The following is a 70,623-nucleotide window of genomic DNA, read 5'->3' as shown; positions in this document are numbered from 1 at the left end:
ATGCCAAGAAGGAAGATGCTGATGAGAAAAGCAATGTGAGATTTAAAGCAAGATTAGTTGCTAAAGGGTATGCACAAAAGGAGGGCATTGACTACAATGAAATATTTTCTCCGGTTGTGAAACACTCCTCAATTCGCATTATGTTAGCTCTTGTTGCACAGTATGATCTTGAGCTTGTGCAACTTGATGTGAAGACGGCTTTCCTACATGGTGATTTGAATGAAGAGATCTATATGTGTCAACCGAATGGGTATATAGTGAAAGGGAAGGAAAATTTGTTTTGCAAATTGAAGAAATCGCTTTATGGCTTGAAGCAATCTCCAAGGCAATGGTATTTGAGGTTTGATAAATTTATGAGAGGCCAAAATTATTCTAGAAGTCAATATGATCATTGTGTGTACTTCAAGAAGTTGCAAGATGGGTCTTTCATTTATTTATTGATATATGTTGATGATATGTTGATTGCCTCAAAGAATGTTGAAGAGATTGAGAAATTGAAGAAACAAATGAAGAACGAGTTCGAGATGAAGGATCTTGGTGAAGCGAAGAAGATCCTTGGCATGGAGATCACTAGAGATAGAGAGAAAGGTTTGGTCAGTTTGAATCAAAGACAATACCTTGAGAAGTTGATTCGGAAGTTTGGAGTTCATGATTCAACCAAACCGGTTAGTACCCCTTTGGCTCCTCATTTTAAATTGAGTTCTCTACAATGTCCTAAAACTGATAAAGAGAAGCTGCAAATGAAAAATATACCATATGCTAATTTGGTTGGTAGTTTGATGTATGCAATGGTATGCTCTAGACCGGATATTGCTCATGCAGTTGGCATGGTGAGTCGATATATGCATAATCCAGGTAAAGAGCATTGGCAAGCAGCTAAGTGGATATTGAGGTATCTCCATGGTACTCGAGATGTTGGTTTATGCTTTGAGAGAGATGACTCTGGTATTGGTCATTTTGCAGTTGGTTATGTTGATTCAGATTATGCAGGTGATCTGGATGGAAGGAAGTCTACTACAGGCTATGTGTTTACTATGGCTAAAGGGCCAGTTTGTTGGAGGTCCATTTTGCAGTCGTCTGTTGCCTTGTCTACTACAGAGGCTGAATATATGGCAGTTGCTGAAGCTATAAAGGAGGCCATTTGGATACATGGGCTTATTAGAGATTTGGGGGTTGATCAGAAGCAGGTGGAGGTACATTGTGATAGTCAGAGTGCCATTTATTTGGCTAAGTATCAGGTTCATCATGCGAGGACCAAGCACATAGATGTGCGTTATCACTTTGTTCGTGAAATTGTTGGTGAAGGGGAAATCATTCTCCAGAAGATTCCAACGAAAGACAACCCCGCTGATATGTTGACTAAGGTTGTTGGTGTAGCCAAGTTTGTTCACTGTTTGAACTTGGCTCACATTATGCCTATATAAAGAAGGCGTTGAGCAGTAGGAGTTTTGGAGCATTTGGCTCGGCATGAGTTGTTCTCTTGCTAGTGTTTGGGAGTGATGTTGTGTGCTAATTGTGTTGGTTGGCTTATCATGGCGTTTTCGGAACTTGGCCAAGGTGGAGATTGTTGGATTATGTGGCCAAGTGGCCATATACTTTAGAATAAACAAACCAAAAGGGACAACATTATGATGTTTCTTCCTTGTTTTGGGGAAAAGAAAAGCACTTTGTCTAAAGTTTTCTTGGTCCATGGGAAGTCACGGGGTGACTTGAATGAATGACTATGTTATGATAAGGAAGTTGCTGCCCTTTAGTTTTTTAAGTGAGCAGAAAATTGGTGAGCCGAAGAGAAGAGAGGGAGAGAAAGAAGGTACTGCTGCAGTACCATTTTGAGAGAAGGAGTTGTTGTTCCTTTCATTGGATAGTTCTCACTCCATCAAAGTGTTATTGTTGTAATAGCTTTGAGCTTTGTATAGAGAAGAAATTAATCACGATATTTCTTTCTCTATTTGTTTCTTTAGAGTGTGAGAGCTATTGGGTGTATTGGGCTTTTGGGTTGTGAGATTGTCAACTCCCATTTGGTTGATAGTGGATTATTGGGTGAGCTCCTACTGCTCCGAGGACGTACTCCAGTTACACTGACTGTTGAGGAACCTCGTTAAAATCTTGGTGTCTTTAATATTTTGTTCTTGCATTTCATTTGATAAATTTCCTGTGGGTTAGCTTGAGTTGGTTCCAACGGGTTTGGTGCTATCTTAGCACAACAGACCTTATTTACATTGTCATGTATTAAACCATCTGATTCATTAGATCATCAGATGGTAAATCCCACAAGAGACCATCCGAGGTGAATATGTTGGATGATCCGTTTCTAAGCTCCTTTCCACCCGCGGACTCCTCTCCATTTTCTTCCACCTCAAGTTTGTCATCCAACTGGCCCTGCTGGTCCGCCGCTGCCGTGCACGTACTTCCAGCACACAGACTCTGGCTCCACGGCGATCCAATATCGCCTTCGTTCCCAAACGTAGAATGGCCGTACTGAAATCCAGACATGGGCAAGGGGAAAGCACTGCAGTTCCCTGTGAAGTTCCCAGGTGATGCTCCAGTAGTGTCCATCCAAGGTTTGTTTGAGGTCAACATGTCTGGTTGTTCTTGCATTGCCCTAGATAAACCAATCTTGATCTTTTCGATAGTGTCGTCTTTTTCTTCCTGCTTGCTGTTACTGTACGTGGCGGTGCTGTTTCCCGGCGTTGGATTGATGTGTTGGAGCTGGAAGTCGATGCGCTTCTTTGTAAGGAGGTGGAGCATTTTGTCCTTAAAGAAGCCGAGTGCTGCTTCTGCAAGGTGAGCCGCCTGTGGCGGCTCTAGTGTGGTTGCAATCTCGGCCATGAGGTGGGAAAAGGGTTTGTGTGTGACGGGGTCGATCCCCATGCCTGATAGCTTCTTCTTCAGCTTGGTGTTCCAGTGATTTTTCACATCGTTGTCGGTGCGGCCAGGTAGTCGCGCTGCAATCAACGACCATCTGTGACACATTCACAGGAAATGATTAGTGAGCTGAGTACTTGAAATATGTAGAGGATGCAAGGGAGCTAACATTCACTTCTTTAATTATAGTAAAAAGTGAAAAGGATAAATGAGGAAGAATGGGCAGGATAACTTGGAGTGCTAATAACTATTTCTTTTTGGATCATATAACAGAAAAAGATTCAAGATTACCGGTTGCCAACAATGGAGTGCAGCTTAACAATTATTTGCTCTTCCGCGTCGGAGAATTGTCCGTGCTTAAGGTCGGGGCGAAGGTAGTTTGTCCAACGTAGCCTGCAGCTTTTCCCAGATCTTTGTAAACCTTGTAAACCAAATGAAGAACGTTTCAGGAAGAGAGAGAGAGAGAGAGAGAGTTTTTGCAGTTGTAAATAGTAATTACCAGCACTTTTGGGGATGAGGCGCCAGTTACGAGTGCCATGTTGGGCAATGTAGGAGGAGAGCTTGTTATCTTCTTCAGGAGTCCACTGCCCCCTTTTCACAGTGTCCTTCTCACAGCATGGAATCCGACCCATCTCGCTCTTTCTTTCTCTATCTATTTTTCTAAGAACTCTCACTCCTTAACTTAAAAAATGCCAATAATAATCTTCTTCGTGCCGTCGAGGGTTTCTTAAACGAAAATGCCAACAACTTTTGGAAAAGAAAAAAAAGACAGGGGTAGGGCTTGAGAGTTGAGAAAGTAGTGGAAGTAAACTACTAAGCTAAAAGAGCTAAAACATTTTTCTGCTTTGATTTTGGTTTGCTAAAAGCAAAGAAACGAAAACATTTTCTTGGGGAATTTTTTTTTTTAATTCCTAAATTTCTCTTACAGGTTTACCTGTTTTCTAATATTCTTTATATATATGATATAATGAATGAAGAGGTTCAAGTGCATTAGCCATGACCTAATAGGGTTACTGGAAAAATCCCATCAAAGGCGCATGATTTCATTAAAAAAGTTCAACGCCATTGAGCGTGTGAGACTTTGGCCGGTAGCTCACCCACATGACACCCGGTCAACCCTCTCTCTCTCTCTCTCTCTCTCTCTCTCTCTCTCTCTCTCTCTTTCTCTCTCTCTCTCGGTTGACTGCACGCATTCATGCATGATGCTTCATCCATGCATGGTTTTTTGGGTGGCTTTCTGCCCTCCTCACACAAAACCTAGTTAAGGTTGTTGCACGTGATGGTCACGTGTGCATTTCCCTACTAGTTTCTTCCAAGCTGTGTGTTCATGTTGTCTGCAACCGTGTGGCCTTGTCTGCAGGAGTTGTCCAATAATGTTACTGTTGCTAAATCATGCAATATATGGTTATGGATGACTTCATGTAATTGTAAATTGATTAAAAACCCACATAATTAATTGTTTGTTAGTTTTGATGAATATATGTATGTATGTATGTATATATGAGGGAAAATCGATTAAGATGGTTTGAATATGTGAATCGAAAACCTATAGATGCTTCGGTTAAAAGATGCGACTATGAGGCAGAGACTCAGGGCAAAATGGATAGAGGAAAACCTAGGAAGACTTTGAAAGAAAGTATAAAAAAAAAATATGGAGTACTTGAAGTTAACAGAACACTAGGCGCAAAACCAAGTGCAATAGTGTTCTAGGACTCATACAACCAATCTCATTAAGTGGAGTACATAAAGCTTGGTTGTTGTTGTTGTTGTATAAGCCTCATATTTACCATTTGTTAGTACTGTAAAATGCTCTCAAATATTGAAATGGTAACAACATTACCGATTTAATGCAGTAGATCTACAATATTGACAACATATATATTGATACTTTCTCTATATATTATGACTACCGGGAAATCTTTGTTACCTATGTAACGGGACAACATCGAAGACACATTAAGATGATATAGATATGATATGTTTATTTTCTACACTAACAGTGTTTTTGAGATCTATTACGTACTACAATAATATTGGTATTTTAGAGCATTCCCCTATATATAATATTCTTGTCCAAAATCCCAAAAGCTCTGAAAAAACAAAATTATACCACAAATTGGGCGCAAGTTTGTTTTAATTATTTACTTTTTTTGGTTTATCTTGTTTTTACCCTATTTATAGAAGAGAAAATATATATGTCAAACTGATCAGTTGGGGTAAGAAAGAAGGAACAATTAGGTTAATTTGCAGTGTTTAGCTATTATTTAAGACGGAGGAGCTAGAGGTTTTGGTTTGTACCTATGAGGATATATATTTGCATTAGACAAGCACTTCATAACATTTTGAATAGTTATGAGGCTGATGATTTATAAATGGTGAAATCTGCAAGATATGAAATGCTTTTACAATCTTTCTTCTACTTCTTCACAGGATTCAGTTTCGATAAGCTAACTGGTTGAAGTTGCTAACCTTTGCAATGTGCGTCATCTAGTTTAAGGTTGTTAGCTAGAACTACTATATAATTAAGGCAACCTTTGCAATGTGCGTCATCTAGTTTGAGGTTGTTAGGTAGAACTACTATATAATTAAAGCAGTGATGTTCTAGGATTTATATAACCGATCTCATTTAGTGAGACAAGTTTTCATTATTGTGGTTGTATATTTGCTCAGTGCAATCTCATTATTTTTGTAGCTTACAATGGAAACAATTAAATTATGTAAATGAGGATGAATATATACATATATATATATATATGTGTATATTGTTGTAAACGGAAATAGAAAGGAACGAAGTTACCCGAAAATTGTAGAAACCTTGAGTGGTGAATGATTCTTGGGATGAGTCGCGGACTAAGTCGCTCTCTTTAAGACGTTTCACGGCTTTGCCCAAAGTGTGCAAGCAATTCACAAACACCACGTCGTCCCCAGGATAAAATAGCCCAAAACCTTCTTCTGATAAGATTCTTCCTTGGACACCGGAAGAACCTTCGAACTCACATCCTTTCAATATATTGCTTTTAAATCAATATATGTAAAACTTTTTTTTCTTGTTTTTTCTAATCCAACTGACCCAAAATTACAAATATATATATATGTTGGTGTGTATCCTGGTATCCGTTAAGATGGCGACTTTTATAATACTGGTAATAAAATAAAATATAAATATATTTAAATATTTAAATAAAAACGTAACTGCTCCAACAATCCCCCATTTGTTTTTATTTAAAAAACTATATATCAAGCAACATATCATAAAGCTATGCATAAGTAAAGGTGTTTCTCAACTTGAACTTGTACATAGTGTTAGTGATCCAGATTATACTAGAGTAACTTATAGTTTTGAACTCTATCTCTGACAACACCACACATAACCTTATTAAAGTGAAGTTCAAAAAGCCAGCACATTACGGCCATGTGCTTGTATCCCAGTATAGTGAACGCTCTAGAAACTTGCCCAAGATTTCATAGGAAGCGGCCTCACTTCCACATTCACATAGGTAAGACTATCAAGGATATTCTTGTAGTTAGATATCCCACTCAACATAGAGTATAGACCTTACTAAGAGAAAAATTCTCAACCTAAAAACGCTTCAGGATGCCATGCTTCTTAGGGATGGACATGAAATAATATTCCAAATTAAAATTAGCATGACTTCACTCATATCACTTGTGACTTGTTATTTCCTTTTGAACCTATTTCTTGGGATCTCCAGTCTATAGGTTGGGTTGCTATCACAAATGACTCAATTTTCTACGGGCTTTAGTCCCCATCCCTTTCGAGGTTTTCCAAACCTTTTCTCATGTTAGTCTTTTCGTCAAAGGATTTTTCCAAACTTTTTCTCATGTTAGGCCTTTCATCAAAGGATCAACTATATTTTCTTCAGACCATATATGACTGAAATCAGTTTCTCCCATAAAGGGGTATCTGACAGTAGGTTTCTCAACCATCCCGCTTCTTCTCTCATAAAGGGGTATCTGATAGTAGGTTCATAAATTTTAGAAGAATTAGAACCCCCACTATTTCGAAGATTAAAAGGAAATTTATTCTCATAATAATCAACATCAAGATTTTTACACACAAAAAATTTGATCAATACAGTTCACATACTAAAAATCATAGATTTGATTTTATATACATGCATAAAGAATTAAATCACCGCATATCATTTAGGTAGTTTCTGTAACTTATGTCGTACCTATTTACAAAAAATTACGAACCACTGGCCTATATACATGCAAAATATATTAGGGGTATTGTTTCATTTACATTGATAAAGATGACAAAAGTTCTTCAACATCACCTTATGATTAAAATCAGAACCAACCAGAAATCAGAGTTGGAACTAAGAGAATACCATTTCAAAATAAAAAGAAGGAATAAAAACTTGTACCAAACAAAAAATAAATAAAGAGGAAAGAGGATAGAAAATAAAACTCTGATGTTTATAACTTATTTCTTAACCATCCAAAAACCATAGTTGACCTAAGCAGCACATCAAGTGATTCAATTATGACATTTTATCTATATTCAATTTAAACATTCCATCAGCAGCATATCCCTTTCCCATAAAAACCCCATTTTTAGTAAGAGTATACGTATATGCTCCAATGGTTTGAGTAAATCCAGCATTGTTAAGAAGAAAGCGCAAGACCAAATTCTTCCTTATCGCTGGAGTGTGCATCACATCTTTTAGTATCATGGTTTTTCCAGAGGTGAACCTCAGTTCCACCTCTCCAGTACCAGCAACATCAGTTGAGTGTGAATCACCCAACAACACCTTCATTCCCTCAACACATAATAGGTCTTGAAAAGGGAACGATTGTAGCAAACATGGCGAGAAGCACCAGTGTCCACCCACCACCCCTCGGATCCATCAACTAAGTTGATTTCTGATATCATTGCAATCAGTTGCTCTTCAACAAGATTTGCCGGTGGAGCAGGGCTTTTCTTATTTCTGCAATTTCGGGCAAGATGGCCCAGCTTGTGACAGTTATAGCATTCAAACTGTCTCGAATCAAAAGCAGCACATAAGGGGGGTTGGTACCTATTCTGAGGATGAGAGGGATTTCGATTCTGAACTTTGTTTGTGTTGTTGTTGAGGCGCTTGTTGTGATTATTGCCTGAATCTTCATGTTCTTCCCATTTGGCTTCAGCACAGCTAGAGTCTGGTTCCGGTTGAAGTTGGTAGCTTTCTGGTTGCTTGACACGACCATAATTTCCTCCTTCAATTCTTGTTTCCTGGCCTCTTCCTCAATGCGAAGTCGAGTGATCAAGCTTTCCAGGGATAACTTTTTTGTCTTGTGGCGAAGTAAGTTCTTGAAAATTTTCCAGGTTGGTGGCAATTTATCAATGATGACAGCAACCTGAAATTGATCATCTAAAACCATGCCTTCAGAAATAATTTCATGAGCAATTTTCTATAATTTATGAGATTGTGCTTCAACAAATTCGTCATCAACCATCTGATATTTCAACTATTGACTAACAGCAAATTTCTTAGCCCTAGCTTCCTCAGTGTCATATTTTTTCTAAAGTGCCTCCCATAAATCTTTCGCAGTGCCATAATCAGAGTAGTAATCATAAAGGTCATCAGACAATCCATTAAGAATATAATTCTTAGCAAGAAAATCATTTTCAATCCAAGTTTGTGAAGCTTTGGTCTGTGCAATAGTGGGCTCTTCAGGGAGAGTTGGTTTGACAGTGGTGCAAAATGAAGCCAATTTTTTTGTGGTGAGAAAAAATAACATCTTCTGCCTCCAACGCTTAAAGTGGAGATCCTCAAACTTGGAAGGCTTGTTAAGGTCGGGTGTGTTGTTTTCAGATTCCATGGCAGATTAATCTTGTCTTAAAATTGTTGTAAACGGAAATAGAAAGGAACGAAGTTGCCCGAAAATTGTAGAAACCTTGAGTGGTGAATGATTCATTGGATGAGTCGCGGACTAAGTCGCTCTCTTTAAGACGTTTCGTGGCTCTGCCCAAAGTGTGCAAGCAGTTCACAAACTCCACGTCGTCCCCAGGATAAAATAGCTCAGAACCTTCTTCTGATAAGATTCTTCCTCGCACACCGGAAGAACGTTCGAACTCACACCCTTTCAATATGTTGCTTTTAAATCAATATATCTAAAACTTTTTTTTCTTGTTTTTTCTAATCCAACTGACCCAAAATTACAAATATATATATGTTGGTGTGTATCCTGGTATCCTTTAAGATGGCGACTTTTATTCATCATAATTGTATGTGTGTACGTATGTATATATTATAATAATAATAAAAAATATGTTGAGATTGCAAACGGTAGGAATCAATGCAATTGAAAACCAAAACGCCAGGAATCATGGCAATCAAAACGGACAAAAAATTACAACGGGACAAAACGTAGTCAATTCAAACTGAAAAAGAAAACAAAACAGTTTGAAAATTAACATTGGTAATAAAGGAAAATATTATGTATATAATACTGGTAATAAAACAAAATATAAATATATTTAAATATTTAAATAAAAACATCCAACATATATTATATTCATTTGTTTATGGAGCATATTACAATATTCTTTGTACTTCCCTAGCTCAGTTTGGCACTTATAAGTCCTTCAACTGATCCAATCACACCCACAACTGTCACAAGAAAGCAAGCTATACTAAATGTCCTCAGAACAACCCATGTTTTTGTCCAAGCCCCAATTTTCTTCTGTACAAAGTACATTTCTACAGGGAAATATATGGCCAAAGGCCAAAAGTTCAAGGCCCCTAAAACTCCCAAAACCTGGTTGAAGTAAGGAAATATCATCGCAATCGCGGTAGTTGACACAACGTAAACAGTTCGGAAACAAAGCCTGAAGGGATTCACTTGAAATCTCGGTAACAATGGGACTTTGATAGAGTAAAAGTTGTTCACAAATCCACTGCTCGGGTATTTCTTCCTAGACCATCTCTCAGCAACTGCAAATACTGGTTGACTGAAGATCTGCAACATGATACATTTGAAACGTACGTACGTGATGACTACAAAATATCAAAAATGGTGATTTGAACTTGAAAAATTCGATACATATTTGTAGTACGGTACCTGATATCCTCCCACCAAATGAAGAACAATGCAAGCATTGGCAAAATCAATGAGCCAGTAGGGTTCGTAGAATCCAAATCCTGTCAAGAGGTTCCCTGGCGTGTCATCCCCAAAGGCGGCATATCCAAAGCATCCACAGCAGAGGTAGAAGAAGGTTGTGACAAATATGGCAATCATTGAGGCCTTCTTCATTGTCTGATTTTCGGGTGGAGGGGACTTCAAAGTATCCTTTGATTTAACAGATATCACACAATCTAATGTTAATTAGCTTCTAAAATTAATCAGATTTTTGCGTGGTTTTAATCAGATTTCTTCCTTGTTTTTGCGTGAAAAGATTAGAAATGCAACCTGAATTTCAAGAACAATAATAGAGTATGGGTAGGCAAAAGCAATGTCTCCAAGTGCTTGGAAGGTTAACCATAATTTATCAGCAACATTTGATGTTGGAACTCCTGTTAGGCTTCCTTGAATCTTCCCATTTTCTGAAATTAACAAACATATCTTAAAAATCGAAGTTCCGAGTTTTTATTTACGTCTTATTCTGGACAATGAGGCCGGAAGGTTTGGAAAAAAGAAGCTGGAAAAAGTCGAAGTGAATACCTATTACTTTCGCAAAGCCGAGGCCAAGTCCAATGAAAGAGTAGGTAAAGGACATGATTGCTGCAATAACTGAAAGCCATTCCATGTTGTGGAAATCTGGTATTTGTGACATAACAATCTGGACAAGTCCAAATAGCAGCATATACAGACTAGTTCCATATTCACATGAAGCTTCATGCCCTTCTTTGTGGTAGCAGTTTGACCTCTGAATGGCTCTAAATTGAGAAAATAGAATACAAAAGTTAATTAATACATATCGTCTTTACAAAATTAATCTCAGTTGGAAAGAAGTGTAAGCATCAACATACTAATACAATCAAAGAAAATATGCACAAACATAACTCGTTAAAAACTTAAAATAAAAAAAATAGGAAGTGGGGGACCAAAACAAAACAGTAAGTCCTATGTATAACATGGTTTAGTGTCCATCCCTCCAGTACTAATTTGATTAAAAGTTTATAACTGGTTATTTTTGTCCATATTTAGATAGAATCTGAGTAAAGGTTAATCGTATTCACTAATATAAAAGAGTTATATTAAAGAATAAGAAACATGATCTCAAATTTCATTACAAAAAGTACTGCTGATGTTCTTATGGCAGGGGCTGAATCTGAAACAAAACGACACGAAAAGCACATAATTCAATGGGGAAGCTAGTTAAGTACCTCATACTGGTTGCAGTGGTAATCACATAAGCAATATCAGTTCCAAACAAGCTGAAATATAGAAGTAAACCACAAAACCAGGTCTTTTTTCTACCTGAACTATCACTGAACTAAATCAGAATCCCACATTAAATAATCCAATCTATTAGAAACATATCCTAAACTGAAGATCACGTAGAGCGAAAAGTGCGGGAAAGAGAGGTTTTCGGTGTTTTACTATTAAGATTCACTTTCACAGCATCCATGTAAGATTTGTTTCGAGTCCCGGTGATAGGATCAGGAGACCGGTAACAATCCGAAATGAGGAAGGAAGAAATGTACGTGACAATTGCAAAACAAAGCAACGAAACGGGGCCTCCAACCCACCCTAGGTGAGCAGTACTCCATGCCAAAGACAAAACTCCAGCTCCAATCACAGCAGTGATGATATGAGCCACACAACTCCACAGCGTTCCTGGATAATTGATGAGTTTCCCATCAGAAACTACGTAAGTCCAAGACCAAATGACAGAGTATAAACTCGAGGCAACGATTTTCGCACTCCCTTTTTAGAGCCGTATGCACTCCATATTGAACATTATACAATTTGTTTGGCATCCACATAACAAGTGCATGAGGCTAAAAGATGAATATTAAAATCGCCAGCGTACGGTTAATTATCAATTGCTTAATTTAGACTAAGAAAAGTTTACCAGTTCTTAGTGGATGGCCATCATCATCACAGGAACCATTACTAGCTAACTCAAGAGGGTGTTGAATAGCCATGCTTATCAGACTCACACTAGGACCTTATGAAGTTTTTAAGACCTATGTATAGAAAATATGAAGGCCTAAAAGGAAAATACTATTGTTTATACCATATTTAGGGCCTCGTATTTAGATCTCGTACAAATACTCGGGGGACTTAAATGTAATTATGGGATAAAGGAAGGGGCAAATATGTAATAAGTGAGGAGTCCTTATTCTATAAAAGGACCCCTCACCCTCACAATTGGGAGGAGGCTCATTCTCACCCTCAGAGGCCATTTCTGAAGCCTCTCACCCCCTCTCAAAGCCTCCTCACATCCCCTAAGCTCTAAGCTCTCTCTCCCTCTTCAGCAGAGAAATACAATACAATCAGTGTGGACGTAGCCCAAACCTTGGGGTGAACCACGATAACTCTTGTGTCATTTACATTTCATGCAGATTCACGGTCGGATTTACGTTGTACCAAGACCATCCGGTTTTGTGCATCAACATTTGGGGCCGTCTGTGGGAATCGACACAAAAAATCATGTCGGTTCTCTATCATTTTTATCATCTTACCACCGTAGATCTGCAAAACCACAGAGACACAGACACAGAGTTCTCCCTGCTCTCTGTGCAACATCGAGAGTACCACCTCAGGTAAATTGTTGAAAAATCAAAAGCATTTTTCTCCTTTTTCTACTTGTTATGGGAATGAGGGATTGGTATTGGGGCTCTGGAAAATCCTCCAAGAGAGGTAGAGGCAGTGGAGGACCACCAGACGAAGACAACCAAATGGATCCACCGCCACTATTCCTCTGCTGCAGTTTCGTCCCTGCCAAAAGAAACCTTCCAGGTCAACCGCAACAGCTCCAACAGGCTCCACCCAAGCCCAAATTTCCCCATTCGCAATTCCTAAATTTCCAGCCAGCAAAGATATGGCGTGACGATCTGGGTCATCCTTGTCAAGGTTTCTGATCTTAACCGCAACAGCTTTAACATTACGGTCATCTCCATCGATCTCATCCCTCCCTCGCACCCCGCTTCGTAATCTCCTCGGCAGCATGCCATTGCACAGCATCCTGGCTTCGGCTCGTCTCACAAGCCACATCTCCGTCGAAGCGCGCCATTGCCGCGAGCTGTCTCAGGGTACTTAAACAAGCATCTGTTGGATCAACACAGTAGCAGTTGTTGCTACATTTCTTGATCTAGGAAATTCTGCCACTGGCGAAGTTCTCGGACCGTACGCCATTCATATCAGAGAATATGCAGGGCGATTTCAATGAGAGGCTTTAGGCCGCTACTGGGATCCCTGATTTTTTTTGTGGGATGGACCTCGTTGTCATGGTCGGTGAAAAGAAAGATGAAGATGTTCCTCAAATCCCAGATTAGGGAACTGCAAATTATGTTGCTCCTGGTATTGTCGGGGCTGATCAATGGCCTCCTTGAAGATTATCACGGGCTGAGCACCACCAGCGAGACCCGGGCTGAGATGGTGGAGCTTATTACCTAGTTGGAGGCCAAAAACCCGACATGGAGTCGGTGAAGTCGCTGAGATCGGATCTGAAGAAGCAGAACGAGGTGGCGCTGAAGCTGCAGATAGACACCAAAGTGAAGGTGTCGATTGGGAAGCTGAGTAGCAAGAAAGTGGGGATTAGAGTCACGGGTCAAGGAATCAAGGGGTTGTACCAAAAGGTAAGTGACCGTCGGTGGCTGCCGTTTCCAACTCCAAGTGCAAGGTTGATCTTCGGATCAGGATCTGGAAATAGACCTTTTAATTAATTTCCTATTTTGACCGTGGAGAAGAAGATCGGTTTAGATTCCCTGGTGTCGGGACCATGTTTCCTCGCGGTGCAGATGCGTATATTGATGATATCAGAAAGTTGATTAATCTCAGAGATGGGTCTATACGGACCGCCATCGATACCTGTTGCGGGGATCCCACCTCCTGCGAATACCTACCATCCACCAGTGGAAACACTCATGAAGAAGATAAGCTTTCTCAATAATAAGTCTATTACTATTCCTTTTGTCTGCCATATGCCAAAAGGAAAAGAAAAACAGAAAAGAGGGATCCACTAGTCCTACTCCCTGGTCACTTGATTACAATATATTTCAAGCTGTCAGGTACTTGATCAGAAAATCAAAAAACAAAAGAGAAAGCAAAAAACAAAAGCAGAAAGCAAAAGAGAAAAGCAAAAGATTTTTCTATTATTATGATTTCTTCTGTCTACCAGGTGAAGATACAGAGAGAGGGCAGCAGAAAAACACTGCAAAAGCAAGGAATAAACACCCCACCCGAATGATGTAATTTATTTTTATTATCTTTCGGAGACATCTGTATAAACCCCATCAGAGGGTAATATATATAAACCCCATCAGAGGGTCAAAAAAAAAAAAAAAAAAAAAAAAAAAAAAAAAAACGGCAAAGCTCAAAGTAAATGGGCTGGAATGTTGTATAGAGGGCGAAAACCCATAAAGCCCAAAATAGCTCCAACCAGACAATCAAAAGTACGCCCAGTACTCCAAATTATACATGAGCACTACTCATGTCATTCATACATAAACATTCATGAGCATCACTCATGACAATCATACATAAACATTCATGACCATCATTCATGTCAACATTCATGAGCATCACTCATGTAAACATTCATGAGCATCACTCATGACAATCATACATAAACATTCATGACCATCATTCATGTCAACATTCATGAGCATCACTCATGTTAACATTTATGAGCATCACTCATGACAACATCCATGAGCATCACTCATGTCAATCAACATAAACATTCATGAGCATCACTCATGTCAAACAGCTTTAAAAGCTTCATTTACAAGAGCTCTAGCTTCAAAGACTTCATTTACAAGAGCTCTAGCTTCAAAGACTTCATTTACAGAGCTCTAGCTTCAAAGACTTCATTTACAGAGCTCTAGCTTCAAAGACTTCATTTACAGAGCTCTAGATTCAAAAGCTTCATTTACAAAAGCTCCAGCTTCGAAAGCTTCATTTACAGAGCTCTAGCTTCAAAGCTTCACTTGCAAAGCTTCACCTACAAAGCTTCAGTGCAGGGTATACAAATACCGCCTCCGAACAACCGCCACTTCGGCCCATACATGGATTCAATTTGAAGTCTCCAGCCAACAGACTCTATTGACCGAAGACTTGGGGGACTACATTATGTACCATATATTGGGCCTCAATTGGGCCTCATGAAAAATATTTGGGGGACTTAGCCCATTATTTATGTATTAAGGAGCGAGCCCTTATTTTATAAAAGGGACTCCCTCACCTTCATTAGAGAGAAACGCCGCCAGCTGAGCAACCGCCTCGCCGCGAGCATCAACTCTAGCCCATCATTTATGTATTGAGGAACGAGCCCTTATTTTATAAAAGGGACTCCCTCACCTTCATTAGAGAGAAACGCCGCCAGCTGAGCAACCGCCTCGCCGCGAGCATCAACTCTAGCCCATCATTTATGTATTGAGGAACGAGCCCTTATTCTATAAAAGGGACTCCCTCACCTTCAACATCACAAGCCGAGCCAACCAAGGCAATATAAGCCACAAGCAGAGCGGCCTCGCAACAGGTGCTACTTCTAGTTGAGCATCATTTCAGATTGGGCACCGCCTCATATCAAGCACCAGTTCAAGACGACATCTAGTTACTTCGGCCCACACATGGACTGAATTTCAAGTCTCCAGCCAAAAGACTCTCTTGACTGAAGACTTAGGGGACTACTGTTTATACCATATTTAGGGCCTCGTATTTAGATCTCGTACAAATACTCGGGGGACTTAAATGTAATTATGGGATAAAGGAAGGGGCAAATATGTAATAAGTGAGGAGTCCTTATTCTATAAAAGGACCCCTCACCCTCACAATTGGGAGGAGGCTCATTCTCACCCTCAGAGGCCATTTCTGAAGCCTCTCACCCCCTCTCAAAGCCTCCTCACATCCCCTAAGCTCTAAGCTCTCTCTCCCTCTTCAGCAGAGAAATACAATACAATCAGTGTGGACGTAGCCCAAACCTTGGGGTGAACCACGATAACTCTTGTGTCATTTACATTTCATGCAGATTCACGGTCGGATTTACGTTGTACCAAGACCATCCGGTTTTGTGCATCAACAACTATAATAAATAGCACTATGCCAAACTTGAATGGATGCAACTGACTATGCCTCAAATGGCAACAGTTTCATTTTCCATTTCTTTCTCTCTAGCTAATTAACACTTGACTTTCATATATGTAGCTTTGGGAGCACTGCTTGTCCCCTTACAGTTAAGAATTAGTCTCTTTTCTTATTTGTAAATCGCAAACTAATACATGTACTAGATTGATTTGTTAAAAACACATAAACAAAAGTTTATACACATGTCAAACTGTGATTTGATTGTAAAAAGAAAAATATAGCCTTACTATGTTAAGGGTAAAAGACCATTATAGCCATAGCAAGGAGCTCATATAATTTGTGAAATGGTTGATATATGTTATTTGAACCTTCTCAATAATTGGAGGAATGGGCTATCATCAGTCATGTCATGTTCATCTTTTACCCATTTACTTTCCTCCTCACTTTATTTTGGATTTGAATTCTAGTACATGAGTTGAGTGAGTGGGTGGCCAGTACACATCTGAAACAAACAAATTACTTGAAAACCGAAATAGAATGCCTTGCTCGATTGAAAACACTCCAACTAATTTTTACCTAAAAATTATGGTGAGTCGTTTACAAGTAAGTTGCTCTTTCGAATAAACAAATTGAATATTTTTACTCATCACTTTTTGGTAGTGGTAAACTCATTATCTTATTTATCATTGTTAAATGAAGTTAAATCAATGAATCAAAAACTAAAACAAGTAAATAAATCTTGGAATTTTGAACCATATCCCGATATCCCTTGTGCCAAAGTACTAATTATTGTATTAATTGTCAGTGATACTAATTTTTAAGTGTCGCTATAGTTGCATAGACATGTCAGTATGTCACAAATCCCGGCCCGGTGGTCATTGCAATTTGCAACTCTCTTTCTGTTCTATCATCAAAAAGCCACTTTACAATTTTTAGGCGGCTCAAACTAGCAATCAGTATTCGTTAATGAGTCCTGATCATAGACGGAGCCGGAAACATTTTTTAGTGGAAGCCATTATTCTAAAAATTTCCCTCTAATGCCATCTAGGACATCTTAAGTGCTAAACAGTTAATCACTGTCTCGATTAATCTATTGATAGTTGAAAATTAAGAATAGGCTCCTAAATCCGCTTAACCACCTAGGCGCCCACCAAACCCACCTAGGCAGTCGTCTTGTTCGCGATTCAAACTTAGACAGAGAATAGATAACTTTCATTTTGCAGTTTTTTTTTTTCGATAAATTGTAATAAACTTGTTGAATACGATGAACATACATTATATGCTTGTTTCCCATATTTTTATTATGTTCTAATACATTATAATCTATATGTCATTATATTTTGCAATTTATATATCTCAATGCAATTATGTATTTTTAAGTATAAACAAACACTTATTTATACGATAAAATAAATTTATTTAAATCCACCTAGACGCTAGGCCCTAGCCCGCCGCAGGACTAGAGCCTAGCGTCTTTAAGAACCTTGGTGGAAGCAACATCGAATGATGAGATTAAATTAAACTTTGAAATAATGCTATTAACTTATTGTCCAACAACATTATTTCAGGTAATTGGCGTTTAGAACGGTAACAATTAGCCAATGGAAGAATTACATGGCTCAAAAGGATGAGAGGGTAGGAAAAGTATGGAACGTGAGAGGGTATTTTGAGTTGAGTGTTTGAACTAAGACTTTATGTTTGAATATATAGGTAATTTATAGTTTCTACTGGAACCTATATTTATAGCAAAAAGGTTGAGTGGTGGCAGCTACTCCCAATAGGCATATACTGCCTTTGTCCTTGGTCCTGATATGCTAAAAGAAACAAGAAGTTCAAAGCTTCCAGTATGCACTAGTGTATAAGTATACTAGAGCATATTACAAAAATAAATCTCGCAAGAACATAAGAAGATAAAAGAACACATAGAATTAGAGCTCCAACATTCTAGTGTGTTTTTATTTGATTTCTCATCGCTTACTAGCTGCCATAACTCACACCTGAGGAGTGAGTGGAACAGTCAAACACTCGTGGGCAAGTGACTCCTACTTGTTGGTGTAAGTGTATCTACTATTAATCAATGACCAAGAGTTACCCATTTGTGTACCTCTGTTTTTAGAAAAGTTTAACACACATCTTTCAATTTATGCCGGTGACTTCCAATATTGATTAACGAGTAGGAATCACTGCATCAATGGTTAAAAGTCCCCCGCACTTGGACAACTAATTAATTATACATGGCAAAACTCTAACCACACATAGAATGAGCTTGTAGTTTTCTTAAGGTAGGAGCATCTCCTTCCTTTTTCTCATGTCAAGTTGATATTTGTTTGCATCAACTTTATTATGTCAATCGGCATCTCTTGCTTTGTCACTTTGTACATGTTTCGTCACTTTCATGTCTAGACCTTTAATCGGCGAGAAAAACTTGAGATTATTCTATATTTTAGTATTTTGCTCAATCTTATGCAATTTTACATGATTTAAGAATTGTCATAATCAAACAATCATACCGAATATCTTCTTGTAGTTGGCTACTTTAGGAGTGTACTTAGCACAGAATCATCAAACTCAAGGACTGGAGTTGAATGGGCCATTTTCAATTGGATTATGGTCCACTATGCTAAGCAACTTGACTCAAATTTCTTAAATAAAAAAATTGGGATCATAAACCCAAGTGACTCGTTTAAATGACACACATTTTTTAGACTCTCGTACTCACATTTAATTGTGTTTTACAGTTCGAAATAAAGAGTGATGTTTAAAAAGCTAAAAGAGTGTGAAAACCATCTCTTTTGATTTCACCCACACTTAGGAGAAAATTTTGCTGACTGTAGGATGAGGTCTCTCAGTTTCAACCATGGATATGAGCGAGAGAAAAGGAAATAAAAGGAGATTGTGATCCGACAAGAAGACGTTAGGATTTTCCCAAACTCAGGACTTAAACTAAGCATGCAAACAATCATCCCATCAAATCACGTTTGCAAAGACAAGTGCAACATGAAACAAAGAACAAAAAAGCAATAAGCAGATTAAGGTTTGACAAGGACTTACTTGACGCTGCCAGCAGCTGTAATAATGTAGGCAATTCCGGTGCCATACAGGCTCTCCTGTACAAATATTGCACATATTGTCTGACTCTTCTCTCCTAAAATTCAATCATACATAAGTCAAAAATTACTACTGTGTATACAATCTACCCATAAATCATGCTAGACTAAGTCACCAACGTGAAATTGGGAGACTCTGAGATGTCGTTCACAGTCATCTACTCATGCGTACATGACTGAGCCTAATATTCAGTCATTTACGTATTACTGGCTCCACTTTTTCAACCAAGTTTGCACGCATTTAGAAAATTATGACTTTTACACTCTCATTTTGTCCATACGTGCTCCTCCCATTTGTTTCTATATTTTGGTAATTGAAATGTGAGGAAACAAAAGGAAGAACGAAAGTAAACACAGAGAAAAAAGTGCAAATAGACAGAATGAGAGTAAAAAGATCACTACCCCGTGAATGCATGTCACATACCCTACGTCTACATCTCACAAGGTCTAACATATTTGAATCAAATTTGACAATGGGATGCTACAAAGAACATAAAAATAAAAGTTAATTAGAGAGTATATTTATATGGTGACTGGGTTAGAAATGCCAACCTAGGTAGACCTTGACAGCTTCTAAGTAGGATCCGACCCTCGTCGGGCTATCGGATTCGGGGTACCGGTAGCAGTCGGAGAGGAGGTTGGTTGAAAGAATGGTGACTGAAGCAAATACAATCATAAGCAATGGACCTCCAATCCACCCTAGCTGAGCCACACTCCATGCAAGGGATAATACTCCTGCTCCTATCACACCTGTTATTATATGTGCTACTGCAGTCGGTAGAGTTCCTATACATTAAAAAGTTCATGTCAAAATTAGCCTCAAAATAATTTTTTTTTTTTGGTTGAGCTTCAACGGCACGTGGGAAACTTGTTGAAGAAGCAAAGAGAAATACCTAGATAGGAGGGACAATAACCAAAAACCCTAAGAAAAGAGCTAAAAACGAACCGAGGTAAGAAAAAATGCAAACAACAGAAAAATCAAACTGAACCAAAAACTAGCAAAAGCGATAATTTGGAAGTTGTGACTAGTTCCATGAAAAAACTTCGTCTGATCATGAGTAAGGAGAGAGACTTAAACTCTCAAAATTCTATTGGGGTAAACTGCCATTTGATCCTCCTTAATTATTACTATAGTTGAAATTGACACCATAAATTATTTTTTTGATAAATTAACCCCCTAAATCACCATCAAATTCGATTAAATTTAATTCACTACTTTGCCGTCAAATACTGTCACACAATACCCTCAAAAGTGAATCATGTGATGGGCCAGCAAGTGCCGGTTTTTTATGGCAAAATATATAAAATTTCCTCAAATCTGACAGTGATGAGTTAATTGACTAATTTCAAATAGTTCAAAATGACTAATTTACCAAAAAAAAAAGTGCAGGGTCAATTCCCAACTAAAATAATAGTTGAGAGGGTAATTTACTAATAATACAAATCAAGGGGGTTGTTTTTTTTTTCTTTTAAGTATATCGATATTTTACATTGGGGAGGGGAGAGTTCAGCTAATTCCATTGTTGAGTGGGGAATTATTAGGACCACTAGGGGTTGTCTGCCTTTTCCCCACAACTGCCAATCAAACCTACCTAAAAAACCGCTACACTACCAAAATAATTAGGACCACCTAAAGTTATCATGTGAAAGCTCCACAAGCTCTAAAACATTGCCCCTCTGAGTCCTCTGGTTACAAATTTCCTTTTTCCAATCAACTCCCATGAAATCAACTCCCATGAAATCTCTTAACTCATGACCTCCTCCAACAAAATGACGACTGAGCGTCGCTAAACGCAACGGGAACGTGCCACTCGTCAACAAATTTATAAACTCGGTTCTATCAGATTCCCTTGCAGGAAAATCTAACTACATATGCATACAACTCAATAAAATTTGTAAGAAACAATGGGATGAGTTGAGGTTACCAGTTCTTTTGAGAGGTTGGTTGAGTTCATCTGATGAAGAACTTATGAGCAACGGTAACTGCTGATCTTCTGCTGCTTCACCAACACCCATCTCTCTCCCCCTCAAAAATTTGACAGATGAAAAAACTTGTCAAAAATCTGGAGGTACAAATAAACAGATTTGCACCTCAAAAACAAATTACACATTTGGCATGTCAGAGAAAACTTCGACAGATATATGTCATCTTGCTGCAGTAAGCAGATATCACTTTAAAGCAACAAGTAGAACTGTTTTTTTCTGTTGAGGCGAAAAGCTGACAGTTTAGTACAACAAAACAAGTCGTTGGCTTACAATTCGTCTAATAAATTCCGCCAAAATATTTTCTTTCCTTGCACACTTATTTATCTCGAAACCTGTAAACGAATCAGATTCGAATCGGACCAGTCTTGATTCATATCCGGATTTATTTATAATCAGATTGACAAATTTGAATCCCATCCGGACTCAGATCATTGAATCTAACTTGTCAATCCATATCCAATTACCATCTGATCAAATTGGATCCTTATCGGATGTAATGTAAGACTTGGAAAAGATTAAAATATCATTAGTAACCTCATCTTTTGTTATATTTTTTTACTTTTAATTTAAATTTTCATGTTGACTAATAAGAAATATATGATATAAGCGTATTTTTATTGCATAAAAAACTTAATTATGATTACGCAAAAGTGTAATAATATCAAAATAAAATAATATGATATATTAAGTCGATCGAATGGATTATTATCGGATCAAATCAGCTTTAGTCAAATATCCAGATCTATTTATTATTGAATTATCAAGTTCTTATCGAATTCGGGTCAAAATCCGATTCATTAACGGATCTATTTATCTCTAGTCTTAACAGAGCGTAAAAAGGCTAAAGTTGCGGAAATAATCTCGGGTTGTGTTTTTTTTTGTAGAAGTCTCTGATAACATTGGGAATCTAAAGGGGATGTAATTTGTAGGCCACTTCCAAGACATATCAAAAGTTGAATTATTAAACGTCGTGCTCATTTGCCTTTATTTTCTACGTTGTTATGTACAAGCAATAAGAATCTAGAAAATGCCAAGAAACGAATCAATGATAAAAAAATAAAATAAATAAATTTTAAAAAAAAGATTCAGACGGAATCCAAGATATATTCAATGTCATGCTTATTTGTCATTTCTCTTTTTTTTTTTCCTAGATTGTTATGTACAAGCAATATGAAATCAACGTCTTGCTCATTTGCCTTATAGGCTTCATGGAATATGATTGCGGAGTTATTTTTCGGTGTAACTATAACACGTTACTTATGTTATATCCTAGAGCATAAACTCGTCTTTTATAACACAAGGATTAATAAAAAAAAATGTTGGAGATATCATATTTATCACGTCTTTAATAAAAGGTACGACTTACTTTTATTAATGAACTTTATTTCTATTAGAGACGTTACACTTAGCTTTTTTTTGTTTTATAAAAAGAGACCAGCTGGTGGTTTCACCACGACAGTCTACCATTCTGGTGACCCAGGAAGACTCAAAGCCTCATTCGAGCCACCATCATGTGATTCACCAGCATCAGGAGTCAAACTCGTCTTCCATTCTTCATCAGGCCTTGGACAAGGCATCATCGATGTCATATGAACACGTTATTTATGTTATATCCTTGAGCATAAAATTGTCTTCCACGCTTGTTACAACATAAGGATTAATAAGAAATGTTAGAGAAATTATATTGTACATCTCTAATAAAAATACGACCTACTTTTAGAGGTGTTACACTATGGATTCTCATAATTTAGTTTCCATAGTATTAATAAAATTAAAGTCTAATCTATATTTCTTTTCAAAAAAGGTTAAGACTTGTTTGAAGGTGATTTTAAAATGACTAAAAACACTTTTAGTGAAAGTGTTTATGGATTCTAAAAACACCTTAAGTGCTTTTTGGAAGAATCATTATGTGCTTCTTACAGGAAAACTAAAGTTTTTTCCATAATTTACTTGCATTTTTACTAAGGATTGGTTTTGAAAGCATTTTCAACAAAAGCTCTTCCAGTTATTTGACAAACACTTCCAAACACACCCTAAATCTATATTTGTAACATTGTTCGGAAATGCCAAAAAAGCCATTTGTTTTCTGAATAGTTTTCAAATTTGTTTAAATTATTGATAATTTCACAAGCTACAAGGTAACAAAATTACCACAAAACAGAGTGATAAAAGAATAGGATTTTCCATGTAACAATTGACCAATTACCATACATGATTTAGATTTACCACTCTCCCCCTCATCTTATTCAAGGTTTACATCCAAGCCTAGATAATGCCTACCCTCCATAACATCCACTGAACAGAAGCAGAAGTTCCCGGAAAAAAAAAAAAAAAAAAAAAGCACCAGTCGAAAACTCGTATATATGTACAAAAGTACAAACAGAACGATGAATCCAAATCATTTGCAGATCCAGCTTAAGAATCAACAGCTTCATTGACTATGTTTTTTGAACTACATATCTCCAGTATCGCCTCTCATTCTGTACGGAGTAGTCCTCAAATAGGCTCGATCTTTTATGTATAGTCATCTTCAACAGCTTCCATGATTACGTTTTTGTTTGCGTTTCCTCTACAAGATTGCACAAAAATATGTAAAGATCCCGTTCTCTTTCAGTCGACAGCATGTTGTAAATACAAATTTAAACAAAAAAGGGCGAGGTCTCCAGCAGCTAGAAGGGGTTGTACCTGCTGCCGGAGAAGGATCTACGTGAACAAAGAAACTTGCAGCAACTATCAGATAACAAAGAATAAGCATCAACCCTTTGAAGTAATTAGAGGTTCCATCCTGCAAACAAAGCCATGATCAACAAAAACAGCAACTATCAGATAACAAAGAATAAGCATCAACCCTTTGAAGTAATTAAAGGTTCCATCCTGCAAACAAAGCCATGATCAACAAAAACAGATTGTAATGTTGCTATTCAGATATTTAACAATGAGCACAAGATAGTGAAAAAAAGAGATGATGAAATTATTCAAAACTTAAAAGATCTTTAGCTATTCAGACAAATCGACTTCAAAAAAGACCTATTACATCATTTTGTCCTTAACCTCAGGAATTGGAATGCATACCTGCAGCAAGAAGGCTACAACTAAGACAGTAATGAAAAGGGTTGCCGTCTCAAAAAGCTGAAAGTTCAAGTCCATTGGGCGCCCCATAATCCACCCAACAACCACGCAGAAAGGAATCTGCAGTAACAGAAAAAAAAAAAAAAAAACGTCTAAGATATTTATATATGAGAATAGAAAAGCATGATAATGGCATTAGAAAAGCATGAATTATTATTAACTGGAATTATCAACAGGCATAAGTTGGATGACAATATATAACAAAACATAGACATTGTTTTATAAGAAAGATGATAATGGCATTAAAAACTTTAAGATAAGTACCCACCCCAAACATGGATATCTGCGTTGACGACCCTATTGCTACTCCCAAAGAAATGTCCTGAAGAAAAACTCATGGTTATTGGAACACAAAGTAAGAGAACCACAATAAGTAAAAAGCTTGATGCTTACAAGCTTGTCCTTCATGGCAAACATAATAGCACTGGCATGCTCTGCGGCATTACCCACAATTGGGAGCAAAATAACGCTGATAAATGAAATTGGCATGTTCCATGCTATAGATGCTCCCTACAAATCAAACATCCAACGCCGAAGCTCATTAATCATATATATAAAAACATGACAACGAGTAGCCAAACCTTCACCATACTTCGTTCCCACTGAATTTTTTTTTCCAACCCACTGAAATATTTTTGAAAGATTAATTTTCCATGAAAACTTTTAAAAATTAATCATTTACAATCTGCAAAGCATAACAGTTACTCACATTGACCGATAACAAGTAATAAGAGGGGGAAATTAAAACGTTATTCAGATGCATAGTCCAAAAGACCCAAGTACACAATCTTCTGTTTACCTCTATGGCATTAACTAAATATTCGGATACAATTGAGATCCAAGCAGTCATTATTGATAGCCAAATTATTGATTCCCATTTAGATATCTCAGGAGCTTCATCGTCATCTGCATTCTCTTCATTCTGAATCTCTTCCTGAGTTCATACCATACATGCCACCACAAAATTCAATAAGGTAACATATGGTGCTAAATTACATTCACAATCTTTTATGACAAATGATGAAATAATACTCAAATTAAAACATGAACCATACTAATAACAACAATGATGATGATAAAGATAAAAATAAATTATTTAAGCACAAAAAGAAAAAAAAACCTCAGCTAACCTCATTTAGAGGCACATATTGATTATGCTGACTCTTTAACTGGAAGAAAAGATAAGCAGCATATGCCAGGAGCATGACACAGCTGCTAAATCTTGATAGTGCCAACTCTGACTTTCCGAAATGCACCTCAGTGTGAGTGTAGTGCAAGACAGCTGGAAAAAGTAGGCCCATGACTGCCATTAACAGCAAGCCTGAATTCACAACAGCAGTTGCCTGCCCAATATACAGAAGCTTCAGAATGAAAGATAGAGGAGTTGGAAATTCTAGAGGAAAGAAGAGAGCTGATGTATTTACCTTGTTAAACACCTGTTCTTTCTCTTGAAAAACAAGTCCACCACTGAAGAATGCACAGCCAAGCACCAGCAACATGTTTGACAGAATAGAGCCTAATAACGACTGCTGAACAACGCGTAACATTCCACGTTTCAGTGCATATATTGATATAATCAGTTCTGTTGCATTTCCAAAAGTAGCATTTAAAAGACCCCCAACTGCAAGTTCCAATTTGATACATCAAAAACTGAGCCTAAAAGGAAAAGTTGTCACTGACCATTTATAAGACAATAGTCACAATACACTAAGACAGAAATTATACAAGACTAAATACTCAATGCTTCTGGCCAAGTATCAATGTGGATTTGACAATCACCGCAGCACGCCTTCAGTATTATAACTGAAGGCAAATACAATTATGTGTTTATATATATATATATATATATATATATATATATATATATATATATATATTATGTATGCATGTGCATATATAACTGGAGAATTTCACAATACCCTTCCGGCACTGTAATCAATATCCTACATAAACCTGAATTCCTACAGAAAAATGAAAGCCAGAAGGTAACCAGACTATGAAAACGACATGCTTTTTTTTTTTTAATTACATAGCAACACATATATTGCAGATTTCAAACCATATTTAAATTGTGGCTGAAAGATAAAGATCCTTTCCTCATCAAGTATGCAACCTAGATAATGTTTTATAATTTTCAATAAGATAACTTTTGGTTTTCTTATTCCGAATTTTTCAGCAATATCAGGCAAAGTCAACTCCCAGTCAGATAAAACTACATTTAGATTGCAAACCCTAGTATAGAAATTAGACAATTTGATTCAATGAACCAAAAAGAATTAAGAGGTTGAAAGTAACAGATCAGGCACAAAAGAACAAGAATACATTACCAGTAGCTCCAGTATAGAATGCCAGCTGCCTATATGAGGAAAGATGAAGTTGACTTAGCTTCTAAAAATTTCAAGTTAGTAGGAGATAGAAAGAAGAGAGGGAAAATAGTACTTACTCGGTAGCATAACCTAAACGCTCAGCTAAAGGTGTTATACCCAACAAGCTCAAAACAAAGACCCAGCCCTGTATTCACATCCATAAATTAGATACAAAAATTGAACGGTGTAATGAGCCAGGAAGGAGGAGTTGCAACTCACATTATGGCCGGTTAGCTTAGAGACAAATATCGCTAGCGGTCCAAAAGGCATAAGCAAGTTGAGTTTAGTTGAGAAAACAACAGTCTTTATGCTTCTATAAAAAATATTCCTCCACACTTTATCACCGCTAGCTTGTGAACCTCCTGAAAACGAACATTCTCCCACAGCTTCAATAGAACTTGTCTTTTGAGCATCTGTCTTTGGAGGAAAAAGACTCTCATCCTCAAACTCATGTATTGATCCCTTACCCAGTGATTCCATCTGTTACAAAAAAACACCATAACATTCAAAACATCACTTCAATGCTTATGCCGAAATAACATTACGTTAGTTCTCTTCTTTTGGGTAACATTGTGTGGAAAAAAAGAAATTAATGCATAAACGGTAATGAAATACTAAAATTGGAGTGCTGAAAGACAAAATTTTAGTCATCAAAGAAAGGAAAAAAAAACTCACTTCAAGTTGAGACTGGATTCCAGGCTTATAATTCATCATCTTTTATTAAATACGCAATGATTCATCCATACGAAGAAAAAAGCATCAATGCACGCAGTTCTTGGTGAGCATTTCTCAAATATGAGAACATAAGTTTCAAAAGGTTGGAGCCAAGCTTGATATACTGCAAACAATTGAACAATAAAAAAACTGTAACTTACCACATAAACACAATTAAATCCCTAAAACAATAACTCAAAACTGGTTGAGAAAATCGCCACAAGATCAAACTTTAAAGTCTGTTCCTTCCACTATGAAACTGCATTCTCAATTCCAACGTTCCAATTACAAGACTCCATCTCATCCATATAACAGCAGAACAACAAAAACTGGGTTGCAATCAATACACGAATTTTTACTGGGTTTTTAAAGAAACCCAATAAAATTCTCAGGATTAGCAAAAAAGATGCTGAAACGAAAATTGATTTGGAATCAAAATAAGAAATTTTAATTGGGTTTTTAAAGAAACTCAATAATTACCAGAACTAACAAGAAAAAATGCTGACACGGAAACTGGGTTGAAATCAAAACACAAAATTGAAACTGGGTTTTCACAGAATGCAAACACAATCATCAAATGCTCAAATGGGGATCTGAGTATAGCAGTAACCATAGGCTTGCCATGTTCAAACAATCCCATGAACAAATACCAAATAAAGAAGGAAAATTTATAAAAAAAATAAAAAAATTAGAAAGTAAAACGTACTTGATTATAATACTTTGCTATGATTAACAAAGAAATCCAAATCTCCAAGTCGCTGTTTTTCTTCTTTGATTAATATTTTTGGGGTTTTTTCTTCCTCCTTGTGGGTGACTAATTGGAAGATTGGATCTTGATGCTTCTCTTGAATTTTCACCAAACACTTTCGTGAAGCACAACTTTGGTCGCTCCGCCAACGAACCGCCCCGCAAGCGCGTCGATATAATATCCCAATGGTTTGAGACAAAACGCCGTAACATTTGTGTGTTTGCAGTTAAGTCGTACAAAACCCCGTATCATTTGTTTGTTTGCAGTTAAGTCGTTAACGGATAGGCGGGAGAATACGTAGGTGTGCGTTCACCCGGCCGTTTCATTTTTTATGTTGTCAAAATCTCTTTTTCTTGGAAAAATTACACCCAGAGAATACTTTTAATACTTAATTTTAAGTTAAGACAATACGAAATCGTTTGAATGTGTTTTTAAAATGATTAAAAGCGTTTTTGATGAAAATATTTTTAGAATCAATCCTTAGTAAAAATGTAAGTAAATCTTGAAAAAACACTTAAAGTGCTTCCTAGAAGAAGCATATAATTGATACTTCTTACAGAAAGCACTTTAAGTGCTTTTGAAATCCAAAAATATTTTATCTAAAAACGATTTTAATCATTTCAAAATCACATACAAACGAGCTCTACTTTTTTATCATTTCAATGAAAGACAAAATTATAACACCTATGTCATGATTTCTTTCAATTTACTTTTGCATTTACGATTTTGACCCTATGTTTAAGTCATCTCTCCCCATCACGAACTAAAGACACAAATCCTGTCAAATACAATTAGGGTAAATCGTCAAAATGATCCCTGAGATTTGCATAACTCATCACTTTGGTCCCTAAAATTCCAAATCGATAAAAGTGGTCCCTGAGATTGTCCATCATCCATCATTTGGTCATTCCGTTAAAAACTCCGTTAAGTATCCCAGAACTTTTGGTCGGAAGTTTGGGCAATTTTCAAAGCTTCGTAACTCAATCGTTTCTTAACCAAATTCGACTCATAATATATCAAAATGAAGATAGAAAAGTATTAGAATAAAATTATACCTATTTAGAAGCCCAATGGTTGTCAGAGATTGCTGGAAAATAGCCTCAAAGTTGACTGGTCAAAGTGAAAACTTGAAAACTCGCCGGAAACTGGGTAAACTTTAAACGTTCATAACTTATTTAATAATCAACGAAATCAAGTGATTCAAAAACAAAAATCATACTTCTCGACAAGACGAAGAGAATGATGCCTTTTTGACAGCTAACTTGCTGTGGTTTGGCCGGAAAACGGCTTGAAAATGGCTAACTCGAGACCAAGACAGTCACTTTCGATCCGTTTTCCGACCAAACTACGTCGAGTTAGCCGTAAAAAAAGGTATCATTCTCTTCGTCTCATCGAGAAATATGATTTTTGTTTTTGAATCATTATGATTTTTTTTTTGAATCATTTGATTTCGTTGAGTATTGAAGAAGTTATGAATGTTTAAAGTTTACCCAGTTTCCGACGAGTTTTCAAGTTTTCACTCGGACCAGTCAAATTTGAGGCTATTTTCCGACAATCTCCAGCAGACATTGGGCTTCGAAATGGTATATTCTTATTCTACACTTTCCTATCTTCATTTTGATATATTATGAGTCGAATTTGGTTAAGAAACGATTGAGTTACAAAGCTTTGAAAATTGCCCAAACTTCCGGCCAAGAGCTCTAGGACACTTAACGGAGTTTTTAACGGAATGACCAAAATGATGGATGGTGGACAATCTCAGGGACCATTTTTATCGATTTGGAATCTCAGAAACCAAAATGATGAGTTATGCAAATCTCATGGACCATTTTGGCGATTTACCCATACAATTAAAACACAAACACCCTTTCTCTCTCTTGCTCACCGTCCGTTTTCCTTCCTCCCTCCTTGTGAATTGCTTCTATCTCTCATCCTCATCATACATCTTCTAAATAATCGTAAACTTTTCAACCGGATCTGTTGATGTAAAAATTAAAATTGACTGTAAACAATATTTTGCTAACTATGTTTCCTAATTTTTTGGACATGATTATTGGGTTTACTTGGTAAACTTTTGATAGAGTTGTATTGCCATTTGGGAGAGAGAAACATAGAAGCAAATTAATTATGGGTTTGATTCAAATTTTGTGCTTTTCTTTCTAGTTACAGATTTAAATCTTTGGACTTAATGGAGAAAATTTCTATTAAGTTTATGAAACATGGCAGCCATGGTTCCCAGGTTTGCTAGAAAATCGACTATAATTTTAGGAAGAAGATTGAAAAGCCAAGCTTCTAGATTCATCAGCCAGGGTGTGAGTGAGGAAGAGATAAAAAAAAAAATTATTTGAAACTTTCAGATATGTTAATTTTGTTCAAGTAGTTGATGTTAAAAAAACTGCAATGAAACTCAAAAAACAACTCGGACGACTTCTAAGTTCTGAACTCATGATAGCCTTCACAATACCATGCCTAGATTGCAGACAATTTCACAACCGTAGTCCCTCTAAGGGTTTTATTTCAACCTCTGTTATCGGAAAAAATCTATTAAAAACGGGTTGAATTGATTCTGCAAAAATTGTCGAAGACGGTTGAACTGATTATGCAAAAAATAGTCGAGGATGGATTGAATTGATTCTGCAAAAATGGTCGAGGACGGGTTGAAATGGATTATGCAAATATGGTCGAAGACGTGTTGAACTGATTCTGCAAAAAAGTCGAGGACGAGTTTGAACTGATTTTGCAAAAATGGTTGAAGACGAGTTGAACTGAGTCTGCGAAAAATGGTGATTCTGCATAAATGATCGAGGACGGGTTGAATTGATTCTGTAAAAATAATTAAAGACGAGTTGAACTGATTCTACAAAAATGATCGAAGACTAGGTTGAAACGATTCTGCAAAAGAGATTGAAGACGGGTTAAACTATGCAAAAATGGTCGAAAATGTGTTGCACTAATTCTGCAAAAATTATCGATGACGGGTTGAATTGATTTTGCAAAAATGGTTGATGACTTATTGAACTGATTCTGCAAAAATGGTCGAGGACGGGTTGAACTAAATTTTTGTAATAAATGATACAAACCGATTCTAAATATAGTTTTAAAACTGATTATGCAGAAATAATTGAGGATGAGTTGAGATTATGACACATATTAGTTTTGATGGAGTTGGAGAGTTGGGTTCTATTAACAGTCCTAAAGCCTTAGGGGTGTGTGGTATTTTAACACATTGTTTCAATGTTTTTGGGTTGGACTTTAGTTGTTTTTATATTTTTGTCTCTCCTTAACATGTGTAAAAACTAATGGATTTCCTTGAAATATAGTGAAAGTTTTGTCTCTGTATATAAAGCTCCCTTTTTTTTTATTGTTGTCAAAATCCCATTTTATTTTTTTATTATTATTTTTAAGTGGTTTTCTACCACAATGGTGAAGAGGAGTGTTGCCTTGCATCACGACGTGAGTTTAAACCCCGTCGACACTCTAATCTAATACTTAATTTAACAAATCTATCGTTTGACTGTTGTCAAAATCTCACTTTTTGGTTTTCATTCTGATTTTGACTTAAAATTGTGTCAAAATTTAGGATTCAAATTGACAAAATTGTAATTTTCAAAAAGGCTTTTTAGCCAAAATGGTTATTGAGATTAGCAGTCCTCACTTTGGTTATTGAGATTTGAAATCAATAGAAGCGGTCCTTCAGTTTGTTCACCATCAATCATTTTGGTTATCCTGTGAAATTTTTTAGTTAAATAGGAAGAAAATGACAAAAATACCCCTAATTTGTTTTCAAATCATTTTGACCTACTGTCGAGTATTTTTATCATTTTGATATTTATTTAACAAAAATTTTGCATGGATGGACCAAAATAATTGATGGCAAACAAACTCATTGACCACTTGTATTGATTTCAAATTGGTTAATTTTTCTAAAACTCTTTATTAATTATCAAATTATTAGTGCCCCAAAAAATTATCAAATTATTAGTGAGCATGTCAAGATAAACTTACTTCTTCTTAAAAAGAGTAGCAGCTTTAGAGACTATCTCAGACTGGACTAGCTTTAGGGACTAAGCTGGACTGGCTTAGACTAGACTAAGCTGTATTAACTTAGTGAAGCGTTTGGTGCAGTGTCAGACTAAAAAATAGGATAATTAATAAACTTTAATATTATATTATTTAACCAATATCTATTAATATTTTAATATTAATATATTTATTTATTCTTTTATAATTTCTTCCTCTCTCTTAACCTCTCTTTTTCTCCGCCCATGGTCTTTTTGCCCTTTCCCATTTTTACTCTCTTTTTTCTTTGTCAACTGTTACCCTCCCCACTCTCTCTTTTTCGCCATTTTCACTCAAATTAATTTGCTATGTTCTTCTCTTCTTCAAAATATGAAACTCTGAATTTGTTTTGATATTTAAATTTCAATTCTTTGAGATTACAATTTCAGTTCTTGGCGTTGGATTAAATCCAAAGCAAATCCATCTAGGTATTCCTTCTTGAAGCAAAGAGGGGAAATCCGGGTTGTGGGTTCGTTGGGTTTCATAAGAGGGAGAGAAATCAATTTGAAGCAAATAGAAGGTTGGGTTCACGAAACGAAGGAGATCAGCAAGACGGCAAGATTTGGTGATAGGTTTGCGGGGATGATGGAGATCGACGAGACCGCAGGATTTGATGACTGGATTTGGCAACGCATGGTTGCAGATCACAAACGATGCAGATATTAGAGAGCCGGGATTAGCAATCCCAACCTTTTCGGGGGTCCTAGCTAAGACGAGGTAGCGAAGCCTTTAGTCGGAACAAGTCCGACTTAATCCCATTAAAGACAGTCCCGGATCAAACCAAACACAGACTAATAAGCCAATCTAGTCCAATGAAACCTAAGGAGCTCAAACAAACACACCCTTAGTCTATTTGCCCAGTTGACGGAGACAATAACCGGGAAAATAGATAAAAGTTACTATCTTAGAAAAAGTAGTAGCTGCACCTTCAGTTTCTTGCTTCTCAACTTGTTTTTCCAAAATGTCAGTGTTCAATCATCCAGCACGCCTTTGCTCTGTGCATCCTCAAGAGAGACTCATCCTCCACATCTTCAAGGAAATAAGCGTGTCAGCCATTTTCAGGTTCATAAATTGGTTGACAGCGGAAGATATAATGAAAAGGGGGATATGTGTTTGATGTTTGGAGAAGTGCACGATGGTAATTATGCTATTGCCACCCGGATAAACTTATATAAGGTCATGCAGGTCCATCACAAAGATTATCGTTTTAACTTAATCGGTGTTGGATTTATAACAAAAGCTCACCGTAATATTAGGAGTGAGTACTCTCATATTTTTAATTGTTTATTATTTTTCATATATTAAGTGTGTATTATATTGTGGGACTATGTTCTCCAATAACCACTTAATTTATAAATTGACTTATTTGTCGAATGAAAACTAAGTCAGCTTGGTACTTTCAGAAACAACAAAACCAAACAAAAACTGGCGTACCAAATATGAAATTGGTGTCATAGTTAAGGTATAGTTCCTTACTTAGTAATGTGTAACAGTGAAAATAAGGGATCTCTTGGATTAATTTCCAGCCCTATTTAGCGAGTAATCCCTTGTTGAAAGCATTAAGGCTGCGAAAACCCAGACCCCTTGGGGTTTAGGCAGCAGAGATTCTGCCAAGCAAGCCAATGCATCTTCTTGAGCTATCCGACTCGTTCCAGCAAAAGGAAGCAACCATTCGATTCAGGGCGTCACAAAAATACTTCGAAAAGAGAAAAACAACTCATGGTGTAGAGGGGATGCGCCACCACTTTAACTAGCAATTCTCTTCCGGCAGCCAAGAGCTTTCTGTTTCACTTCTAAATAGTCTCGTTTGGTGCCTAATTAAATTGGATGAAAACTGGAAGAGTAATTTGAACATCTAATTAGTTCTGTTTTGAAGAGTCATTTGAGCATCGAATCCAAGATAGATAATGCATAATATCATAGAAATTTAATCGAGAAATCAAAGTAATGAGAGATATATTCGAAACATTAACGTTCATAATTCAACCGTCTCTATCACAAGATCATAATCTGCAGATAAAATTTACATCTACGCAGCTACTTTAATGTTTACTTTGTTACATTGGAAGAAGCTGAAATCACCATAACTATCCATTAATTATCAGCATTGCACCTCTTAATTTCTACTGTTGGCCTAGCTACTGACTAGGTCTTAATCTGCTTCGCAGTTGGCGTGTCATTCCTTCTAGAGAAAAACCGAGCGTGTGGTTATGAACTTATGAAATGAATTCCAACATTTTAGTGATAAGTTGCCACGACATATCTACTTGTGTATCCAATTGTAACTTATATGTACTGGTTTCACTATCAGGTAACGTCTCGATCTAATAATACATTATTATGTAAAAAAAACTTGCGCACAGTAAAATATATTATTAAACAAGATACATCATGTGACGGCAAACCAATTTTATTTGTACCATACTTAGGGCCTTCATATTTAGTAGGGATGGGCACTTGAAACCGAAAACCGAAACCGAAACACGAATCGAATCAAACCGCACCAAACGGTTTGGTTTTGCGGTTTTGAAACGGTTTCGGTTTCAAAACCGAACTGCGGCACACAAAACGGTTTGGTTTCGGTTTTGGGTTTTCAAAACCGCACCGAAACCGAAACCAAAACCGAAACCGCACCATATAATAAATAAATGTTATATTTTAAACTTTTTAATTTTTAATTAGTTCAACTAGGTTATAGATTTGGTTTTGCGGTTTTGGGTTTGCACTTCGACTCCTGAGTAAGTCCTGACTAGTCTCTGTCTGACTGCTTCTGCGCCGCCTCCTTGCATCTCTGCCTCTGCCTTGCCTTTTGGTCACCAGGCTGCTTCTGCTTCCATCTCTGCGTCTGCCTCTGCGAGCGACTACCTGCTTGCATCTCTGGAAGCGGTGGAAGTGATCGGCGACTGCCTGACTGCAATCTGCATCTCCGCCTCTGCCTTGCCTTGCGACCTCACTGGGTCATTGCTTACCAGCTAATATGGTAAGATAATTTCTTAGTTATTTGTTAGTTATTTGTCTTAAAAAGAAGTTTGGGTCTTGGAGGATAATTTCTGAATTTATTGCTTCCATTTTCGAAATAAAATCTTCAATTCAGAGTGCTGCAATAACATTAACCGAAACCCGTTGAGAATATTAAGAGAAGTTTCAGGAGCATGCATTCAGGAAAATTCGAGTGTTATTATCATCAATCATGCATTTCCCTCAGTTATGAGTACTAGGTAGTAGATATATACTTTATCATCCAAAAGTCTAGGAATTAGAACCGCCGTTGGCAAGTACAGCACTAGTTTGAAGGATATAATTATCTTTTCAACACATTGATGCATTCGAAAATATGAATTTGTGAAATAATTCAGCATTATATTCACCAAGTTTCTTACCACTAGAACAATGCAAGAAGTATGCATATGAGGTTCCATTCAGTAAAGCATCTAGGATTTCTACTTGCAATCAACAATTATACCTTCTACTCTCGTGAGCAGATTTTCCCTTCAGATTTGTAGATTCCTGCATGTAGAATCCAAAGGCACATCGTTTTTTGAGAAACCAATATGCTTATAATATACTATGTAGAGGGTGAAGAACATCATTAAGACAATAAAATGCTTACCTCTGATTTTGGAGTCCTGCGAACAGATTGTGTAGTTTGAATGGCTGTTTTTGGTGACAGCTTTTGTTTATCCGTTCTTCGTGTACCCTCTCTTTCTCTTGTATTAGATTTCTTTGTACAATCTTTAGACGACTCAGAAGAAATACTTCTCTTAATCGGAGAAATGCTGGCCTTAGATTTTACTCTTGACTTGGAAATTTTGCTTTCTTTTCCGGCCTTAGATTTCTTTTCCAGCTTTTGTTTCAGTGCAGTTTTTTGCTGCAGGTTTGGTGTAGTTTTTGGTGTTGTCTTGCTGCTGTTTTCTGTTGTTTTTCTGTGTTTTTTATGCAGTTTGGCTGCATTTTTTTGGCAGTTTTGGCGCTGTTTTTTGCTGCATTGTTGTTGCAGTTTTGTGCAGTTTTTTGGTGCAGTTTAGCTGCTGTTTTTTGTGCAGTTTTGTGCAGTTTTTTGCTGCAGTTTCAGTGCAGTTTTGGTACAGTTTTTTGGTGTTGTTTTGCTGCTGTTTTTCTGCGTTTTTTATGCAGTTTGGCTGCATTTTTTTGGCAGTTTTGGAGCTGTTTTTTGCTGCATTGTTGTTGCTGTTTTTGGTGCAATTTTGTTGCATATTCATTAATTAATATACAAGGAAAATAAGACCATCTTATGCATAAATATGTGTATATTTTAAATTGTACATTTTTTTCTCAAAAACCAAACCGAAACCGTTTGAAACCGCATCGAACCGAACCGAACCAAACCAAACGGTTTGGTTTCATTTCGGTTTTGGCTTCAAAACCGCACCGCAAAAAGTTTCGGTTTCGGTTGTGGTTTCACTTGAAACCGCACCGAACTGCACCGCGCCCACCCCTAATATTTAGACCTCGTATAAACACTTGGGGGACTCAAATGTAATTAGGTAATAAATGGAGGGGCAAATATGTAATAAGTGAGGAGCCCTTATTCTATAAAAGGGTCTCCTCACCCTCACAAACCTCAGGCCTCACATCCCCTAAACAAAGCTCTCACTCTCACAATCCTCTAACAAACAGAGAAATACAATATCAGTGTAGACGTAGCCCAAGCATTGGGGTGAACCACTATACATCTTGTGTTCTTTACTTTCTTGCAGATTCACGATCAGATTTATATTTTTCCAAGATTTCTGATTTGTGCATCAACAAATTTCATATAAATCATTCTCCATATATTCAAGTTCACCTAACCAAACCTATGATTTGTTTCCAAATTATTGGGTGGAAACCCTTATTACTTTTCCACGTAGCCGTGACGTTGAGCTCATTGGATAACATGTCTATTCTACTTTTCTCTGATTTTTTTCTCTTCTACTTTTATGTTTTGAGAAAATTCTCCTCTACTTTTCAAAGTTAGAATAACTTACTGTGCATGTGATGCCGGAAGTCACATCATTGGAAATCCACAATAATAGAGTAGATTTTTGTTTCAGGAAATAATCAAGTGATTCTCCTTTCCTCTCCACGAACATGGATCAACACCCTTGATCTTTGTAGGCCCCTTTCCAACTGTTTTAACCAACATAGCATTTGCTTACGTACTTTACTTGTATGAACACATTTTTTTAGAAAATAAGAGAGAGAGAGAGAGAGAGAGATTATTGCCCATCATTTTTTTTATGTGATAGAAGACTAAGTTGTCTTTTCACCCACTTTTGGTTGATAAAAATGATTCACTAATTAGTAAAGATTAATATATATCCACACATAAAGTGTGAATTTTTTCACTTTAGTTGTTAAAATTGAAGGAGAGAGGAAGATAGTGAGAGAGAACGTAGGAGTGAGGAGAGAGGGAGAATGGGAGAGAGGTTGTTTTAAATAAAAAAAATAGAGATGATAAACTTACATGTAGGTGAGGTTTAAAAAACAAATAGTAAAATTCTGTTTTGTTACATTACTGTCCTTAACTTTTTTGTTGTGATAGAAGACAAATATGTCTTTTCACCATCTTTTGGTTAACAAAGAGTGTTTCATTAATGTAGTTTTAGATTAACATCAAATATGACAAGAAACAGGGAGGGTTAGGGCTAGTTTGCAATTGTTATGCTTTTTAAAAAAAATTGTTTTTGCTGTGCTTTAAGAATAATCAGTTATAAAATAAAGCAGTTGAGCATTTAATAAATTGTACCTTTGGAAGTGTTGCGAGCATGAAAACCAATGTAAAACGTTTGGTAAATTTTAACATAAAGTAATATAATTGTATATAATGACAAAAAATGGACATGATAGTAGAGCTAGTGGTGACGATAGTGATGGCAGGGGCAGCAGTGGTGACAGTGACAATGGTGGGTTATGGAGGTGGTGCCAATAACAGGGTGTGGTGATTGAGGTGTAAAGGTAGCAGTGGCGAAAAGCAGTAATAGTGACGATTGCAGTGGTTGTGGTAGTGTCAATAATATGGTGTGGTGGTTAAGGTGTAGAGGTAGTAGTGGTGGGGATTGTGGTGGTGGCAATGGCAGTGGCATTGGTATTGGTTGTGGAGGTGGAAACAATGACGGCAGTGGTGTAAGGATAGTGGTTGCAATCATGGGTGGTGAGACAATGATGATAGTGGAGGTGGTGGGGGTAGTGGTGATGACAACGACAATGTTAGGAGTACGATGGTGAAGAGATGTGGTGGTTGGGGTGCAGAGGTAACAATAGTGGTAGAGCGACAACATGGAAGTGGTGGCAGTTGTGATTGTGGTGGCAGTTTTGGTTGTGGTGGTATTAGTAGTGGTGGTGGTGGTGGTTGGGGTAGCGGCGGGGTTGGTGGTAGCCTTGGTGGTGGTACTAGCAATGGTGGTGTAAGGTTAGTGGTTGTAGTGGTAAGTGGTGGCGGTCACTTTGTTCTCGAATGAAGAAAATGTATGTAGAAGAATAAATAATGTCATTTTTAAAAGCTAATGAGGTTATTACATGAATTAAAAATGTTTATTAAGTGCTCAACTAAGGATGGGCAAATACCCATCGGTTATGGGTAACCGTAGTTACCCGTCCATTTAAAAATAATAAATGGGTAAACGGGTACTAAACGGTTACGGCTAAATGGGTACACGGTTATGGGTATGGTTAACCATTTATAAACGGTTATGGGTATGGGTATAACCGTTTAGACAATTACCCAACGGGTAAACGGTTATGCGGGTATAAGAATAAACGGTTATGGATAAATAACCGTGGTTACTCATTCGTCATAACCGTTGCCCATCCCTAGGCTCAACGTCGCTTTTTATAAAAACGATTGACTAAAGGTTATTACTTTTAAAATAAGTAAGAAATTTTATTTTTACCAAACAATTTTTTATTGCTTAGAAGCAGTTTTTGAAGGAAAAAAAAAAAACCAATACCAAAGCGGAGCCTTAGTGTCATAGTAGAAATTAAACACCCTTGTGTCTTTCCTCATTTGGGTATGAAGCTTTCGCATCCTCTTTCGTTCTTAGAACCTCACCTAATTATTAACAAAAGAAAGGCCAAAACTGATCAATCTTTTTCCTCACTCGTCTTGGCTATAATACATTCATGTAATTAGTACAACACCCCATTGATAGTTAAATATATTGTAATGACATTCAAAGATAGTTGAGTTGTGTTTTTCCTTAACACTCAAGTTCAAATGCCTCACCTTATAATTTATATTAAATTAAACTATCGCTCAAGTAATAAAAACTCATCCACCTTGAAACCAAAGTTACTCTGACTTCATAGTACCTTCAAAATCACAAATTAGATGACGAATTCACTTACATTATATGATACTCATTAGTCTAAACTCATCAATCATCCAAATTATAAGATGTACATTATATTAATATATTATCCTCATTAGTCTAAACTCAGCAATCATCCAAATTATAAGATGTTGGTACGTGCCACTATGTTAACCAAGAATTACCGTCACACCTCAAACTTTTTCTTTTTCTTTCTTGAAACATCATTACGCTCATACACATCACATGTTTCATTGTGCATACATGACAAAACATTCTGATTCAGCGTACAAAGATATTTTTCAGTTTATTGTAAATACGACTTATTACATCAAATGCGCACTGAAGAATTTCTCAACCATTACTGTGTATTTAGTCCGACCACACATTTGACGGCCACTAATCGAAAGACTGGTGTATAACTTTATGTCCGTCGAAAATATAGAAGTCGACAACAATAATACAACTCAATGATTTAATATGCTTTCAAAATACATATGATTGAAATACGTGGCAACATGGTACATGCAACAAATCCCAGATATACCGCTCTCCCGCCAACACAAGATATTTTGGTTTACGTTTGAACAAAAATCTGAGGAAAGTGTCATTTTTTTCCCGATTTACACGGAGTCCCTGGATTGCAAAATTCAAATTTGCATAACTCAACAATTAATTGCTACAGTTTATAATTTATGCTATAAATACCCCTCTGCAGATTTTTCTCCAGTATTCGTGTCCGACTCTGCAATTTAATTCCATTGCTGGTGTTGGGGTGTTCTTGTTTCACTCGAACTGTTCTTTGGAGTTGTAGTTGGTGTTTTTGGTGGACTTTTTGCGGCGGAGGAAGAGCAAAGATGACGGTTGGGGCTGGGATTTCTGTGGAGGATGGGAACTTGGTGGTGTTGGGGAACAAGGTGTTGTCTGAGGTTCATGACAACGTTGTGGTAACTCCGGCATCTGGGGGTGCATTGGCCAATGGTGCTTTCATTGGTGTCCAATCTGATCACATTGGTAGCCGCAGGGTCTTTCCGATTGGCAAACTTGAGTATGCTTTTCATTTTTCCCTTCTTTTTCTCCTTTTTAATTGTGATTTTCGACGTGTTTATTGCTAAGTTGATGGCGAATTTGAGTACTTTTTTGTTTATTTATCACCTTTTAATTTGTGATTAGTGATGTGGGAAAGGTCATATTTTGGATTTGTGGCTTAATTATGTGTTAATGCAATTGGGAAATTTGAGTAAGTTCTTTTATTTTCACCTTTTTAATTGTGATTTTCGATGTGTTTATCGTTAAGTTAATGGCGAACTTGAGTAAGTTTTTGTTTATTTTCACCTTTTAAATTGTGATTAGTGATGTGGGAAAGGTCATATTTTGGATTTGTGGCTTAATTATGTGTTAACGAAATTGGGAAATTTGAGTTAGTTGTTTTGTTTTCACCTTTTTAATTGTGATTAGTGATGGGGAAAGTTCATATCTGGATTTGTGGCATAAGTATGTGTTAATGCAATTGGGAAATTTGGGTAAGTTATTTTGTTTTCACTTTTTAATTGTGATTTGTAGTGTGAGAAAGTGTCATAATTTGGAATTTTTGGCTTAATGATATGTTTTTCGGTTAATCACTTTATTATATGTTGATGTGTATGCTATATCTTGACGTGGGAAAGGTGTCAGTTTTTAGATTTGTTGCTTAATTCTATGATAATGTTATTGCAATTGTTAAACTTGAGTAAGTTTAAGGATCTTTTCTTTTCGATTTTCTAATAGTGATTAATGATATGGTTAAGTTTCGTAATTTCGATTTATGGCTTGAACCTATGTGAATGTTTGATGTGATCGATCTTTTTGTGCAGGGGATTGCGTTTTATGTGCGTTTTCCGGTTTAAATTATGGTGGATGACACAGAGGATGGGCAATAGTGGCCAAGATGTTCCCTTTGAGACACAGTTTTTGATTGTGGAAACCAAGGATGAGTCTCATTTTGGTGAAGGAAGCAACGATGGAACGGATCAATTTGCAGCTTATACAGTTTTCTTACCGATTCTCGAAGGGGACTTTAGGGCTGTTCTTCAAGGAAATGAACGTAATGAGATTGAAATCTGCCTAGAAAGTGGTAAGGCAAAAGGAAAAGGTTTTCAAAAAATTTCGTATGTATTTTTGTTCTGTTAGAAGTAATTTTCGTTGGTTTTGAAATGATAAAAAATCTGAGTTCTGTAGGAGATCCTGCTGTTGATGGGTTTCAGGGTAGTCATTTGGTTTTCGTTGGAGCCGGATTAGATCCATTCGATGTCATCACAGATTCTGTGAAGTAAGTTGAAGAGTTAATCAATTGCATGCTTGCTAATATGTTCTTTGGTTTCTGCTCGTCACTTTGTGAAATGTTCAATTAATTTTTTTGTTGAAAATGGTAGAAAGGAATTAGATCGCCGTGCTTTTAGTTTAGGATAAACGAAGATATTGAAGTTCTGATAGAGATTCCTCGTTGAAGTCGAAAATAAAATTGAATTGGGACTGTCACTCTTTCCTGACAACATTTATTTGTGAATGTGTATACGATTGACTTGGTTGTAATTTTAAATGTACACAGGACTGTGGAGAAACATTTGCAGACATTTTCTCATCGTGAGAGAAAGAAGGTAACGTAATCTTTTTCGCAGTTCTTGTGGATTGAATTCGCCTTTTCTTTTCCCTCAATTCGATCATCTCTAAGTGAATATGCTTTATGTTTCAGATGCCAGACATGTTGGACTGGTTTGGCTGGTGTACATGGGATGCTTTCTACACCAACGTGACTTCAGAAGGCCTGAAGCAAGGATTGCAGAGGTACTGATATTCTCGTTATGGATGCTTTTGAATACTCGACATTAGCATTACAGAGACAGTAACAAGTGTTTTTTGCAGCCTAGAAAGTGGTGGAGCCCCTCCAAAGTTTGTTATTCTTGATGACGGATGGCAATCAGTCGACATGGATTCTTCTGGTGTTCCATACATAGCTTATAACACAGCAAAGTGAGCACTTGGTCCAAAGTACTCTCGTTTTCACGTTGTCTCACCTTACAGATTTCGTTATATTAATATTTCTGTTCTTTTCTTGCAGCTTTGCAAACAGGTTAACACATATCAAAGAGAACCACAAATTTCAGAAAGATGGTAAAGAGGGTCAGAGAGTAGAGGATCCTGCTTTGGGGCTTCGCCACATTGTTACCGAAATTAAAGAACAATACGCTTTGAAGTAAGTCTTATTGTATTTTCCGACATTTGGTTGTCACAACCATTTAGTTTATTGGGAAGTACTTATGTTTGTTTTTCAAACTTGCAGATATGCTTATGTGTGGCATGCCATAACTGGATATTGGGGAGGTGTTAGACCTGGTGTTGCTGAAATGGAACACTACGATTCAAAGTTGGCTTACCCAATTTCATCTCCAGGGGTTGAGTCTAATGAGGATTGCTTTGCCTTGAAAAATATTAGCACAAATGGGCTCGGCCTTGTGAATCCCGATAAAGTTTTCAACTTCTATGATGAACTGCACTCTTATCTCGCATCAGCTGGTATAGATGGTGTCAAAGTTGATGTTCAGAACATTCTTGAGACCCTAGGGGCAGGCCATGGTGGAAGGGTAAAACTTACGAGAAAGTACCATCAAGCATTGGAAGCGTCTATCGCTAGAAACTTTCCTAACAACGAAATTATTTCTTGTATGAGTCACAATACAGATGCTTTATACAGGTAAAAATCTATTTCACATATATGTGCGCAATATTATTGATATCGTAAGACCTTGAATTTTATTATATGAATTCTCAACATTAATGATTTGGTGTGACCTTGAATTTGCTAGCGTGAAGCGGACAGCTGTTATAAGGGCATCAGATGATTTCTGGCCTAGAGATGCAGCATCGCATACAATTCATATTGCATCAGTTGCTTACAACACTGTTTTCCTTGGGGAGTTTATGCAGCCGGATTGGGATATGTTTCAGGTAAGCAGCCAAACTCTGATATTAGTTTGAAGTTCCAAGTATTCTCCTATTGTGTTTTAGTTTTTCGATTCTTAATTTGGATTTGTTCTGGATGTTAGAGCCTGCATCCAATGGCTGAATATCATGGAGCAGCTCGCGCAGTTGGAGGATGTGCAATTTATGTTAGGTGTGGTATTTGTTTTTGTCTTTGCCAGCTTCTCCTTCTGATATGAAAATAATCAAACCAGAGACAAATTTATATGGGCTGTTTATATGTGATGCAGTGACAAGCCTGGGCAGCATGACTTCGATCTTCTGAGGAAGCTCGTACTTCGTGATGGATCTATCTTGAGGGCCAAACTTCCAGGAAGACCAACAAGGGATTGCCTATTTTCTGATCCTGCCCGAGATGGGAAAAGGTTTGTACAAGGACATCAATCTTTTCTGGTTTCGTCTTTTCAAATAATGTGTGTTTTCTAATCTAAATTATGGTATTACAGTCTTCTGAAGATATGGAATCTGAACGATGTTACTGGAGTTGTGGGGGTCTTCAATTGCCAGGGAGCTGGGTGGTGTAAGGTTAGAAAGACGAACCTCATCCATGACCTGGAACCGGGCACAATTACCGGGGTTATTCGGGCTAAAGATGTTGATTATCTGCCCAAGGTTGCAGATGAGAAATGGTCTGGGGATGCCGTCGTATTTTCTCATCTTGGTGGTAAGTTTAGCATTTGATTTGTTCTTGTAGTCTTGACGCTTTACTAGTAGACCATACTATTTAGAGTATTTAACAAATTCATTGATTAAATTTGCAGGAGAGGTGTCTTATCTTCCCAAGGATGCATCCATGACAATAACATTAAAAACCCGGGAATATGAAGTCTTCACAGTGGTTCCTGTCAAGGAACTGTCCAACGGCGTAAAATTTGCTCCCATAGGCCTAATCAAGATGTTGAACTCTGGGGGGGCCATAAAAGAATATGATGAACCTAACACAAGCACAACAGTTGCCGTGAAAGCTCGCGGATGTGGCACATTTGGAGCCTACTCATCAGCTCGACCCAAGAGGATAACAGTTGATTCGGAGGAAACTGAGTTTGGATATGAAGACAAGTCTGGTTTACTCACCACTGATTTGAGGGTGCCAGAGAAAGAACTGCACCTTTGGGACATCAGCATCGAGTTTTAAGGTATAAATTACAAGTATTGTAATAGAATGTTGTGTAGGCCTGTAGAAGGAAGCGCGGTGTACCTTTTTGGATTAGCGTCTGCTTCATGTTAAAAACATCGTCCGTGTTCGATCTCTACGTCCGCCATCCTCGGAAAGTATAAAGCAAGTTATAATCTCCGACTCCATTAGTGCATTAGGAAGGAGCTCTGGGTATGAAGTTCCCTTTCGTGTCTCCTTTGTGCCTTCTTACTAATATTTCGAATCACGTCCTCTAACTTAATTCAGAGATAACTCGGTTTACTTTTTAATTTAACATCTAAATGTTAATAAAAGATCAGATTGGCTCTTTGAAAGGATGTATTGATCAATTGTTCAAGAGTGTCGAGCATCTTGACTATCAGTACTTAAATATTCGAAAGGAAGTTGTAGAGCCCACGGTTTACCCCAACAGCCACAGAAAGAAAGCAAAGAATCTTATTTGCTCACCTTGTTAACCCAACAACCAGTCTGATTATTTCGGATTTTTTTATTAACTTTAAAATATTAAATAAAAAAATTAACAGAGTTTTCTCTAGGTTTTTTATTAACTTTAAAATGTTAAATAAAAAAATTAACGAGTTTTCTCTAGGTAAGTTAAAGAACATGTGTCAAAATATTAGTAAGAAGACACAGAAGGGGACAACAGACCTAGAGCTTGTACGGCTCGAGGAGGATTCATGGATTAGAGAGTAACAAAAAAATTTAAAGAACATGTGTCAAAATATTAGTAAGGAGACACAAAAAAGACATAAAAGGGGACAACAGACCTAGAGCTTGTACGGCTCGAGGAGGATTCATGGATTAGAGAGTAACAAAAAAATTTAAAGAACATGTGTCAAAATATTAGTAAGGAGACACAAAAAAGACACAGAAGGGGACAACAGACCTAGAGCTTGTATGGCTCAAGGAGGATTCATGGATTAGAGAGTAACAAAAAGCTCTTAGCTCTCTATGTAGACGTTAATGGGAGAGATTTTTCCGTGGACTAGAGAACACGGTTGGGTACAAGTGTTGAGCGGAAGTTTGTTTTTCAAGTGTCCATTTATTTGTATAATGACGCTTAGTGTACCATCGTGTTCTGGTCATACTAAATCTCAATTAATGGTAAGAAGACTACAAAGTCCAAACATTTTATTTTGGAAGAATTAAATGTCAAACATGATAACGTGTAGTACTCTAGGTTTCAAATTCTCTTCCCCCTCCAACTCAAAATAATAATATTGCTTGTAATAACATATATCGTTTTTTCGTCTTCGTCGTGTTTGATCTAATCAAACATTTCCATTTTCTTTCTCTTACTATTTCCATTTTTTTTGGATAAAAGAGAAAGGCTTCTAGAAGGGTGGTATGACCTAGTAGTACCAACTATTTAATGCCGGTGTGGATTTTAGGAGTGTAGAGGCCGTAGGGAGTACAGTTTTAGGGAAAAGGATCCTCGTTCGATCTTTTTTTACTGGGATCCCAAGATCCTGTAATCGTGATCGTTCATAGTATATCGTACAGTTAGAAATTATTTTAAATTTTAAATTTAAAAATAAATTCAAATACTGCTTAACAAAAACTGACCGCATGATATATAATAAACAGATACGATCACAAAATTCCTGAGAACCTCGTGAAAAGGACTCGACGAGAATCCTTTTCCCAGTTTTAGGGCCCAATTTTAGTGAGCAAGACAAGGGTTTCTAGAAGCCTTTCTTACGTGGCAAATCATCTCAACTACATCTACGGTGGTTAGAAAGAGGACTCGTTTCACTTGTCTATTCGGTAGGGCCACGCTTCCTATCTATACTCGCTTTATATAATTCACATCCTCTTGGAATCTCACAACTTTCAGAACTCGCAGATCAACAAATTCGGACTACACGATTTAACTTAAACAATTTAAATTTCTTACATTGTACGAAGTGGGTGAATAAAATGGGTTAATAAGAACTTGGTTGAGAACTGGTTACTTTGAGTTTGACAAGTACAAGTTGTCCTTCGATCTGAGCAAGTACTTTAGTTGGATTTGGATTGTCTGCCCTTCTCATCTCATGCCCTTTCCATCCTTTCTTATTTCTGTGGTCACGGTTAAGCCAGCAAAAATAAACTTATTCTTGCAGCACATCAGAAGCAGTTTTTTTTTTCAAAGCACAGCAATACCAAATCAACACTTAGACTGATAGGAGTCTCGGGAGAAATTTTGTATGTCATTCTTGTTTAACACGTAGCCTTTCCTAATGCACTAGTGTAGTCGGAGATTATAACATGCTTAATACTTTCCGAAGTTGGCGGATACAGAGATCGATCCCGAAGGATGTTTTTAGACATGAAGCAGGCACTAATTAATCCAGAACTTCTTTCAGAATACGTCGATTGATCTACTCATGTATGACCCCTGAGGAGGACCCAAGGATTAGAGAGAAATAATAAGAGAAACAATAAGCTCTTAGCTCTCTATGTAGTAGTTAATGGGAGAGATTTTTCAGTGTACTGGAGAACACGTCTCTGTACACCAAGCATTGGGGAGAAGCTTTTTGCTTTTCAAGTGTCAATCCACTTGTATAATGACACTTGGTGTATTAAGTCATGTTGCCGATACACCAACAAATCTCTCAGTTAATGGCAAGGAAATTTTTTTTTTTTTGAAGCATTAAAATAGCAAACATGATGACTTGAAGTGCTTTTAATTATCAAAGCAAAACCAAAAAAATGAGTTTTCTAATGGTTTATGGATTTTAAGTTAGTTTTGCTTTATTAAGTTGTGAAATACTTTAAACATTTGAATCTAAACTAATTTAATCTTTTGACTAATATGCATTTAGTCCTTACATATTCTCAAAATGAGGACCTTAGAAGAACAAGACACTTATGTATATAAGACTAACGTCCTTTACCACATTAGAAGATGATAATGATCAAACTTTTCTGATATTGTAACGAAAATAAGACTCTTCATTGTGCTTCAATTGATAGATTCTCTTGGTAGACAGAATTTTTTTCTTTCTAATTTTTCAACTTACCATCTTTGAATTCAAATTCTCTCTCCCCATCTAATTTAAAATAGTAATATCGTTTGTAGCATGATCTGATCATACATTCAGAACAAGGAAAAGCATTCCATTACCCTAATTATTCTCTCTCTCTCTCTCTCTCTCTCTCTCTCCCTCTCTCTCCCCATTTTTGGGAAAAAAGAAAGGCTTCTAGAAGGGTGGTATAACCTAGTGCCAACTATGTGGCTTAGGAGTGTAGAGGCCGTAGGGAGTACAGTTTTTAGTCAGCAAGACTAGGGTTTCTAGAAGCCCTTCTTACGTGGCACACCATCTCAACTCCTCCATCTATGGTGGTTAGAAAGAGGACCCTATCACTTGTCTGTTCGGGAGGGCCACGCTTCCTATACTTGCTTTATAATTATATGAATTCAGATCTTCGCCTGTTACACTTTGGAACCTACGGATCAAAAAATTCAAAATGTATAACTTAAATTGAACATCTGAATTTCTGAGTCTGTACGTAGCGACAAATAAGATTGACTAATAGAGACTGTATGATTAATTTAAACGGTCTAAATTTGTCGGGAACTCTTGAGTGAAGAGAATGAATTAAGAATGAAGAGAATTTTACTCAAAATTACTGTAGTATAGGATGAAGAGAATTTTACTCAAAATTACTATAGTATAGGACCACACTATCAAGCAGAGAGTATGTAGCAAACTATATGTCTTTTTGTGACTTGACTTGGGTGATATGTCACAGCCCGTCCCGGAATTTTAATTCCGAGGACGTGAAATTACAGAAACGCCCTTAAACGGGATTAAGGTGCGTAATTTTGACATTTGTTTTACTTTAAGATCCTAAACTAGGGTTAGAATTATATATTTGTATGTGTTAATTTAATTTGTGTTTGGACTTAGGGTGGGGTCCTACCCCCTAAATCCCTCCCCATTTCCGTGTTCTTGTCTCTCACACTCCCTCTTTCTTCCTCAGCTCTCCCTCAGAAACACTCTCTCTCTCTTACTCTCGAACTCACGGCAAACACCAAGAACAACCACAATCCTACACCAACGTCCAATCTAAGATCACCATCGTGATCTTGGGAACTTCACGAGCACGGGGGTATAAGTTTCAGGTAAGTTTCATTTCAAAAACCCTAGTTTCTAATGACCCCGAGAATTGACACTGTTCACGAACTTTGATTTGGTTATGTTTTAGGTTAAACCAAGATCACCACGAGTCTTAGGAAGTTCCAAGGAGGCTCGGAGTGCCTCGTTTGAACAAAATGGACGTCGGGATCGTTGGGTTCGAGTTTGGCCGAATTTGAGGAATTTTGGAAGGTATGATCTCGTAGTTTTTAGGCCCTAAAACCCTTCCAACGTGATAGTACATGTTAAATGCTTCATTTTGGTGTAAAATTCGAAGAAATTGGACGAAAAACGAAGGAGAAAAGTCAATTTGAAATTTTTCCAGAAACCGGCGAACAGTCGCCGGCGGCCGGCGACTCGCCGGAGAAGACGACGAATATTCCGTCAGTTTTGACGGAATATTCCAACGGCGTTAACTGACGCCATCAGTTAGCTAACGGAATATTCCAGGAATATTCCCTAACGGCCGTTACTGTGCCGTCAGTGTGCCTGGCACGTGGCTGCGCGTGGGGGGCGCGTAGGTCAGTGCCACGTCAGGCGCGTGGGGGCGCGTGAGACCTCCAAAAATTATTTTAAAAATATGGGGATGATCCTGAGGTTGTGTAGGTCACTGTGGTATATTCATATACCCAATTTGAGCATCGTATGAAGAATTAATTACCTAGTTTGGTTTAGGTGCGTTAAATGTGCGTTAAATGATTGTTTTAAGTTATTTCACTTATAGGTGGGTCATATAACGAGGACGAGCACATCCAGGGGCGTCCAGGGGGTTACGACCCGGCGACATACCAGTGAGTGGGCATTTGTTTATATATATATATACCTATATACTCGATTTCCCCAGAAATCAAATTTAAATAAAAAGTATATTGAAATGAAATGAAATATGATGTGATTGCCATGCATAGAATGTTATGAATATTATGAACTGTCGTATAATGCATATATGTAAGATGGTGCTGTGGACGCACAGGTGAGTATCAGGTGAGTATTTAATTACTATTATGATGATGATGTATATTGAGCTCATATCCTGCACCATGGTTTAGTGCTTATAGTATTCACCGCATCGCACGCTCGCCTTGGATCCAAGTAGATGCTGGTCGTACAGTCCACGCGGAGTGGGTACGACGGGCTAGTCGTAGAGTGTTAGTGAGATTATGACTGGTGGGTGACCTTAGGTTATTGTATACAGATGATTGATGAGAGAAGCACTAGAGCGAATATTACCATGAGTCGTTCAGACTACATTAGGTGGTTCCGACTGATGTGCAGAAGGCCGGACAGGTCACGCGGAGTGACTCCGGCAGAGTGAGATTGATAGATGTTGAGCTCTAGATTCAATCGTTCAGGGCTATTAGAGGGCCTCCGATTGATTATTTCTTTTACCTGATTTATATTATGTCAATGCATTCATACTAAACTGTTGAAATTGACATGGTACATTCTTATTGAATCTGTTATAAGATTGATGATCGAGATGTTGAGATATATATATGCTATATACTATTTTTCTGGGAAAGTATACAGGTTTTCCAAAAAGGGGTTATAAAATGAAATGATTTGGAAAAGCTTTATTTTCGCCCACTCACGTTTTCTGTTTTTCGCCCCTCCAGGTTCTAGTTGATAGTTGAGGCGTTGGTGGCCTACGAGGACTACTTCGGTGATTCTGACAGAATAAATAAATGTAGGACTCACCCGAGGGTGTTGTAAAATAGCTATGTTCCTACTTGACTGCACCTAGATGCTTATGCTCTGTTTATGTGTGTTTAGTACACTCTTATGCACATAGAATGCTAGGTTGTTAATAACTGTATAATTAGTGGTTTTTGTTGACTCGTATTTTATTATTAAATCGTTTCCGCTTGCGTTTATGGTTACGTCACGCTCACGTGACGGCCAGCACGTCCTAGTCTTCGGGTTAGGGTGTGTCATGATATCACTTGAAATATCTGCCTAAAAAATAGAAAACTAATAAAAATGGTTTGAAAACTTTGAGTTTTAACGATAAGGACAAAATAAAGATTAAAGTAAATAATACCAGGATTGACTTTTTAGTGTAAAAATATGGTTTTTCTTTAAAATAAACAGTATTAGAAGCTTTTCGTTAAAGTTCCAAAAAATAAGGCACGTCCTACAACACCAACAAAAGTTTGATAGCATAGTTAGTTACCTGCCCATCTTCATCATCATGCCTCTACAAAATATCTACAAGTGTTCTATGAAAAATAAATACTAAAAACTTACTTCCTTTTTTTTTATCGAAACTGTAATTCTGGAAAAAGAATTATGTGACGGATCAGTTGACAAATTGAAATTTTAATATGAATGTTGGCGTTCATGTGTTTGATCAGCCCCTGGCTGGATTGAATTGCCTCTTATAAACAAAATTTTTGGAGTCTTTCGAACTCGTTTTGTTTCATTGCTATTTTGAGTTAGTTTTACTTTGGGTTGTATCCTCGTTGTTTACCAAAAAATAATAATTAACTTAGGGCAAGTTACAATTTTATGTACCATTCACATTTGAGAGATTTTTTTTTTTTTTTTAGATTTTGACAACCACGCAATTAACCAATTATAATTAAGTATCACACAAGACATTTATAATAAGTCGAACATCAGGTCAATCACACAAATTTAGTGATACATTCACTAAACCCTAGTTATTAGACCAACTTCAATGGCTAGTTTAAAATTTAAAATTTAAGTTTTAAACTCGCCCACATCTTCTTCAATCATTGGGCTAACAAAAATTTGGGCTAAAACTTTTTTTTTTTGTCCAAATTAAACCTAGACAATGAGTCAAGGTTAGAGGCTAGGATACAGTTGCTGACTTTGTCGGCCACTTATGGAAAGACGGACGACTATTTTTTTTTTACCGGACAGCCCACATGGTTAGACCGTTGGTCCATATTCCTTTTTTTTTTTAAATCAAAATTACAAATATGAGCAAATCAAACAGTAAAAATATATATAACAACTCAAATTAAATCTGACCATTAAAACAATTTAAAAAAATATATATATTTAAATCAAAATTCACTGAATTGCTCATAGCATGTGAGACTAAAGAATGGTTAAATTAAAAATTAATTTACTAACCGTGTATTTTGGGAAAACCCTGGTGCTTGCTTCTAGAAGCAAAAAATATAAACTGTAAGCCGCTGGAACACGTGCCACGTCAGCGCCCCCTGAAAACGCACAACACACACACAGATTTTGCTGCGTCTTTGCATTTTGACTTCTATTTATACCCCCTTTTCAAAAGTTCCATTCACACCATCCTCCTCCTCCTCCCAAACTCTTCCAATTCCCAAATTGCCCTCCGCAGACCGCCAAAATCCCCAATGTCTACAACCCTCTTCCCCTCCGCCGCAAACCCCCTTCCCCAAATGCCCCTCCCCCAGCGGCGCAGTTTCCAGATCAAGGCCTCCTCCGCCCAGGCCTTCACCGAGGCCAAGCCGCGACCCGGTGCCTCGGCGGCGAGCCTCTACGACGTCCTCCGGGTCACGGCCAACGCCTCCCAATCGGAGATCAAGTCAGCGTACCGGAGCTTGGCCAAGGAATACCACCCGGACGCGTCGCGGTCGGAGTCCGACGGCCGGGATTTCATCCAGATTCACAACGCCTACGCCACGCTGTCCGATCCGGCGGCCCGTGCGGTGTACGACATGTCGGTGGGCGCTGGTCACATTGATTTTAATCGGCGGAGGAGCTCGGTCGGGTTTCGAGCCGACGGGTTTTACTCGACCCGGAGGTGGGAAACGGACCAGTGCTGGTAGAAAACGTAAAGCGAACAGGATCCCGGGGTCCACCAGACTCGCCGCTGACTCAGCAGACACCGACTTTTGCGTGTTTTTTTTTCCTTTCTTGAAAAAGAAGGGAAATTTAAGAGTCTGCGTGTAAAAAGAAAAAAATTATTAGAAGGTAGGGAAATTTTTTGTAAATGCTTTTATGATGACGGCGTACGAAGTGAATGAATTTGAACGGAAATTACATCTTTATTTATTTATTTATATTAATTTCATTTTTCTTTTACATAATTTTTGGTTGTCGGATCTAATGAATTAAAGGTAATCAATAATTGCAATTGGTCCTCTATCACCATGGTAGATAAAAGTGTTACTTTTGTATCGCAAAGTGAGTTCGAATTTTATTGGCTCCTTAATCTAACATCTAATCAAATAAATCTATCGTTTGACAAAAAAAAAAAAGTAATAAGTGACAAAAAAATTAAGGAGTTTACCCAAGATAAATTGACCCTTTTATTTGGGTTCTAAAAAATGATTAAAAAATAAGCTTAAATGTCGAAAGGGTCCATGTGTTTTATATTATCAATTTAGTCTCGTGTTTTAAATCGTTAGCCATTTTGGTCAATTCTGTTAATTTACTGTTAAATATTTCATTTTAATTTAATAAATATGAAAAGCTCAATGTAAATTTAAAAACAAAAAAAGATTTAAATAAAAATAAAATAAAAAGTTCAGATTAAGAACTCAAGGCAACATCTCCAGCCACGAATGTGCAGCGAGGATGACTCGGATTAGGGTCGTATGGGTCCACGCTGGCGCAGTGGAGCGGAAGGCGGAGAGTAATGCAACGTCGATGTATCGCGGAAAAACGACGCAGTATTCAATGGCAGGTGGGGGACCGTGGGGTGATTTATTCGGAGAGAGATGATGGGTGGTTATGAGACGATTCATGGTGGTTGGAGTGTTGGTATTGGGAATTGGATCCTCTTTGAGGCAAACCCTCAGGATCCTCCTGATCCGTTAACACGAACCGTTAGATTTTGATCTAACGGCTACAAACAGAAGGATCCTCTAAAGTTATAGTAATTGTAGCCATTAAATTTTGATTCAACGGTCCGTGTTAATGGGTCAAGAGGATACCAAGGCAAGAGGATCCAATTCCTTGGTTTTGGATGGATTTGGTAATGGTGGTGGCTAGGATTTTGGGAAATGTAGGAGGTGGGAGGTTTCAATTTTGTTGTTTCTTATCAATTTGAAACATGTTTTTAAAAATTTAACAGTAATTGGATTGAAAAGGAGCACATCGACTAACTGAATTAAACACAGAAATAGAATCGGTAAAATTGAAAACACAAGGACTAAATTGATCGGCAGGGTAAAACACAGGAACCATTTTAACATTTAAACCCAAGACACGTTAGTTGTAGTGATACAACAATATCAACTCACGTCCTTAAACATGTACTATAGATCAACTCTCATCGCAATTTGTTGGGGACCTTGTCTACAAATTATTGACTATAAACTCGAAAGACACATCTAAAATTTAAGGAAAAATAGAAACACAGATGCATTCACAGGTGTGAAGAAAACACAAAATTGCAGTTTACATAGAGCCATGACAAGTAAAAGAAAGGCGAAAAAAGAGACGATAAATACAGTATCCCGAAATGCCTAAGCCCTATGTATCCAATTCGACGAAAACTGACTCTACACGGTTCGGCGACGCTTTTCATAAGAGATCACAGCAGATTTTTGTACAAAATGTCCATATAAATATTGTTTCTTGCACAATGGTAGATTTGTAGAGAGATGGATAATCACTTACAGGCCATCATCATGGAGTTGATGACATGCATGAGAAGTCGGATACTTGTGTGTTCGGCACTAGAGACCGTAGGCAAGGCATGTTGATGGTGCAGTATATTGTAAACTTGCTCAAATATAGGCCGTACGTGCATCGCAATCATTTGGTTAGCCGGGTTTATGGCGCCCGCCACATCCGTCATCCATGCAACTTTTCTGGGTGTATCATTGCTGATATCACACGCCAGTTGTTGCAAAAGAGAAAGAAGCACACCTTGGCTCAGGGGAACAGGATTCGACAGCAATATCCCACGCAGATCAACCTGGAAAAAAGAGGCGTAAGAATGTTTCGGGCTGATAATCCTTTGCAAGCTCAGAATCTCAGATAACCACCATGGGTATCATCTAAAGCATACCTGATGGCACAACCACGATACGATGGTCACATCACTTCTTTGCAGAGCCACTGTGAAAGCCTCCTCGTACTTGCGTTCAGATACCAGCCTCGATAGCTCATTCTTTGGATCCAAAGGCACCTCAACCTATCATGCAAAAATAAATTGCTTTTCATGATAAAAGTAGTCGACCAACCAACCCTCAATGATAAAATTGAACATTTTGGAGTTACATATCCACAGATTCCACAAATTTAAGATAGAGAACAAACCTTCTCGTGGAGACCACCCAAAGGTCCATTAGTGAGTTGTGTGACCATAGGATTTACTGCACTTGAGTTTCCCCGTGCAGCTGCCAGAGCTATGAGCTTACGTTGACCATCAGCCACTTCTCCGCTTAAGGTTTGAGTCACCGATGATGCAGAATTAATAGCTTCCTGCAAATATCATCAAAATATAAAATCAACCGTAGGAACAGATGAAAATACAAACGAAATTAAGCCATGCAGTGGGTATCAAATGGCATAGCAAAAGCAAAGGAAAAAAAAAAATACTTCATTCCCAAAAGATATCATGAGTAAAACCTTTACTGACCGAAAGAAAACAATTGTATCTTACAATATAGAATCATCTTTTCAGTCAACACAAACTATCATATCCTCATCTCTAATGATATTTACCTTGTACAACAATAGGGAAAGAATCAAAATGTCGGATGCTACTTTCATGCAAGGAGAACAGTATAAAACACCACACACACAAAATCTGATATATCAGCTTACATTCAGTTAAACATAAAACATCAAACAAGATCATTGTGCAAAATTCATATTTGGCTCACTGTATTTGTATTTGACAACAAGCACATGATCTCTCACTTGTTTTCTGAATATAGTCTGAGACCTCAAGGATTATAACCGTTCAAATATAAGAGAAGGGAAGTTTGCCAACAAAACATTATCAAGAAGAAAATGGTTGGACTTGGTAAAAGCATACGTACCCTTAGAGCCAGTGCCAATGGTGAATGTGCGGAGTCAAAGTGCTGCTGGGCCGCAGTTGTGTGTTCAACCATTCCTTTCTGGAACGTAGCATCTACTTGCTCAAACATGGCCTTACATGACTTCTCAAAGGCAGGTACTACCGAAGCTTCCATACTAGACTTGAGAGCATCCTGTATGCAAAGGTCATAGTATCAGTAAATAAATTGTCAAAACCAAGGTAACATGTTACATATTCAGATTACAAATTCAAGAAAGTTAAGCTAACATCGGCAAATACACACCTGAAGAGCTTGTTTGCCAGAAGTTTGAAACTGCGCCTGAATTTGCCTGGAAACAGTAGCTTCAAGTTTTGAGTTAACAGATTTATCCAATTGATTAACAGCCTTGTCACCCACTCCTCTCTGCAGCACATGCATATCAAATTAGATAACTAGAAGACAACTTTATTATGAAGGATACCAGATCATATAGAATTCTAGGCCAGCTTTAGTGAAGGGGTCAAATCATCCAAACTTCTAACCTGGAAGGAATCAGAAATAGCCAAAGGTATGGCCTTCTCAATCGCTGGAGTTATAGCACGAACAACAGCTGGTCCAATCACAGATAATTCCTTCTTCACCACTTTCTCCAACATGACTGGGAATTCCTTGTTTATGAAGTTATTGATCAAACTGGTTATTTGCTGATTACGGTCTCGCAATAACTTCTCGTTCTTTGCATTCTCTTCTTGAAAACGAGCCCATAGAGCGTCATTATTGGCCTTCACAGTCTTCTCCATACTTCGCCCAAGAGCAGCTTCCAATCTCCTCCCTTCCTTTGTAACAGGGCCTGCAACCATCATTGTCATCTGCTTTTGCATTTCTTTCTGCATGGTCAGTAGCTGCACGAACAGAAAAGTAGACAAAGTAAAGATAAGGATGATTGAAATAAATACAGGTCCAGTCCACTTTTCTACAACACAACCCACACTACATCATATGCATACAACCTTTTCACTTTTCCACAAATACAAACATCTGAAATAGGACAAGAAAATCCATCTGAAATAGGACATGTTCCAACGTGACAAAGACAGATTATCAGAGGCACTGAAGTGGCAGTAGCACTATTTTGTCAAGATAAAGGACGAGTAGTCTTCAAACTATAAAAGAAAGTCTTCAGTTGTCATGTGGAGAATAATTCATATGCCAAATACGGGGATTGGCAATTACCTGATTAACCGTATCCTGCATGGCCATAATTTGAGGGTGTGCAGCTTCTGAAGAGGGTAGGCTTGAACTGACACCATTTTCATTGGTGGAATCTATTGAATTGAGTACAGTTGCTGATGGGAACGATGAACCTGATGCTTGTGAATTTTTCCACTTCTGTTTTTTCACTTTTGTATTTGATGTCTGCGATTGCAAAACTGTTGGGGGGGTAGATGACGCAGAAACATCTTTTGCAGAGTCCTGGTCTTCGTCTCCAGCATGAGACTGGCCTGGTGGTTCTGTCACGCTGGCATCATCAACTTGCCGAGCTTCATCCGTTACATAATTTTCTGCTGGTAGGGCACAGCATTCTCGGGCCATTTCAATTCCAAGATCTGATGCCTGGGAGCAAAAGTATTTTTCTTTATTTTCTGAGACAGCATTTTGTGGTTCTCCTTGAGAGCCAAACTCATCAATTTGAGTAGATCTCGTTTCACCCACTACTTTCATCTCCACCTCAGAATTACCTACATCACTGTTAACAAGAACATCTTGGATATTTCCCTCCCCCTCACTCTTGCTGTCAATAGTAGCAGCTTCAGAAGATGAAGCAGCCATTAAAATCTCAGAGGGAGTTATTAGATGGGTTGGATGTTTGAACATGATAGGAGGATTGAGCACACTAGATAAATCATCTTGTCCAACTTTAGGTTCATCATTCCTCGAGTCATCATCCACTGCAGGCACATCCGACATGTTTAAATGAGCAGGGTCCATTTGCCTGTCAACTGAGTAATCATTGACTTGTTGGTCTCCACCATGGTCATTAAGTGTGCGACCTGCCTCAGAGATATCTGCTGGACTTCTTATACCAGAAAATTTCCCAGACAACTTAGGACTCAAAGTAATAGGTGGTGTTGCAACAAAAACAGCATCAGAGTCACTAGTTGCCGATGCAAATGAAACAAGTCTGGATTCTGTATTTGCAGCTGCACCCTCAGAACTACTTTCTTGTACGGCTGGTTTAGGTGATGAATTCGCTAGCAGTGCCTCTGTGGGTTTACTTCCAGATAGATATCCTTCAGCCCCAATTGCATCGCGTGAGATATTGGAATCTGACTTTTCTAATCCCACATTATCCAGTGGTGGAGGCAAGCACTTTAATAATTCCAAAGCATACTGCTGAATGGCCAGTGTCTGGACACAATAAACCTGAACAATCTGTTCACCATGAGAAGATATACTTGTCCCTGTAAAACTCAAAATTGGCATGGTAACAGTAAATTCTGCAATGTAATCCATGCGGGTTGATGCTGGATCAGAACCAAATTCTAAGTGTACAGCATATATAGCATTCTTCTTAGCATTTGCAAGTAAGAGAAGGCCAGCTTGTGACAATGCTATGACTTGATTAAAGAATGCCTCCTCGACTCGGGGTTCAGAAGAACTCTTCAACTCTAATGTCTGGGTACATTTCCATGATTCAGCATCACTGGGAAGCAGCCAGCCTTCTTCACTCGCTGAGGACCAGATCTTCACTTCCCGATTAAGTGGCCCCTATAAAACAGATTTATATAATTACAAACTAGAACATTCTTATACTGAAATTAGGCAGCAGAAACACAACTAGAACCCTTATAATACAAGCAAAGAATAAAAAATACTTACCACTGTGATAAGTATAATATGATCTGGCCTGTGGGGAGCTGTCACAAATGTAGCTGAATAAACAGGTTGGCCGTCATAGGGTCTCAATACTAAAAGAGGTTGAGCCTTGCGATCTTCCCAGATCTTTATCTGTTGCATGACATACATTTTGTCTGGAATCAGCACAAACTATTACAAAGCATCAACAGGAATGTTTAAGGAAAGTGTTTGCATGCATGTCAGTAGATGCTTGTGAATTATACGTTATAGCCCATGACTATTTCTCTACCCCTTCAATACAAACATTGATATAGAAATCGAGACACTTCTCAGAGTCACTTTGGAACCAGGAATTCCTTCTTCAGAGCCATTTGCATTATGGGTCAGAAAACTGGACACACTTTTGACCAGCCATATTGTACTAAGAGAAAAATTTTGTTGACAAATTTTCAGTCAAAATGTATGAGCCAAAAGGTGGTGAGCTCAAGAATTTGACCAGAAATAGTTGAAAATAGGAAAGGGCAGTGAAAAATCCACCTCAACCTAGACCAAAACCCATATAATTCAAAGCAAACAGTAGAATGCATGCAAGCACGCTAATCATATGCAAGATTTTACCTTAAATCTAGACCAAACTCCATACAGGTCATAAGCCAATAGTAAAAAAATATGCAACGCAAACACTGAGCAAAACCCATATAACTCATAAAGCAAACTGTGAAATATGCAAGGGAAGCAAAAATGTATGCAAGATTTTACCTCAAACCTAGACCAAACTCCATAGAGCAAATAATTTAAACAGTATACAATATGCAATGAAAGTCAACGTGTCTAAAATTTGACCTCAAACATTAAACAAATCCATATGACTCAAAAATCAAATAACCAAGTTGAATTTTTTTCCATGACACAAAGGAGCAGGCAACAGGGTTTCCTTAAATTTGTTTCAACCGTTCAAATGAAAATGCTGTATAAAGTTTCGCTGATTTCACTACAAGAAAATATGTAAGGTGAAAGAAAGCCTTCAAAAATAGTAAAGGTACATACTGTTCCATCCATAGAAGCAGAAACCAGACGGGTGGTCATCCATTGGCACATTGACAAATCGGTCACTTCTCCATCATGTTTACCGACAAACTGGACTCCATCAATCAGCTTTTCAACGGGACATTTGACAGGCTCATCAGCAGAAGGAGCTTCACCCTTCACAACTTTAGTAGTATCAATTCTTAGTACACGCTTTCCAAACCCAACTACCAAAACCTCCTGTAAGATCATTTTTCATAATACTCATAAGTAAAAGAGAGACCATCCAGCCAATTCAAACTTCAAAGCCAACAAGAAGAACAAAAAATGGACAGAAAATGACTCTAGGCACTGAATGGAAGGAGCCATAACTGTTCGTTAAAAATAGGAGTTAAAGATGAATTACTTGTTTATGACAGTGCCAACAAACTCGTGGATGAATAGCTTCCCCCTCTCCAACTATGTGAATAGCAATGACAACCTTTCCAGTGATTTGTGGCGTACCTTCTTCATCTGGACCTTCAGAAATCTTCCATACAAAGAGTCGTCCTTCTACACTTACACTGCACAAATTTATGTCAAATAACAGAAAGCCAAACTAGATGAGCAAAAAAAAAAATAAGAATAGTGGAAAACATCTACCTAGCCAAAAGGTGAACATCCTCAGCAAAGAAAGCCATGTCTGTGACCCTCTGACAGAACAAGACATCACTTAGATCAATAAAGGATAGACACAGAATATAAGATTAGAGCTCAATAAATCAAGCTATTTTATTTATATCAATTGTCAAGCAGTGATATTTCCTGCACTTCAGTACTTCAAGCATAAGTTCTAGACTGCGCTATCTCTATCCATTTAACTCCCATTGCCGTTTCTTGGTACATAAGTAATAGTACATGAAGTCAGACTAACTTCTGCAGCCATCCGAAAGTAAAGAATCTAAATTTGAATTCATCAACCATACAAGTCATCGACACCCGGATAGCGATCAAAGACTGCAATGTCATTTTAACAAAATAAAAGAGCACATAACCAATCCAAAAAAACTAAGATGTGAATACAAACCAGAATACAAGATTTGAATTAAACCTGCGTATGAGCTCGAAACAAAGATCTCAATGCAGTGTGTATATTCAACACCCGAATGTTCCCCTGCTTCAATCCATAGCATATATACGACTTATTAACCGCAATTTGGCGTCCAAGCACAAGCTGAGGATCCGAACCATACTTGGTTATGGGCGTAACTTCGAGCTGTGGCTGAACCTCACCCTGCAACCTAACGTCCACATCATAAACCACGTTATCGCCAATCAAATGCCGGCCTTTCGGCAGCTTATTGCTGGGCATTCGAGTCGGGCCAGTGGATGGAATCCCCATAGGGAGAGCGGGCACCATTGAGACACCTGTAGGAGTCGACAACTCAGGCTCTAGATTTCCCGAAGGAGCACCAAGAAGCGCCATGATTCGAGCACCAGAATTCGGGCTCGAATTGGAATTGCTACCGCCGGTGCTGTTGGGGTTGGAAGCGGGAGTGGCAATGTTGTAATTAGAAGGGGGTTGGAGGGGCGGGGTGGGAAACGAGAGAGACCTCTGGTGGAGCAAGTGGTGGTCTTGCGGAGAGTAAGGCATTTGGGGGTGGGGCTGCTGCGGGTGGGGGTGGTATTGAAACTGATGGAGGTGAAACGGTGCCGTTTGGGGCGGGTACGAGTAGGGCCCCGTGGGAGGAGGGAAAGAAGCCGGCGGGATTGGGAACGAGGAGGAACTCAAATTAGGGTTAGGGTTTTGGTTTGAATGGGCGGGGGTTGAGGTTTGGGGGGTGAGAGGAGATGGGCTTGTGGGTTTAAAGAATTTCTGCATGTCGAAGGGCGGCGGTTGCTGCTGCGGCGGCGGATTTTGATTCCCGGTGGCAGCCATGGGAGGAGGAGCAGCAGATCTATAAATATGTGTGTGTGGGTTTTGTATGTGAATGAAAAAGATGGGATTTTGATTCCCTGACGGAATGGATTTCAGAGAGAGAGAAAGGGGCGATCGGGAATATGGGATTTGCAGAGAGAGTGGGATCTGAAGAGAGTGATGAGAAGGGAGGAGAGAGAGAGAGAGAGAGGGAGCGAAAAATAATTAAAAGTTGTGGGAATGAGGAGGACTTTGGAGTGAAGAAGTGGGGACTTGGAAGAGACCGCTATAAGAGAGAAGGAGGTGATTATTATTTCAGATTTCATGAAACGACGAATTCTCTGTTATTTCATATTTTTTTATATAAAATTTGATCATTTTGATATAAAAATTAATATTAAACTGTGAATTATCAGTAGTGTTTAAACTATGTATCTGAGAAAATATTAATATGCAACTTTGTGAAAATATCGATGGATATATCGATATCGATTGCTTTCAATATAAATGATGGAAATGTGCTAAAAACACATAGACATTTAAAATGAAACTTTAGGAAATGTCATAGGCAGTTTGTTTATATTTAACAGATATATCGAAAAAAGACGAGATCTATTAATTTTAGCCGAAATTTAAAAGTTTTTTCGATACCTTGTAAAGTTTAGACTTCACCCTCTTTTCTTATATTTCTCTTATTTTTTTGATATTTCTATGAAAATATCGATCATATCGAAGAACTTCAAATATTGACACATAGAGTTTTTTAGAGAGTCTCCTTAACATTTATCTTACTTATTATATTTGTTCTTTATTATTTTTATATGATTAAATATGATATCTATATGAAGTCGGTCAGATATCATATTTAGGAGCTTCAACCTTCTGGAATATACATGTATGATTATAATGTATCAATATTTTAGGCCTTTTTTTCTTATTTTTTACATATTATAGAAAGTAAAAAATTCAGAAATATAGTTAGCTAAAAAGAATTTGTAGTAGAAGCAGTTTAAAGTATTTAATTCTAGACCGTATTTTTTCACGTTATATTTTTTCTTCCCCAATATCGTTTTGTTTAAATAAAGAAATATATTTTCCACTCAAAGTAAACTTTTAGCATGGGGAAAAGAAAAATTATATAATAATTTAGTCCCTCCTTTACAACTTTTATGAAGAAAAGGGTCTCAATGTCTCATGATTGGTGTTTGAATGGCTCCTTCTCTCTAGACTCGTCAACTTTTTAAGGTATTGTTGGCTCTTTCTTTTTTTCTTTATTTTACCTCCCCTAATTAAACGTCACAGTTAAGTCATGTTAATATCTTATATTAATTTTTAATAGCAAGAGAAAGATAAAATAAGAGAATGTGAGAGGAGGAGATGGAAAAAGGAGGGGAGAGAATCATAGTCCTTATTTCATAGTTTAACGTCTTTTTGTGTTATTATTATAAAATATAATGTCAAAAATATGAGATGACAGAGAGTTTATAAAGAGTTGCATTTTTGAGAAAGTTTCGTTAGCATTTCTCAAAGTTAAACTATTTTTCAAAAAAGAATTTGCATTTGTGACTTTGATGATTGTTTTTTGATAGTGTTATTTACATACTATTTTTCAAAAAAGAATTTGCATTTGTGACTTTGATGATTGTTTTTTTATAGTGTTATTTACATGTCCATTTTTACTTTTTACATACTGCTCTTAATTTTCAATTGTTGGATCAAATATTTTATTATTGTTGTTTTGGTGTACAGATCATTGCATTTTAACTTTGAATTAAAATAAGGGAATTTTAACGAAAAGCTTATGGTACTGTTCAGTTTAACGAAAAACCACATTTTTACATTAAAAAGTCAATCCTGATACTATTCACTTTACCCTTTATTTTGTCCTTATCGTTAAAACTCAAAGTTTTCAAACATTTTTCATTAGTTTTCCTTTAAAATAATGTTTTTCTTTTAGGCTGCAAGTGCTATGAATTAAGAACTGGGCTTATAAGCTCTGTCAAAATAATTGGCCAACTGATTTTTAGGCTTAAAGTTAGAAGCTCTCCCGAGGTGTCCTTTTAATGGGCTTGAAGAAGTCCCGGTTACGTGGGCTTGTGACCATATTAGTAGTGGGGCATTAAAGATGGTGGGGAATAGCTGTCTATCGTTTGATAAATAAAAAATAAATTTAAAAAAAAAAAACACACTTAATCATAAGAATAAAAAATAATTTATGAAAAGTTTTTTTTTAATACAAATGATATATTTATACTAAATTGGTGAGGAAATAATTTAGGTAAGTTGAAAAGACATGGGTTATGATGATCCTAATTATTGGCTATATAAATACAATTTGTAGTGCTTATTTTTGTTTCGTTTGAAATTGGCTTAAGAATGGTTAAAAGCGTTTTTTATAAAAATATTTTTAAAATCAATTCTTATTAAATTGTCAAGTAAGTTATGTAAAATCACTTTATTGCTTCATGCAAGGATTTAAGTGTTTTCAGTAATTTTAAAACCAGTTACAAACAAGCTCTTTGACTATATGATAGTGAATCCAAGACTGACCAAAATTTGGATTCAACACAAATAACACAACATAAAGTATGAAAGTTCAATTTTAAATGAGTTGAGCTAACACAAACACAATGAGTTTAACTAAACACAATAAACCTACACTGGTTTGATTCTACCCATTCCATAGATCCCACGTCGATCAGGGGTGAGGATCATCTATACCATATATGTACATGATCACCTCCTTTAGCACGAGTCATTTTGGAAGTTCATTGGCTTCGGATTCCATAGGAACTCCGAAGTTAAGCGAGATCGTGCGAGAGCAATTCCAAGATGGGTGACCCACTGGAAGTTCTCGTGTGAGTTCCCAGAAACAAAACCATGAGGGCGTGATCGGGGCCTAAAATTAACAATATCGTGCTACGACAGAGCCGAGTCCGGGATGTGGCGGAGCCCGGGTTGGGATGTGACAACTGTGATCTTTAACAAGGCTAGGGATGAGAAGAAGACAGGTGGAAACCCGGAGTCACCAGGAAAGGTTGATCCTAATATCAGGTATGGAGGAGGAGTGGATCCTGGCATTGGCAGGCCTTCGTCTGTAAGATTTTTTCTCATAACTGTTGTCTCGTTTCTTTCTCTAATGATTTGATGTATACATGAGTCAGCCAATAGAAATACATTCTTTGCGGTTTTCTCAGTTGCCAGTTGTTGCTTTTCAAGTGACGTTGGTAGTACAAAATACAACTATATGTAACACTGCCTTATCGGTCAAACTCAGCATACCATTTGATGTGAAAATCAATGCAACTGACTTATATAGAACTCTAGTAAGGAAATGTGGCGAAAGACAAATCTAATGTTAGGGCCAAGATATTTGAAAAATAAAAAACACAAGATGATTCGGCTGTTTTATCTGCATTATTCCATGCAAGTGGAATTGGCATACGTTAACTCGGGTTGTCTCCTTTTAGACAGATGTAGCCTAATGGGAACATTTGTTTGTTTTATTGTGAATAATTGAAAGAACTAATGGCCCTGGAAATATTTGCTCTTGTCAATTGATCATTGTGTGACCTTTTCGTTTTTTTTCTATGCGTTTTCTGTATCTGCTGCGTTTCCAGTTGTAGACTAGTAGAACGAATAACTGGAGGGTGATTATTTCTGCTGCCAAAATCTAATATGCTTAAATTCCTCACTCTATGCGGATGATTTGATTTGGTTTGATTTCCTGGTGCACAGAAAAAATGGTTTTGCTGCATTCATCAACCACCGGCAGAGTTTTGACAATGTTGTTCTCCTATGTGGAGGAGCACGGTGTTCTGTAACTGGCTGCACTATATTTCCTCACTTACTCTATGTCTATGAAATTGGCAGCCGGGGAAGTGAAGTTTGAAGCAATGGTTAGCAGTTTGCCTAAGGAAATTGTACGTGTTATCCTTTTGAGACTACCTCCTAAAGCTTTGATCCGATGCACCTCGGTGTCCAAGCCTTGGAACTCCATGATAAAAAATCCCAGCTTCATTCGCACCCACCTCAGCTGTGCCATCGATTTTAACCAGTTTGGCACCCACCACCTCCTTCTGCAATGTGTTCGTGGAGATAATCCAGTGGAGCAGAATTACTATTTGCATTACGATAACCATGCTTTTGATGACTACTGCAAGCTAGAATATCCAAGTGTTCCTAAGCGCAATAGATTTCTTCGTGTGGTTGGAATACGAGGATCCGAATATTTTTTATGAGGGTTTATTCACTTGCTAGAGGATTGTGGAGTAGTCCTCATTCTTTTGATCCCGTTTGTAAAGGTTTTGATTCTCGCAAATTTCAGGCTTTTGTGAACGAAGCTGTTCATTGGCAGGCATGGCGCCGCTTGAACGATGGCCTCTGTAGTGTTTGATAATCATCTGATTAGTCCGCCTTTTAGCATAATTCGTGGAGACCGAGGATCTAACCATGTACAAGTCCCAACCATATAGTTTATTTCTATTAGCACTGGTAACCTGGTAGGCTTTCATTTCAGTATAGGACAGAAAAGAGGAAGGTCGATATCACCAAACCAGTATTAAGAAACATATATGACCTTAATTGAAGCAGAGAGAGGTTGTGGGAAGATTGTTGAGTGAATATTCATATGCAACAAAAAGGAAATTAAGAAGTTGGTTCCTTTCTGTCGGTTTATTTTGGCTAATTATATTAACACCCCACAAATTGTTGAATAAACCTCACATACTTAATACACTCCACATTTATTTTTTTATTTAAAATTTATCTTAATACACCCCACATACTTTCTCATAATACCTCCACACCCCACATTCTCAATATACCTCTTATATTTTGTACATACACCCCACATTTTATTTACACCCTGTTGTGGCCTATATTTAATAGATAGGTGCGGCAAAGAGAAGAAGAGAGAATGGAGAATAGGTTTGAGGAATTGTGTGTTAATTCCCCAGTCCTTGTGCCTTTATTTATAGTAATTAGAATGAGAGAAACTTGCTCTCCAAGTAATACAAAGTATATTAGGAAAGATCTTCTAGATCCCAAAGGATTCCTATTTTATCTCTACTTAGGATTTACACAATCACATATTGATAAGAACATATGTCACAACACTCCCCCTTGAGTGTGCAAATACTCAAGTAGATGGCGCATCAGATCTTCAGGCAAATGTAGAAGTAGTGGATGAAATCGTCTCGTTTAGTCGGCACAAGTAGCGAATGCGAGTCTCAAAAGACGGAAGAATGCAGGAGTGGTAAAACTCACAAAACCTTACTATGGCAAAACCCAAGGTGGGAGAAAAGCCCATAGGCTAAGGAGAAAAGTGAGAAGTTGCATTAAGTCAAAACTATACGTCTTCTGGACGCAAGTAGAAGAGCTCACAAGGGTATGATCAGCCCATGATGGGTGCCTCGTTAAAACCTAGTTAGGTAGCAAAAACCCAGTGGGAAAAATGCTCCTAATCGTAGGGAAAAAGAGTATATTAAGATCAAGTGAGTATACTTCTAGATACTCCCCCTGAGTTTGACAAAACTTCCAAATGAAACTACAAGCATTGCAAATGAGAAAGTTACGCATACCAATTCATTGGACAAGCTTCTAGAAGGTAGACTTTGGTAGTGACTTTGTGTAGATGTCGGTAAGGTTGTCTGGGATTGGACTGCTTGACTTCAATCTTCTGATGCTCATGCTGATGTAGATACAATATGTTTGGTGTTGACTTTTTGGATGTATCATGATCTGGTCGATACATACAGCGTTGTATTCATGGATCGTTGTTGGGACTCAACGATGGATGAAAATCGCAAGGATTTTTGAATATGCTCAACAAGAATTCTCGACCATATCTCTCACGTGATGAGACATAGTGAGTCTTGGAACGATTCAAAAAGATTTCGCAACAAAAGGTCTATCTAATTAACCTCCAAGATATTGCGGTGTTCCTTAATGGTAAAGACATAACCATGCGGGAACGTACCTTGTGCGGTCAGACAAATGGTCTGATTCAACGAATCCCACAAGGTAGGCATCATTCCGAAGATCAAGGGGGTGTGATCTATTCTGAGATGCATAGGGAATAAGCCCAAATCCGTAGTAACAGAAAAACGTCTTTAACACCAAATTTGGTGGTGGCGTGTTAGGCGCATTGCTGCTTTATGCCAAAAGATTATCAGCACATAAGATGTCTGATCTAGTGCATTTGAGCTAAGTACAACAAACGCCAATGGTACTTAGATATGGCTGCCTCACGTTCCAATATGGAACCTTATGCTCCATACCCTCCGTAAAGGTCTCATTTGTATCTAGCATACAGATGATCAGGATATACTCAGACGTAACACCTTCTGGGTCTAGTTTGAGTGGTGGACCAGAATACCATCAAAACTAGCTCGAAACTTCAGGTCGAGGTAATGTCAAGTTCTCCCAAGATCATTCATCTTATAGTCCGATATGCGAGTTAATTTTCTCAATTTCGGATTTTATACACGCAGGGGCATATATCCCTAACTGATCAAATATTCACTTAGACGGGTATACCACATCTGCCCGGATAGTTCTGCATCCGTAAAGTGAAGGCCGCTTGAGAATCAAGAGGATGTTCTTGTGGTCTAGAACTATTTGAATCAGTACATGTAAGTCCTTTGGAAACTCCATGTAGGTTCATATCACGATCCCAGAGATATTACAACCACGTTTGTAATGCTGCGATCAATCACATGGCGTATGAGAGAAACCTTGCGCCACAAGGCGTCATATTGCACTATTTCATTCATCTCATTCGTCATAGATTGATTCTTTTAGTTGACCAATCAGTTCTACGTTGATATTAATCAACGGAACGCGGTTCGTTATCGTCGCTTTTCATTTATGTCGGTACCATATAAATGAAACATCATTTATGATAATCTCATTCCAATTCCATATCTCATCCAAACTAGTATACTGGACCAAGAACTTCAGGTCTCGGGAGTTATCCGGATTTAATCTCATGAGATGAAAAGGTCTGAGACAGCGATCGAGGGGCGGATTCATTCGTGCCACGTTCCTCCTCTTTTGGGGAGGTGAATCCTCGAACCGAGTGATCTACCATGCTTCTGGCATAAGATAGATTGATTGGCTAGCCGTCAATGTACGAGGGTCGGCCACAATTGTGGCTTTCCTACTTTCAGGACAAAGGTCCGAAGTACATTTGGTACACATCTTTGCAGGCACATTTGCAGCTGGTATATGTGATCTCGTCACTTTTACTAGATCAGAGGAAGTGTCTGGTTAAACTCTGACGATCTAGATTGGGATCGATATGAGACATAGTGGGGACGTCCACGATAATTCGCGTCGTTCTTTAGGAACGTTGACGTGCTTATCTCCCCCTAACGACGAGAAGACTGTCTCATAAAAGTGACAATTCGCAGAATGAGCGGTAAAGAGATCGCCTGTCAAAGGTTATTTAGTAACGAATATTAGAAGGAGAATCATAACCGACATAGATTTCCATCCTTCCCTGAGGACCCCTTTGTTTTTGTGTACGTAAGGGCGGCGCAAAATGGCACATAGACCGCACAACCAAAGACGCGCATATGCGATATGTCGGGTTCGTATCTGGTAACCAACTGACACGCGCTTTATAAGGTTGGGTCGTGACGGGCCTCAGGCAGACCAACATGGTTGCTTGCAATATTGCATGGCCCCAAGCAGAGGTCGGGAACTGTGGTACGTATGACTAGTCGACCACGCAATCATTTGAAGGCGTTTAATGAATACTTCTGCTGGGTCGTTCTGGGTATGAACATGGGACTGGATGCTCAACTTTCAAAAAACCCAACCGACATGCAATATCCATCGAGATTTAAATTGTCGATGTAAATGTCGATGTAAATTCTCCAACTTATCCAATCAAATAAATTTGATCAGATAATCAGGGTGGTGAGCCCTGAGCTTGTTAATCTGAGCTACCAGTGTGGAGAATGCAACTTGTGGACAACAACCACACGTGTGACAAACGTGTAGAAGCATCAACCAATACTATAGAATATTTAAATGGTCCGTAGGGTGGTTGAATCTATCCACAAATGTCCCATTTGAATCCTTTGTAAAAAGATGGAGGGTGCTAAGGTATAATACGTGTCCAGGTATGATTTCTTTACTTCTGGTAAAAGGATGCCCAAAACGGCGCATCACGAATCATCCTAGATATCCCAAATGTACATCCATAGCGCAAATTCCTTAGGAATCGCGGGCTTCTGGCCGGCCACATAGTGGACTTGAATGGATGTAATCCATTCGTTAAGCGTTCCATCTTCTCTAGAATATGCATTTAACTATATTCGTAAGAAGTGCAAAATGGTAATATGCCAAGGAATTTTACTCCATTTTTCTACATTGGTTTCAATATGGTAATAATACTCTCGAATATCCTTAAAGCTCAAAAGGGCGTTCTTCCGGAACGAAGTGAGTATAAGGCTTCCCTTTATGGTAAAGTTAATACCATTGGACAATATAGGGCAGTGCCATGCCCCACAATCAGGTTGGATAAGCCTGAAAGGTTGTCAGGGGATGATTAGGTATGAAGTTAGCATAGAACCAGAGATCTAACTTCCCCACAAAACATACCTAAGCATGAGTTAATTGTAGTCACATGTGGTAATCTTTGTTAATTAACTCTTTTATTCGAGAATAATGGTGACATCCAAACACTAATCTTAAATCCGAGAACAAAATAAATTATTCACAAAATAAACCAAAAAAAAACAATGGGGTTCGGCCAATAAGCCGTCCATGTCAAATTTCGCTCTTCCAAATGTATTAGGTGGAGCAAAATGAGTCTCACAAATGGACTACGAGAATTGTACCTATTCATGGACGTAACAGTTTCAATTATGTTTTGCTTCAGGCAAAAATTCATCTTTGCATGATTTGAAACAGTCCAGAACGGATTTGAAGAGTCATGGAGTCCTCAGCAGGGAGGTACTTCCATTGGATATGCTTCAGGCATAATTCTTCGAATAAGGATCATGGCGGATGCTTATTCACGTCTTGTATCCACATAAAGTAGTTTACTATTCGAAACTTCCAAATCAGTGAAATCGAACTTGTTACGGTTCGACAATACGCTGAATGGA

The 70,623-nt window shown here is 37.7% G+C and overlaps 6 protein-coding genes and 1 long non-coding RNA gene across 14 annotated transcripts; 3 read left to right on the top strand and 4 right to left on the bottom strand.

Annotated features, from left to right (window-relative positions):
• Positions 1–2,098: 2,098 nt before the first annotated feature.
• On the bottom strand, positions 2,099–3,581 carry LOC103422745 (transcription factor MYB80-like). 2 transcript variants are annotated; one of them, XM_070807861.1, is made up of 3 exons: positions 3,365–3,581; positions 3,157–3,286; positions 2,099–2,962 (listed from the first exon to the last, which is right to left on the bottom strand). In XM_070807861.1, the coding sequence occupies exons 1-3, from the start codon at positions 3,495–3,497 to the stop codon at positions 2,230–2,232; spliced, it is 996 nt and encodes a 331-aa protein (XP_070663962.1). In that variant the 5' UTR covers positions 3,498–3,581; the 3' UTR covers positions 2,099–2,229. The 2 variants fall into 2 exon arrangements, with proteins under 2 accessions (XP_070663962.1, XP_028945310.1); XM_029089477.2 differs by having other exon boundaries at positions 3,157–3,581.
• A 2,006-nt stretch (positions 3,582–5,587) lies between these two features.
• LOC103447221 (probable amino acid permease 7) lies at positions 5,588–21,647 on the bottom strand. Of its 7 annotated transcripts, none has more exons than XM_070807563.1 (8): positions 21,104–21,383; positions 19,731–19,964; positions 19,123–19,216; positions 10,537–10,751; positions 10,285–10,418; positions 9,937–10,164; positions 9,389–9,834; positions 5,588–5,629 (listed from the first exon to the last, which is right to left on the bottom strand). In XM_070807563.1, the coding sequence occupies exons 1-7, from the start codon at positions 21,192–21,194 to the stop codon at positions 9,433–9,435; spliced, it is 1,398 nt and encodes a 465-aa protein (XP_070663664.1). In that variant the 5' UTR covers positions 21,195–21,383; the 3' UTR covers positions 5,588–5,629; positions 9,389–9,432. The 7 variants fall into 7 exon arrangements, with proteins under 7 accessions (XP_070663664.1, XP_070663667.1, XP_070663665.1 ...); XM_070807566.1 differs by lacking the exons at positions 19,123–19,216; positions 19,731–19,964; positions 21,104–21,383 and adding exons at positions 11,202–11,295; positions 11,419–11,655; positions 11,894–12,053; XM_070807564.1 differs by lacking the exon at positions 5,588–5,629 and adding an exon at positions 21,435–21,647 and having other exon boundaries at positions 9,381–9,834; positions 21,104–21,204.
• Positions 21,648–23,311: 1,664 nt separating this feature from the next.
• On the bottom strand, positions 23,312–28,358 carry LOC114819444 (vacuolar cation/proton exchanger 5-like). Its single transcript, XM_029088000.2, has 13 exons — positions 28,080–28,358; positions 27,335–27,497; positions 26,879–27,139; positions 26,737–26,804; positions 26,621–26,649; positions 25,718–25,914; positions 25,424–25,636; positions 25,093–25,227; positions 24,687–24,803; positions 24,562–24,615; positions 24,237–24,353; positions 23,850–23,949; positions 23,312–23,733 (listed from the first exon to the last, which is right to left on the bottom strand). The coding sequence occupies exons 2-13, from the start codon at positions 27,371–27,373 to the stop codon at positions 23,711–23,713; spliced, it is 1,353 nt and encodes a 450-aa protein (XP_028943833.1). The 5' UTR covers positions 27,374–27,497; positions 28,080–28,358; the 3' UTR covers positions 23,312–23,710.
• An 11,775-nt stretch (positions 28,359–40,133) lies between these two features.
• On the top strand, positions 40,134–44,804 carry LOC114819443 (probable galactinol--sucrose galactosyltransferase 1). Its single transcript, XM_029087998.2, has 13 exons — positions 40,134–40,538; positions 41,344–41,603; positions 41,708–41,798; positions 42,078–42,126; positions 42,222–42,313; positions 42,392–42,499; positions 42,588–42,722; positions 42,810–43,220; positions 43,333–43,474; positions 43,573–43,640; positions 43,738–43,872; positions 43,954–44,171; positions 44,269–44,804. The coding sequence occupies exons 1-13, from the start codon at positions 40,348–40,350 to the stop codon at positions 44,640–44,642; spliced, it is 2,274 nt and encodes a 757-aa protein (XP_028943831.1). The 5' UTR covers positions 40,134–40,347; the 3' UTR covers positions 44,643–44,804.
• Positions 44,805–48,651: 3,847 nt separating this feature from the next.
• On the top strand, positions 48,652–48,925 carry LOC139189250 (uncharacterized). The gene is made up of 2 exons (XR_011572965.1): positions 48,652–48,774; positions 48,858–48,925. It is a non-coding gene; the product is annotated as an uncharacterized lncRNA (long non-coding RNA).
• Positions 48,926–52,009: 3,084 nt separating this feature from the next.
• Positions 52,010–52,791, top strand: LOC103407609 (chaperone protein dnaJ 11, chloroplastic-like). The gene has a single exon (XM_008346511.4). The coding sequence runs from the start codon at positions 52,135–52,137 to the stop codon at positions 52,567–52,569; it is 435 nt and encodes a 144-aa protein (XP_008344733.1). The 5' UTR covers positions 52,010–52,134; the 3' UTR covers positions 52,570–52,791.
• A 1,293-nt stretch (positions 52,792–54,084) lies between these two features.
• On the bottom strand, positions 54,085–61,786 carry LOC103447218 (enhancer of mRNA-decapping protein 4-like). Its single transcript, XM_008386398.4, has 12 exons — positions 60,695–61,786; positions 60,247–60,296; positions 60,011–60,167; positions 59,626–59,844; positions 58,600–58,728; positions 56,953–58,488; positions 56,262–56,621; positions 56,023–56,142; positions 55,741–55,911; positions 55,013–55,177; positions 54,762–54,887; positions 54,085–54,668 (listed from the first exon to the last, which is right to left on the bottom strand). The coding sequence occupies exons 1-12, from the start codon at positions 61,520–61,522 to the stop codon at positions 54,360–54,362; spliced, it is 4,170 nt and encodes a 1,389-aa protein (XP_008384620.2). The 5' UTR covers positions 61,523–61,786; the 3' UTR covers positions 54,085–54,359.
• Between the last annotated feature and the right edge of the window lie 8,837 nt (positions 61,787–70,623).

This window comes from Malus domestica, chromosome 11 (assembly GCF_042453785.1).
Source record: "Malus domestica chromosome 11, GDT2T_hap1".
Taxonomy (NCBI): domain Eukaryota; kingdom Viridiplantae; phylum Streptophyta; class Magnoliopsida; order Rosales; family Rosaceae; genus Malus; species Malus domestica.
The sequence above is the reverse complement of the archived record's forward strand: the minus strand, read 5'-3'. Positions and strand labels throughout refer to the sequence as shown.

Coding starts and splice junctions, on each gene's coding strand:
- LOC103422745 (XM_029089477.2), bottom strand. CDS start 3,497: ATGGGTCGGATTCCATGCTGTGAGAAGGACACTGTGAAAAGGGGGCAG. Junction 2,963..3,156: donor CACTCCATTGTTGGCAACCG/GTAATCTTGAAT, acceptor AATGTGTCACAG/ATGGTCGTTGATTGCAGCGC.
- LOC103447221 (XM_070807564.1), bottom strand. CDS start 21,194: ATGGGTGTTGGTGAAGCAGCAGAAGATCAGCAGTTACCGTTGCTCATA. Junction 10,752..19,122: donor ACAGCTGCTGGCAGCGTCAA/GTAAGTCCTTGT, acceptor TTCTCAATTTAG/AGCCATTCAGAGGTCAAACT. Junction 9,835..9,936: donor ATTTGGTGGGAGGATATCAG/GTACCGTACTAC, acceptor ATCATGTTGCAG/ATCTTCAGTCAACCAGTATT.
- LOC103407609 (XM_008346511.4), top strand. CDS start 52,135: ATGTCTACAACCCTCTTCCCCTCCGCCGCAAACCCCCTTCCCCAAATG.
- LOC103447218 (XM_008386398.4), bottom strand. CDS start 61,522: ATGGCTGCCACCGGGAATCAAAATCCGCCGCCGCAGCAGCAACCGCCG. Junction 54,888..55,012: donor TGGGTGGTCTCCACGAGAAG/GTTTGTTCTCTA, acceptor TTTGCATGATAG/GTTGAGGTGCCTTTGGATCC. Junction 54,669..54,761: donor TATCGTGGTTGTGCCATCAG/GTATGCTTTAGA, acceptor TCTTTTTTCCAG/GTTGATCTGCGTGGGATATT.
- LOC114819444 (XM_029088000.2), bottom strand. CDS start 27,373: ATGATGAATTATAAGCCTGGAATCCAGTCTCAACTTGAA. Junction 24,804..25,092: donor ATTTAGTTAATGCCATAGAG/GTAAACAGAAGA, acceptor TTTGATTTGTAG/GGAGCATCTATAGCATGGAA. Junction 24,616..24,686: donor TTGCCATGAAGGACAAGCTT/GTAAGCATCAAG, acceptor GTTTTTCTTCAG/GACATTTCTTTGGGAGTAGC.
- LOC114819443 (XM_029087998.2), top strand. CDS start 40,348: ATGACGGTTGGGGCTGGGATTTCTGTGGAGGATGGGAACTTGGTGGTG. Junction 41,799..42,077: donor GTCATCACAGATTCTGTGAA/GTAAGTTGAAGA, acceptor AAATGTACACAG/GACTGTGGAGAAACATTTGC. Junction 42,723..42,809: donor AAAGAACAATACGCTTTGAA/GTAAGTCTTATT, acceptor TCAAACTTGCAG/ATATGCTTATGTGTGGCATG.